Source organism: Neoarius graeffei, chromosome 5 (genome assembly GCF_027579695.1).
Source record: "Neoarius graeffei isolate fNeoGra1 chromosome 5, fNeoGra1.pri, whole genome shotgun sequence".
Classification (NCBI taxonomy): domain Eukaryota; kingdom Metazoa; phylum Chordata; class Actinopteri; order Siluriformes; family Ariidae; genus Neoarius; species Neoarius graeffei.
This window is the reverse complement of record NC_083573.1, coordinates 38,081,348-38,142,295: the sequence shown is the minus strand read 5'-3', so window position 1 is coordinate 38,142,295 and position 60,948 is coordinate 38,081,348. Positions and strand designations below refer to the sequence as shown.

At 42.4% G+C, this 60,948-nt stretch overlaps 1 protein-coding gene across 1 annotated transcript; it reads right to left on the bottom strand.

The window, feature by feature from the left end:
• Window positions 1-5,640: 5,640 nt before the first annotated feature.
• On the bottom strand, window positions 5,641-36,245 carry zgc:92606 (uncharacterized protein LOC100000242 homolog). Its single transcript, XM_060921622.1, has 5 exons — window positions 36,030-36,245; window positions 23,813-23,902; window positions 23,637-23,715; window positions 16,150-16,268; window positions 5,641-6,755 (listed from the first exon to the last, which is right to left on the bottom strand). The coding sequence occupies exons 2-5, from the start codon at window positions 23,900-23,902 to the stop codon at window positions 6,690-6,692; spliced, it is 354 nt and encodes a 117-aa protein (XP_060777605.1). The 5' UTR covers window positions 36,030-36,245; the 3' UTR covers window positions 5,641-6,689.
• Between the last annotated feature and the right edge of the window lie 24,703 nt (window positions 36,246-60,948).

Genomic DNA, 60,948 nt, shown 5'->3' with positions numbered 1-60,948 from the left:
TTTTGAAAGAGAAATGTTGTCCCATTTATGCTGGATATACAATTTCAGTTGCTCAACAGTTTGGGGTCTTCTTTGTCATATTTTGCGCTTCAAGACAGGTCTGGACTGCAGGCAGGCCAGTTTAGCACCTGGACTCTTTTACTACAGAGCCATGCAGTTTTAATATGTGCAGAAAGTGGTGTGGCATTGTCTTGCTGAAAGAAGGAAGGCCTTTCCTGAAAAAATATTTTGTCTGGATGGCAGCATATTGCTCTGAAATGTGTATATCATTCAGCATTAATGATGCCTTCCCAGATGTACAAGCTCCCCATGTCATTAGATTAGATTAGATAAAACTTTATTGATCCCTTTGGCAGGGTTCCCTCAGGGAAATCAAGATTCCAGCAGCATCATTACAGATAAACAGAGAAAAGAAATAGAGAAAAACTTCTAGATAAATTAAAATAAATTAAGTATTTACATATACAAATATAAAAGAATAAGATATGGAAAAGAGAGGAAGGGGGAGGGGGGAGAAGTGGGGTTAGAGTAAGTGTGTGTGTGTGTGTGTGTGTGTGTGTGTGTGTGTGTGTGTGGTGGGGGGGGGGAAGCAGGAAAGATATTGCACTTTATATTGCACATTGTCCAGTATTGCTTATTGTTAGGCTAGGCTACTGCTTCTTCCCGTCCTCTGTCCTCCTGTTACCCCTCCTCCCCCCAGAGAGGAGTTGTACAGTCTGATGGTATGAGGGACAAAGGAGTTTTTGAGTCTGTTCATCCTGCACTTGGGAAGGGGCATTCTGTCACTGAACAGGCTCCTCTGGTTGCTGATGACGGTGTACAGAGGGTGACTGGCATCGTCCATGATGTTCAATAGTTTGTCCATAGACCTCTTCTCTGTCACCGTCACCAAAGAGTCCAGCTTCATGCCGACCACAGAGCCGGCCCGCCTGATCAGTTTGTCCAGCCTGGATGTGTCCTTCTTGGATGTGCTGCCCCCCCAGCACACCACGGTGTAAAACAGGACACTGGCGACCACAGACTGATAGAACATCCACAGGGGTTTCCTGTAGATGTTAAAGGACCGCAGCCTCCTAAGGAAGTATAGCCTGCTCTGTCCCTTCCTATATAAGTGATTGGTGTTGCAAGTCCAGTCCAGCTTGCTGTCCAGCCACAGCCCGAGGTACTTGTAGGAATCCACAGCCTCCACCTCGACTCCCTCAATCAGAACTGGTCGTGACCTTGGTCTGGACCTCCCAAAGTCAATGACCAGCTCCTTAGTCTTCGAGGTGTTGAGCTGCAGATGGTTCCTGTTGCACCACACAGCAAAGTCCTTCACCAGGCTCCTATACTCCTCCTCTCTGTCATCACTGATACACCCAACAATGACTGTGTCATCGGCAAACTTCTGAATGTGACACAGCTCCGAGTTGTAGCAGAAGTCCCCGGTGTACAGGGTGAAGAGAAGAGGGGCCAGCACCGTGCCCTGGGGTGCTCCGGTGCTGCTAATTACAGTGACAGACGTGATGTCCTTCAGCCTGACGTACTGCGGCCTGTCAGTGAGGTAGCTGGAGATCCAGGTGACTAGGCAGAGGTCCACTCACATCCTGTTCAGTTTGTCCTGAAGCAATAGGGGCTGGATGGTGCTGAAGGCACTCGAGAAGTCCAAGAAGAGGATCCTCACTGTGCCATTTCCCTTATCCAGATGCGAGTGGGCTCGGTGTAGCAGGTAGAGGATGGAGTCTTCCACACCAACACCTGCCTGGTACGCAAACTGCAGACAGTCCTGGGCATGTTGTACCTGGAGTCTGAGGAGGCTGAGGAAGAGTCGCTCCAACATTTTCATCAGATGTGAAGTGAGCGCCACCGGTCGGAAGTCGTTCAGCTCGCTGGGCCGATTCTTTTTGGGAACTGGAACAATACATGATGTCTTCCAGAGGGTTGCCACTCTCCCCAGCTGCAGGCTGAGGTTGAAGATGCGTTGGAGTGGTTCACCCAGTTCAGCAGCGCAGGTCTTCAGTAGTCGTGGACACACCTTGTCCGGGCCTGCTGCTTTCCTGGGGTGAAGCTTCCTCAGTTGACCTCTGACCTGGTCTGCAGTAACACATAGAGGAGTCTGTGTTGAGGTGGGGGAGGAGGGGGAGGAGGGGGCTGCTGTGATGACTGGGGGGAGGTGGGTTGAGGGAAGAAGGAGAGATGGCTGCAGTGAGGGAGAGGGTGGGGGGGACATGGGCTGGGTGAACCGATTGAAGAAGTCATTCAACTCTTTCGCCCTCTCCACTGTCCCCTCAACGACTGTGGTCTTTGTATTGTGGCCTGTGATGGTTTTCACACCTTCCCAGACCTCCCTCATGCTGTTCTCCTTCAGCTTCTGCTCCACCTTTCTCCTGTAGCTGTCCTTAGCTTCCCTCACGCAGCATTTCACCTCCTGCTGTGCTGCTTTCATCGCCTCCCTATTCCTGCTCCTGAAGGAGGCCTTCTTCCTGTTGAGGACAGCTTTGACTTCCTGTGTTACCCATGGCTTGTTATTAGGGCAACACCATACAGTCTTAACGGGGGAGACCACGTCTGCACAGAAGTTGAGGTAATCTGTCAGACAATGTGTCAGCCCCTCTATGTCCTCACAGTGTGGGCTAAGCAGCACATCCCAGTCTGTGATGTCATAGCAGTCTCTGAGGGCATCTTCCATTTCAGGGGACCACCTCCTGATGGACCTAGTTGTTGCAGGCTGCCTTTGAACCAGGGGGGTGTACTTTGGCTGTAGAAGAACCAGGTTGTGGTCAGACTTCCCTAGTGGGGGGAGGGGTGTGACACTGTATGCATCCCTCACATTAGCATACAGCAAGTCAATTGTCCTGTTGTTCCTTGCTGGACAATCCACAGCCTGGTAAAAAGCAGCCAAAGTAGAGTCCAAAGTAGCATGATTAAAGTCCACAGAAATGATGATAAATGCCTCAGCGTGCTGTGTCTGCAGCTTTGTTGTGAGAGTGAATCGTCTCACATGCAGCGGCTGCGTCTGCCCTCGGAGGGATGTAAACACAGATGGTGATCACGTGACTGAACTCCCTCAGCAGATAATATGGCCACAGGCTAACGGCTAGCAGCTCCAAGTCCGGGCAACATAAAACTGTCTTTACGGAGCTATGTCCTGGGTTACACCAGCGGTTGTTAACATAAATGATGAGTCCCCCACCTTTGCTTTTCCCATGTGTTAGTGTCTCTGTTGGCTCTCATAGCAGGGAATCCCTGCAGGTCCACGTTAGCATCCGGTACAAGGTGTGTTAGCCATGTCTCCGTAAAGATAAATAAGCTGCTCTCCCGATAAATCCGCTGGTTGTTCAGAGCGGAAAGCTCGTCGACTTTATTTGGCAGTGAGTTCACATTCCCCATGATAACAGAGGGAATGGATGGTTTGTAGCGCCGCCGGTTGTCCACTAGCCTAGCCTTTAGCTTAGCTCCAGCTTTGCAGCCCCTGGGTTTCCTTCTCAGCTCCGCCGGGATGGGGTGTCATATCCCGGCTCGTCCCATTGTTTTCAGGGCCAGCAGCTCCTCTCTCGAATAAGTGAGAAAACTGGCTCCTGGTTGCATGTTAAAGTTAAATATATCCATGTTATATAGTAAAACACACTATGTATTCGTAAGAAGAGCAAAAAAGTAAAAAAAAGGTGGAAAAAAAGACGTTTAAAGAGCTAAAAACTACAGAGCTACTGGAGAGGCAGCCATCTCACACAGCGCCGGTGTAAAGCCCTAATGCCCCCTCATACCATCACAGATGCTGGATTTTGAACTGTGCACTGACAACAAGCCAGATGGTCCCTCTCCTCTTTAGTCTGGAGGATGTTGCATCCATGATTTCTAAAAATAATTTCTACTTTTGATTCGTCAGACCTCGGGACAATTTTCCACTTTGCCTCAGTCCATCATAAAAGAGCTCGGGCCCAGAGAAGGTGGCGGTGATTCTGGATATTGTTTATATCTGGTTTTAACTTGCATTTGTGGATGCAGTAATGAACTTCTTTTCACAGACGATGGTTTTCTGAAGTGTTCCTGAGCCCATACAGTGATTTCCACTACAGACATGTGTCTGCTTTTAATGCAGTGTCGCCTGAGGCCTGAAGATCACAGGCATCTAATGTCAGTTTTCAGCCTTGTCTCTTGCATACAGAGATTTCTCCAGATTCTCTGAATCTTTTAATGATATTACATACCATAAATTATGTGACCCACAAATTCTTTGCAATTTTACGTTGCATTGTTTGCCCATGCAGTCTTTCACAGAGCGGTGAACCCCTCGCCATCTTTATTTCAAGAGACTCTGCTTCTCTGGGATGCTCTTTTTTATAACCAATCATCTTACTGACCTGTTGCCAATTAACCAAATTAGTTTTTTTTAGAATTACACAACTTTTTCAGTCTTTCGTTGCCCCTGTCCCAACTTTTCTAAAACATGTTGCTGACATCAAAGTCAAAGTGAGTATATATTTTTCAAAAAACAATACAATTTCTCAGTTTCAACATTTGATATGTTGTCTTTGTACTATTTTCAATGAAATATAGGGTTTCTATGATTTGCAAATCTTCACATTCTGTTTTTATGTTTTACACAGTGTCCCAACTTTTTTGGAATTGGGGTTGTGTATATATATATATATATATATATATATATATATATATATATATACACATACACAGGATATTTCAAAAAATGTGATATCGTTTCACAATCTAATAACTTTGCCAATTCTCATTCAATTGACCTTTTATTTTAACAGCATGTGTGGAAACAGGTCAAAATTTTATGTTTAATGTTTTTATCTTTTTAGGTATAGAAATGCCATTCACTGGAAAAGAAGAGGCGTTTTGTGTGTTAGAGGACGCTCGAACACAGTCGAACAAGACTGTGCAGTGTGTATTTATGAGATCATTCTCTAAAAATGCACCAGCTGCAATGCAGATTTGGACACGGCACAAAAAGTTCAAAGATGAAGGCTGTCTGTGCAGGGCAAAAGGATCTGGACGACCACCAGCATCGGAAGATATTGTTGAGCGGATTCACGAATATTGAAAATTTGTGAAATTGTTCATGGAATCCACACACCTTTAAATTTCTCATTCAAATTTTGAGGAATAAATCTTATATTGCTCAACATTAAGCTTGTTCACTTTCATTTGACTAGACTATGTAGTTTCTGGGATATTTACATCTCAAATAACATCACATTTTTTGAAACACCCTGTGTATGTATATATAAAATTTGTGCAGGTGTCCATATGAAGAACATTTTCACTGCTCGCAGATAAACTTCATGTATCTTCACGCAACCGTGTAATATCCTCTCTGTATTACATTATAGACTCGTAGTGCAATATTGCTAATCCACATGCTCTATTGTGTACTTATACTAATCTTATAGAGCATGTCCTCTTTCTAAACTACAAATGTCTACAGTAATAAACCGAGCTACATTAACTTTTACTGATTGGTCAGAAGGTGTCAAGTAATTTTCTACAACAGCAACTCTGACAATAGTGCTAGTTGTGCTTCAAATCACAGGTTTCTATTCATGAGCTTTATTCTAAATCTGTTATCTTTTGGATACTAATGCTCACTTGCCGTGAACTGAGGTGGAGGGCCAACAATAATTCAACGACAACAATAAATAGATTAAAATACATAGAAGAAGAAGCCTTTATTTGTCACATATACAATTTAGACCCACACTATCAGGTGTGCTTTGGAATTCTGTATAGTTGCCTCAAGTTGCTTTGAAAATGTCCCATCTTAAAGTGCTAACAGTCAGACCTCATTAAAGCTGATATGTTGGCAATATATTGGCGATTTAGTCACGTCAAACTCAAGGGAGTTTTTGTAGTGTTTTATATACACTATACAGCGACACCTGACCATCACGCTCGTACTGCACTGTCCCGTAAACTGTTGCCACAAAACTGGAAGCACATAATTGTTTAGAATGTCTTTGTATCCTGTAACATTACAATTTCCCTTCACTGGAACCAAGAGGCCCAAACCTGTTCCAGCATGACAATGCTCCTGTGCACAAAGCACACTCCATGAAGACATGGTTTGTCAGGTTTGGTGTAAAAGAACTCGAGTGGCCTGCAGAGCCTTGACATCAACCCCACTGAACCTGATGGTCAGGTGTCCACAAACATTTGGCCATACTGTGTATTTAAGGAAGTTATTAAGTTCTGAATTTTGATACATTTTGGGCATAATCACACACTTGATAATTGCTTTCATAATAATAATAATAATAATAATACACACCAACACTGTCTTCTCATATACCTTTATAAAAATATTTTCATTAAATACCAGTGAGTCACTCCTGGGACTGAATCATAGAAATGTGGGATAATTCTATACTGCACCATGATCTTGAAACTGTCCTCATTCATTTTTTTTTTTGTCGTTCACATCTCTTTCATCATCACTTATATTTATATTACAATGCCTTACTTTCATAGTTAAAAGTAATTAAACCCATAGTAGTTAAACACAGCCCAGTTACATCCTTCAAACCATACTGGCATTCAATGATATAAGTTGAGCTTCATACAAAACGGATTAATAGTGGTAAAACAATAAAAGCATCGCAACACCACTGTTTAAATCCCATCCTTTCCTCCATCACATACAAAAGTCCACACTGGCTCCCTCTTCCTTTCATTCCATATTATTTATCCTCTCAGGCACCGTACACACTCTCATTGCTGTAGGTCATGTACAGGAACAGGTCCTCCTCATGGTGTTCCTGAAACACACACAGACATGGAAATCATTATCTCACCAAAAAATACAAGCTCACTGACCACAGTAAAAAGCGTTGTAAATTTCACAGAGCAGAACAGCTTTAGAAACGTGTCACTGTAAGACTTTAGGTACTTAAAACCAGTATAACCCCCCCCCCCAAGCAGGGGTATAAATATCAAGCAGTTGCGATTTGTAGTTGCTGAGAAAAGTGCTACGAAAATTTTGTAAATCCATGCTATATATTTCATAAATACAGTCAGTCAGTAAACAGGAAGTTGATGTGCAATAGACCTGAAAACAGAATACATGGTATAGAACCCCAAGCTGAAGCTCAGTACCAAATATCAAGCAGTTGTGATTTGTAGTTGCTGAGAAAAAAGTGTTATGAACATTTTGTAAATCCATGCTATATGTTTCGTAAATACATTAAGTCAGTAAACAGGAAGTCGATGTGGGACAGACCTGAGAATGGTATACACGGTATAGAACCCCAAGCTGAAGCTCGGTACCAAATATCAAGCAGTTGTGATTTGTAGTTGCTGAGAAAAGTGTTATGAACATTTTGTAAATCCGCACTATATGTTTCGTAAATACAGTCAGTCGGTAAACAGGAAGTCGATGTGGGACAGACCTGAGAACGGTATACATGGTATAGAACCCCAAGCTGAAGCTCCGTACCAAATATCAAGCAGTTGTGATTTGTAGTTGCTGAGAAAAGTGTTACGAAAATTTTGTAAATCCATGCTATATGTTTCATAAATACATTAAGTCAGTAAACAGGAAGTCGATGTGCGACAGACCTAAAAATGGTACACACGGTATAGAACCCCAAGCTGAAGTTTGGTACCAAGTGGCTATGATTTGTGGTTGCTGAGAAAAAGGGAGTTTTGGATGGACGGAAATACAGAGATACGGACGGACAGACAGAGGTTAAAAAAAAAAAAAAAAACCAGTATACCCACCCAGCCCTCCTTTGAAGTGGGGGTGGTATAATAATTTGATGATCTGAGAACTTAAAAACAACAACAAGTGATATCTTTGCATTTTTGAAGTATTTGGATAATGAGGATAATTCCATGTGTTATATTCACACACAAAAAAGTTAAAAATTAAAAGTAGCTCCTACTGTAAATGAAGCAGTAGCCTTTATTTGTCACATGTACACTCAAAACACAGCAAAATTCCTCCTCTGCATTTAACCCATTTGACACAGTGAACACACAAGTGAGTAATGAGCACACACACATACCCAGAGCAGTGGGCAGCTACTGTATGCTACAGCACCCGGGAGCAGTTGGGGGTTAGTTGCTTTGCTCAAGGGCACCTCAGCCATGATACAGTACAGAGGAAGGGGAAAGTGCTGTTCATTCACTCAATTCCCCTCACATTTTTCCTGCGAGTCCTGGGACTCAAACCAGCGACTCTTTGGGTCCAAGGCTGCTTCTCTAACCTTCAGGCTATGGCTGCCCCACGGCCAATTTAAGAGTTATTCACAGAGCATTCTGGCACTAAAAACAGGTCCTAAGTCTGCAAAGAACTCACTCCAGAGGACATCAATAAGAACAAATCATGAACAATACTAAATGGCTGTGGCTGGCAACTAACAGCACAATAATGTTGCAGGACTGCAGCAGTATTTCAGTAATTGTGGAGTAAGCCATTCGGTCACCTCGACAGTTATTCTGCAAAGATGAACTGCAAATACATCAGTGAATGCTGTATATACACTAGTATTTGCCTTAGGCTGAGATCAATCAACATACAGATATATTCACTTCTTAGCTCTGTAACACTGATGAGGTTTGTTCTTTTGAGGAGGAAAGTATACATCATAAGTCCTCACACTTAGCTGGCAGGCTTCTTGCGAACAAAAGAGGAACATAGAGGCATCTATGTCCCCCCCGTGTGCTCAATGCGCTGAAGTTAAAAAAAAAAAAAAGACGTCATTCTGATCTGCAAATTACCACTTCCAAGGTAGGTCAAATGGACACATACACACACACAAATATATCCATCCATCCATTATCCGTAAAGTTACTTCTTAAAAATAAGAAGCGAGTGTGACAGTAAAAGTGTCCAGAAGAACTGTGGCTGATTTTGCAAGATGCTCAGTAAGACCTACAGCTCATTTCCTTATAAAACTGCACTCATTGGACCCGAGACTACTATTTATTTTTTAAGCAAAGGGTTGTCTATCCATTCATTATCCATAGCCGCTTATCCTGTGTACCGGTAGGGTCGCAAGCAAGCTGGAGCCTATCCCAGCTGACTATGTGCGAGAGGCGGGGTACACCCTGGACAAGTTGCCGGATCATCACAGGACTGACACATTTGCCCCTTTTCCACCAAAGCAGTTCCAGGGCTGGTTCGGGGCCAGTGCTTAGTTTGGAACCGGGTTTTCTGTTTCCACTGACAAAGAACTGGCTCTGGGGCCAGAAAAACCAGTTCCAGGCTAGCACCAACTCTCTGCTGGGCCAGAGGAAAGAACCGCTTACGTCAGCGGGGGGGGTGGAGTTGTTAAGACCAACAACAATCGCAAGACCGCGAAAGGTTGCCATTTTTAAGTGACGAGAAGCAGCAGCTGTACAAACGAAGTCATCCATTATTGTTGTTGTTATTGCTGCTTCTTCTTCTCCATGCTGTTGTTGCTTCGATGTTCGCGCCAAGGTTTATGCAAATGCAGCGACGTAACTGACGTATACAGCGACGTAATGACGTGGCTCCCCTTAGCACCCCGAGCTATGGAAAAGTAAACTGGTTCTCAGCTGGCTCACAAGTTGAACGAGTTGTGAACCAGCACCAGCACTGGCCCCGAAACAGCCCTGGAACTGATTTGGTGGAAAAGGGGTAATAGAGACAAACAACCATTCACACTCACATTCACACCTACGGTCAATTTAGAGTCACCAGTTAACCTAACCTGCATGTCTTTGGACTGTGGGGGAAACCGGAGCACCCGGAGGAAACCCACGCAGACACGGGGAGAACATGCAAACCCAACACAGAAAGGCCCTCGTCGGCCGCTGGGCTCAAACCCAGAACCTTCCTGCTGTGAGCCAACAATGCTAACCACTACACCACCGTGCCGCCCCCTATAGTATACATATATAAAATATACATAGGTGATTATAGAAAATCATGTGCACTGATTATTGAAAAATAATCCTAATTTCTTGACCAATCAGTGCACATGATTTTCTATAATCACCTATGTATATTTTATATATGTATACTATAGGGGGCGGCATGGTGGTGTAGTGGTTAGCATTGTTGGCTCACAGCAGGAAGGTTCTGGATTTGAGCCCAGCGGCCGACGAGGGCCTTTCTGTGTTGGGTTTGCATGTTCTCCCCGTGTCTGCGTGGGTTTCCTCCGGGTGCTCCGGTTTCCCCCACAGTCCAAAGACATGCAGGTTAGGCTAACTGGTGACTCTAAATTGACCGTAGGTGTGAATGTGAGTGTGAATGGTTGTCTGTGTCTATGTGTCAGCCCTGTGATGACCTGGTGACTTGTCCAGGGTGTACCCCGCCTTTCGCCCGTAGTCAGCTGGGATAGGCTCCAGCTTGCCTGCGACCCTGTAGAAGGATAAAGCGGCTAGAGATAATGAGATGAGATGAGACTTCAAAAGTGCATGTAATAACGGTGCAGTTCAGGCTTGTCACTTATCAATGCCGACTCACATAAAATATTTTGTTTTGAAATAGATAAAATAAATCCCAATTCCACCTTACCTTTGAATAGTTTTAGACCCAACTTCATAGTATTTTTAGTGCTTTTAGGATTCACAGCATTTTGTTTCATAATTTGTAATTCTTCCTCATTTACGGTGACGAAGTGATTGGCCGCTACTTTGCTGAGTCGCTCGAGGTGATTATTGAAAAATAATCCTAATTTCTTGACCAATCACCTCGAGCGACTCAGCAAAGTAGCGGCCAATCACTTCGTCACCGTAAATGAGGAAGAATTACAAATTATGAAACAAAATGCTGTGAATCCTAAAAGCACTAAAAATACTATGAAGTTGGGTCTAAAACTATTCAAAGGTAAGGTGGAATTGGGATTTATTTTATCTATTTCAAAACAAAATATTTTATGTGAGTCGGCATTGATAAGTGACAAGCCTGAACTGCACCGTTATTACATGCACTTTTGAAGTCTCATCTCATCTCATTATCTCTAGCCGCTTTATCCTTCTACAGGGTCGCAGGCAAGCTGGAGCCTATCCCAGCTGACTACGGGCGAAAGGCGGGGTACACCCTGGACAAGTCGCCAGGTCATCACAGGGCTGACAGACACAGACAACCATTCACACTCACATTCACACCTACGGTCAATTTAGAGTCACCAGTTAACCTAACCTGCATGTCTTTGGACTGTGGGGGAAACCGGAGCACCCGGAGGAAACCCACGCGGACACGGGGAGAACATGCAAACTCCACACAGAAAGGCCCTCGCCGGCCACGGGGCTCGAACCCGGACCTTCTTGCTGTGAGGCGACAGTGCTAACCACTACGCCACCATGCCGCCCTAAATTATAAATGTAATATTTAAAAAAAAAAAAAAAAGATCAGAATATTTCATTACAAATTCTATAAATAAATTTTGTCTCAAAGGTTGCATATTATGAAAAACTCACTTTTTCGTTGCTTGTGCGCAAACATTTGGATATCTGGTGTGTCTGTCTACCAACCTACAAACTCTGAAATAAGACACAGTCAGTTTCTTTTGGCTGCATATTTCAGTAAACCTGTGCTTCAACAAGCTGTTCAGATTTCGCTCCCCTTTCTATGTCACAAGTGGAGCTCATTAGGATTATAGATGACTTGCAACCATGTGATCAAAATGTGTTACTGTACGTCATGAGCGTCTGCCATGATGGTGGATATACAAAGCAGCGAGGATGGCAGCCGCTGAAAGAGTGTCCATAAACAATGCTTAATTTTCTCAGTATAACCATGATTTGAACGATCAAGCGAAGATTCGATACAAAGAGAAGATAGATACACTACCGTTCAAAAGTTTGGGGTCACCCAGACAATTTTGTGTTTTCCATGAAAAGTCACACTTTTATTTACCACCATAAGTTGTAAAATGAATAGAAAATATAGTCAAGACATTTTTCTGGCCATTTTGAGCATTTAATCGACCCCACAAATGTGATGCTCCAGAAACTCAATCTGCTCAAAGGAAGGTCAGTTTTATAGCTTCTCTAAAGAGCTCAACTGTTTTCAGCTGTGCTAACATGATTGTACAAGGGTTTTCTAATCATCCATTAGCCTTCTGAGACAATGAGCGAACACATTGTACCATTAGAACACTGGAGTGAGAGTTGCTGGAAATGGGCCTCTATACACCTATGGAGATATTGCACCAAAAACCAGACATTTACAGCTAGAATAGTCATTTACCACATTAGCAATGTATAGAGTGGATTTCTGATTAGTTTAAAGTGATCTTCATTGAAAAGAACAGTGCTTTTCTTTCAAAAATAAGGAAATTTCAAACGCTACGTTCACACTGCAAGGCTTAATGCTCAATTCCGATTTTTTTGTGAAATCCGATTTTTTTGTGAGGTCGTTCACATTAACAAATATATGCGACTTGTATGTGATCCTCAGTATGAACGAAAAGCGACCTAAAAGTGTTCCGCATGCGCATTGCAGGATACGACGACGTCACACGCAGTGAGCATGGCCAGTGTTTACGGAAGTAACCTAAAGTTTCCTGTGTATGACAGTAGCCAGCATGGAGTACCTGGCGATGATGCAGTTGTTGTTGCGACGGAGCCAGAACATGCACAATAGTCTGATGTTAAGGAGGAGGTTGAGAAGGAAGAGGGCAAGGGTTTTGGCTCAGGCGTTCTGCGGGGTAGTGACTGCAACCTCCATTCAAAGGAACATCAAAACCATGTTGTTGTAACTTTTTTTGAGAGACCCGCCACCTACTTCAGCGCAGAATAGTGACGTTTGTGGCTTGTTGATGACGTGTAAGTCGGATGAATGCGACCTGGCGGTTCAGACTGAAGTCGCATATGAAAAGATCGGATAGGAATCGGAATTAGGACCACATATCCAAACGGCCTGGGTCGGATTTGAAAAAAATCGGATCTGTGTCGTTCATATTGTCAATAAAAGATCGGATACAGGTCACATACGGGCGAAAAAATCGGATTTGAGTCACTTCAGCCTGCAGTGTGAACGTAGTGAAAGTGACCCCAAACTTTTGAACGGTAGTGTATGTGTGGTTTTGGGCCATGTTATTTTAAAAAAGTCAGACTTTTCTGAAGATAAGACCCATTGAGTACCCAGATATCGCGTTTTATCTGGCTCGGCTGCCGAAGAATCAACTCCGATCTTGGCTGAAACATAGCCCATTTTCTGACTGGGTGCCCAGTCTAGATTGTTTCTATCATATAATTTTGCTGGCACTCCTAGAAGCAAAATGGTGATACATGTGTTAAAATTATAACAATGACCGAGTGAACCACGACAAGAGAACGCTCATTTTATAGCAAAATTTCAGCAACACGAAATAAAATTCTTCCATGATCTTATCGAGAAAGCTTTTGATTCTCATCTGAGATAAAATGATTACTGCAAACACGAGCTGGGTTGGTTTTAGCCTCTGTTAGATCAGCCCTGCCAATGCTGTTCAGCCGTGCTCGTCTCCTCTCCGTACTAAGCCTCAGAGTTTCCTCGCTCTCTTTACGAATCAATTCTAAAAAAAATCGGAATGTGCCACGGTCACGAGTCCTGTTGTGACCACAACCATATACAGCACAAAGATATGGCGTAGCTAAAAGAACGCTTAAAGCAGTGGACAAACAAAGAGAGTTGCGCACGCGTGAATATGTTTCGTATGGACTGTCGCTTGGCCCCCGCATTTGTATCACCACCGACATCCGGGTTTCGAGTTTGCTTTGACGTCACTTGCAAGTTAAGGATACCACCTCCTCATCGGAGTATCTCCACTCACGGCTTGAGAACTTCCCTTTTGAATGAATATTCATGAGGAACGTGCTACCTGATTGGAAGAGGGGGATGGGGTGAGCAATGGCTCATTATCATTTAAAGGAACAGACGCTCAAATTAGCTGTTTTGAACAAAACAGGGTGATTTATCCTTGACCAAAGCATGTCACAGACTTTTCATAAAGACCTCAGGGAACGGGGTCGACTTGTGGAAAAGGGGTATCATATGACACCTTTAAAGCTTTTCTCAGAGTCAATGAAACTCCAGCTTCTTCAACACCAACACACTGTCACGTTAAAAGGGAACTGAAGTCATTTTTAAACTTGCTTTATTTCTTAATTAGCATGTTATTCAATTACATTTTCAGTTTTATTAACCTTATATCGTGACTCGTATTGGCATATTATATTATACTTATCGGCCTTTAGCCATGTTGAATGTAGTTCGCATGGTCCACGGCAGGCGTCGCTTATCCGCACAATCTTCACGAGACTTGCGCGAGACTTCAAACGTGAAGTGTCAGCGCCGTCATTTTGAAAACTGTTTACATAGCGGCCAGATCGCCATATCATTCCAATTTAGATTCATTTCAAGATTTGACAGCTTCATCAGTGACGGAGATTATTCCATACGACTTCGAACCAAGGTGGAGTAGAGAAGAGTTGGAAAGACGACAGGATAAGAACTAGTCCGTCACGCTGGTATTTACATCATGACTGTCGCACAATTAAAAATAATTCAAAATAATAAATACATATTATACTGAGTGCATTTCCCTTGTAATCCTCACTAAGGTTTCGGACAGCACTACAAAATGGCGTCCCCACCATATAGTGCTCTATATCAGTGATTCTCAACCGGGGGTCCGCGGACCCCTAGTGGTCCATGGTGTAATTGCAAGGGGTCCGTGAAAATAAAATATCTTTTAAAAATAAAAATTTTGTTCAAATGTGACTGAGACCTTTATCTAGCTAAACTACAGAGTTGTATAATATATAAAATATAAGATATATAAAAATATTTGCAGGAAGCTGATGTGGTAAAACTCATTAACTTGCAAGGTTCCGGTTGGCGCTCAAAATTAAGCTAATATTACAAACCTCACTACACCACACGCAAGTGGCACAAAAACAGAAGTGAGGATGCTTTGCTTTGATAACACACACACACACACACACACACACACACACACACCATCTGCCTCTACAGATAAAACCAAGACTTAATTACATAATTATTATATTATTGCTTAATTATATATTATATTCACTGAGATTTCATACTTATGTTTGTTTTTGTTCTTGAAGAGTGCATAAAAAATCTGTTTCATTACATTCATATTTCTGAAAGCTACTATATAAAAGTTCTGTTTTGTTACATAATGTTCAGAAGATGCTGCATAAAATTTATGCAGATAGGATATTTATGCCATAAATATCCTGTTTTGTTACATCTGGAAACTATGTTGTTGTGTTGTGAATAGAGTGAATAAATGCCATAATGCAATTTAAAATGCAGTTTCTGCTGTTTCTATCAAATTGCACCCTAGCCTCCAGATCGGGTGGGGGGTGGGGGTCCTCAGGGTCGATCAAAAATATGCAGGGGGTCCAGGACCCCAAAAAGGTTGAGAACCACTGCCCTATATAGTGAATAGGGAGCGATTTCGGACACAGGGAAAACTTCCGGCTTGATTACGTCAGCATTTGAAAGAGGGCGCGCATGTCTTTTGACAACTTTGGCAGATGTTGGTGACTTTGATTTCCGCTGTACGTTTTACTTCCGTCCTAAGAAGTCTCGCACAGGTCTCGGCGAATCTCGTTTACGGCCGTTGCTTTGACATACGGACTGATATATTACATAGCATATTTCGAACACTCATAACTCGCTATAGCAGCGACAAAATAGCTCTCAAAAATGCATTTCTATATTTTATAAAATGAGATAAATAGAATTTTGATCAGGGTGGCACGGTGGTGTAGTGGTTAGCGCTGTCACCTCACAGCAAGAAGGTCCTGGGTTCGAGCCCCATGGCCGGCGAGGGCCTTTCTGTGTGGAGTTTGCATGTTCTCCCCGTGGGTTTCCTCCGGGTGCTCCGGTTTCCCCCACAGTCCAAAGACATGCAGGTTAGGTTAACTGGTGACTCTAAATTGACCGTAGGTGTGAATGTGAATGGTTGTCTGTGTCTATGTGTCAGCCCTGTGATGACCTGGCGACTTGTCCAGGGTGTACCCCGCCTTTCACCCGTAGTCAGCTGGGATAGGCTCCAGCTTGCCTGCGACCCTGTAGAACAGGATAAAGCGGCTAGAGATAATGAGAATGAGATGAGATGAGAATTTTGATCATAAAAAAAAGTTTGCCTTCAGTTCCCCTTTAACTTAAATTTAAAATGTATTAAAAGGTATTTGGAAAGTGTGTGTAAGTAATACCTCATACACAACAGAAAGCGGGCAGCTGGAAGGAGGAAGGGAATTGTTCACAAAAAAGAAGAGAGCTTCTTCTGGCCTCATGGATATTCGCTGTCTGATCAGGAAGCACAGCTGGCCAACTGGGAGAGAAAGATACAAACAGTCTGTTATTCACAGAACAGGGCAGAAAGGGCTTTATGAAAAGAAAGAGTGTTCAAAAAGATAAAAATCAATGTCTGTTCTTTGTGGCCTATTACTCAAGAATTCAAATTAAGCATTCACAAAGACCGCAATAATGTGCGCACAGACCCAAAGAGAACCAAACATCAAAACAACATGTACTGGTTAAATGGAACTAACACAAGCGGTGTAAGTGATAAAGACTGCTGGACAAAAACAACCACCTTATGCTGACCATTTTAGCCTTTAAAGTAAGAAGGAACAAGAAGAAAACTAGGGGACAATGATATATTGATGTCCGTACAGGATTTTACACTGCCTGTAAAATGCCTGCCTGATTTTACACTATGAAGGGAAGAGACCCGACAATATGGAAATTAATTCCGGGTGACAGAAAGTTTAGCACGCTCCGGATCTAGAGCTCTCCGAGAAATATGGAAATTACCCCTGAGCAGGAAAAGTAGCACGAGTACAAGTCACTCAAAAATGTGCCAGAAGTTCAGTCTTTTTATGACTCTATATTGATTTGTGCAGATGTTTTGAACTTTCCGATGTTAACAGACACTTCCTGGTAGCTCCACCCCTTCCCCCAATCTCCCCCACTTTCTAAAAACGTAAATGGAAAAGACTTCAATTTCATTAATCTGAAATAAAATCTATGTAAATCAGGGCATGGATATTACCTGAAAGGCTGGTTTGAGTATTTCAGAAACTGCTGATCTCCTGGGATTTTCACACAAAACCACAAAATAGTCTCTAGAGTTTACACAGAATGGCACAGGGGAAGAAAATAAAATAAAATGAAATAAAAACACTGAGTGAGCGACAGTTCTGTGGGTGGAAACACCTCGTTCATAAGAAAGGCCAGATGAAATTGGTTCGAGCTGCCAGGGATGATATATAATCACTCTTTATAACCGTGGTGAACAGAAAAGCATCACAGAATAGGGTTGCCACCATTCAGAAATGAAAATAAGGGACGCCCACCACGGCTCCTTGGGGCCATGACCACCACGGGCACGACTCCCATGGGGTGGGGTGCCCGCAGCAGTGGTAGGTTTTATTTTGTAGGTGTTTTAGTGCAGCAAGGAGTAACAAGAAGTACACTTGGAAAAAGAAGTGAGGGAAATCTGTTGACTGTTAAAATCTGGTCTACTCCACAGACAAGAGAAACACAACAGTTCCTGATGAACTCAGGACTGTTGAGGGAAGGAGTAATGTTTTGCACTTTCTTGTTTTCTGCATGGCGGCACGGTGGTGTAGTGGTTAGCGCTGTCGCCTCACAGCAAGAAGGTCCTGGGTTCGAGCCCCGGGGCCGGCGAGGGCCTTTCTGTGTGGAGTTTGCATGTTCTCCCCGTGTCCGCGTGGGTTTCCTCCGGGTGCTCCGGTTTCCCCCACAGTCCAAAGACATGCAGGTTAGGTTAACTGGTGACTCTAAATTGACCGTAGGTGTGAATGTGAGTGTGAATGGTTGTCTGTGTCTATGTGTCAGCCCTGTGATGACCTGGCGACTTGTCCAGGGTGTACCCCGCCTTTCGCCCGTAGTCAGCTGGGATAGGCTCCAGCTTGCCTGCGACCCTGTAGAAGGATAAAGCGGCTAGAGATAATGTGATGTGATGTGTTTTCTGCATTCTTGAATAAGCAGACTGTTTGTTGTGTTTTTGTTCTCTTTTTTCCTCTCTAAGTAAAAATGTCCCCAAGATTCACAAAGAGAGTCCCTACACCAAGAACAGTTATGCACTTACATTTACAGTGATATTAAAGGGCTGATGACACGAACATGACTCTATGCAATTTCTTAAATAAACTATACAACATGGCAAACATGTTAGATTTATGTTATAATTACGTGAAAAGAAGCTGTTGTTACGCGAATATCCAACTTTTAAATGCACAGCGCAAGAAAACTGGGTCCGTGGCTCGCGGCCATGTTGTGACGTCAGCGGAAGAACACGCTGCGGTTCACTGGCTGTTCTACTCTGGTTCTACTCAATGGAAATGGCGCATGAAAACGCCGGTGAACTCTCTAGTGCTAGCTCTTCCTCTTCTGGGAGTCTAGAATTGTGTTGATCTCTTCCGAATAGAATCTATGATAGTCTACCCTCTTTACCCTTTGCCTCTCGTTGCTAGGCGGCAGTTACATGAAAGCCGCAAGCTTTCACAAGCAAATACATGACTGATATCACGCCGACTTTAGGATTACATTTATGATCATCATGTAGAATCTATAGCTCTATGTACCTTTATCTTATGTCGTTTCTCAACACATGTTCTGACAGGAGGACTGTCTTTGGATCCGGCATAGCTACTAGTAGACCCCCTCCGGAATACTGGCAGTGTTGCCAGATTGGGAGGAATCCCGCCCAGTTGAGCAGTTTCAAGTGCATTTTGGTGGGTTTTGAACATATTTTGGGCTGGAAAACTTCAGCAGTATCTGGCAACAGATACTGCTGACGTTTTCCAGCCCAAAATATGTTCAAAACCCACCAAAATGCACTTGAAACTGCCCAACTGGGCGGGAAACCTCCCAATCTGGCAACACTGTGTAGGCACTGCTGATGGTAGTAACACACGTTTGTGCTGAACTGAACACCCAAGAGATTCTTTTAAGCTGGGAAGGGTGTCAAAACAATCCAAATCGAAGTGTTCAGAGCACAGGACGGATGTTGGTGAGGGCTCCCACTTGTCACGAGTGCGCCTGACTTGCTTCACCCACTTCGCATGCAGCTCGGGATCTCTGGGAAACTTGAATAAACTTACCCCATCCTTGTAGGTTTTGGAGCAAAAGCCGGCAACACAACGCGAAGGCATAATAACTAATATATATATTATATATATATATATATATATATATATATATATATATATATATAAATAAAATAATGTATAATAATAATATTAATAATGACAAACTGAACACCTGTCGCATCAACAACAAACTGGTAAGTTAGGAGGAAGGTTCTTTCGCTGACGTCATATAGCTCCTCCTCCTCTTTCGTCTCCTGGGTGCTGCAGCCCTGTCAAATTTGCCCAAATAGCCGCGTTTTTTATCATAACTTGTAAAATAGGCGCCTTCGTGAATTAATATATGGATCATCGGGAATTACTTTTTATGTTATAAAACATCGCCAAAGATGTCAAAAATGTGTCATCAGCACTTTAAGTTCTCAATATATTTAGATTATATTTTAAAAGTTCATTGTTGCCCACTTGTACATTATACATTTTTACAGCATTGGCAATGAAGCATTTCAAGCTTTAAGTATGAGTAATTGCTTTCTTGATCACCCCTTTACTAAAAACACCTACAAAATAAAAAACATACCAATGCTGCAGGCACCCCACCCCATGGGAGTCGTGCCCGTGGTGGTCATGGCCCCAAGGAGCCATGGTGGGCGTCCCTTATTTTCATTTCTGAATGGTGGCAGCCCTAGTACTAACCACTGCACTGCCCACACTCTCACACACACACACACACACACACACACACACGGTTTCCCTATCACATTTTAACATCCACTCGCCCCTACACTGTAACACTGGCTATAGCTTATTACTTCTGATCACCATTAGTGCCTTAATTATCATATACACTACTGATTCTTATTTGTATACATTGTATCGCCATTTATATTGAATTATTCCTTGGCTGCTATTGTTGCTATATCTGATCAGTATTAGTTTGCCAATTCCTGTCAGCTATTTCAATAAATGGTATCTTTGGAATAAACTGTGTCCTGTTTATTGGTACAATATTCACTGAGTGCCAACCTCTGCCAAAGAAAGTATTCTAATTGCCTTCACCCATTTGGTTGTTATATGAATGTTATAGATCTAGAGTAAATGTATTACATTAGAGTTACAATACTCAATAAACTATAGCAACATCACCAACAAGTTATTCCAGTGATTTTAACAGTTTAGCTATAAACTATTAGACACTTGAATTAATGATTAATTAATTTATGAGACTGATTCCTTTTTATATGAGATTGATTTGATAAGCCCATTGCACCTACAACACAAACAACCATTCACACTCACACCTACGGTCAATTTAGAGTCACCAATTAACCTGCATGTCTTTGGACTGTGGGGGAAACTGGAGCACCCAGAGGAAACCCATGCGGACACGGGGAGAACATGCAAACTCCGCACAGAAAGACCTTCGCCAGCCACTGGGCCCGAACCCAGGAGGCGACAGTGCCAACCACTACACCACCGTGCCGCCCGGGCACAAAATAATGGAAAAAAAAATGTGACTGAAAATTATCACAACAGCTCTTTTGGTTTTTGGACAAAAAAAAAAAAAAGGGGTAAAGATTTGGATCCAAAATATTAAACAGGCCTCCAACGAAGTCTCAAATCTACCTCTTACAAAGAATGTTAATGATGAAAGTGTTTAAAAATGTTGTTTTGTTTTGGGTTGTTTTGTTTTTGATTGGCACCCTCCTGCTTAATAAAGAAAATGGCAGACTTCTGGACATTAGGCAGCCAATTGGTAAAAGTATTACATCGCTATTGCAATGTTATCGTTAGCTCTAAAAGCACAGACAGCTTCGTTGCAAGCTTTCTCTTGGAATAAAATGTTTATATACTTCAATATGCTTCCGCAGGTCGGACGGTGAGTTTTGTAGGCTGTGATGTGGTTCGTTTTCAGCAAACAAAGCAAACATTTAAAACGAAGCGTATCTTTAACCCTTTCAGAAAACTGAAACATGGGTTCGAGGTATGGCCATGAGTGTGTGCGTTCCCCAGAAGACCCGCCTCCTTCCATTCTGCCATAAACTGATCGTGTTAAATAATACTGTTGAGAAATCATTGATCTTGATTTTATCCAGTCTATGGACGTGACCTGACCCTAGTGATTACTGACAGGCTGTCTCAGTGTCAACTGCGAAAAAATCAATTACGTTTTAGAAAGGAAAAGAAAACTAGATAGAACTCGACGCCAACGGTGTCGATGGGGGTGCCTCCGCCTGGTAGACTACACACCTTATTAAGTTGTGATTTGGGGATGGACATTTGACCTCACAGTAATCTTGACCTGGTGAAATTACTTGTATTAGCCTTGGAGATATTGTGTTCACAAGGTTTTCAGACAGACATTTGACCTCACGATGACCTTGACCTTAGACCTTTTGATCTCAAAATCTAATCAGTTCATCTTTGTCCCAAAGCGCACAAATGGTGAAAGTTTGGTGAAATTCCTTTCATTAGCCTTTGAGATATTGCGTTCACATGGTTTCGGGACAGACGCACGCACGGACGCACGCACGGACAGATGGACAACCCAAAAACATAATGCCTCCTGCACCTTACGGTGGCGGAGGCATACAAAACATCCACTTTCAAAGCTGCTTCACAGTAATGAGTAACGAGGACCTTGATAGAAATGTAATGGAGTGGGGGCGTCGTGGCTCAGGTGGATAAGGCGCCACACCATAAATCTGGGGACCAGGGTTCGATTCCGACCCGAGGTAATTTCCCGATCCCTCCCCGTCTCTCTCCCTCTCCTGCTCATTTCCTGTCTCTACACTGTCCTATCCAATAAAGGTGAAAAAAGCCCAAAAAATATCTTTAAGAAAAAAAATGTAGTGGAGTGAAAAGTATGATATTTGTCTTTCAAATGTAGTGAAGTTAAAGTCATAAGTTTCCAAAAAAAAAAAAACTCAAGTAAAGTACAGATACTCAAAAACTGTACTTAAGTACAGAACTCAAGTAAATGTACTTCAATACTGTCCACCTCTGGCCTGAACACAAACAATAGCTGAAAATCGCTGACAACTAAAATTATCAACATACAATCAATGAGAAAAACAAAGAGACATAATCAAAAAAAATTGCTGGCTTATTTAAATGAGAGCAGAGTTAACACTATAAATTATTACATTTCTACTATTATACACTCACCGGCCACTTTAATAGGAACCTGTTCTTGATTCTAAGATTCCTGTTCTTGGCTGGCAGGAGTGGAACCCAAAGTGGTCTTCGGCTGTTGCATGCAGAGATGCTTTGTAAAGAGTTACTATGTCCTTCCTGGCAGCTCGAACCATGAATCTGGCCATTTTCCTCTGGCCTGTCTTATCAACAAGGCGTTTGTTTCCACCCACAGAACTGTCAATGCTCACTCAGTGTTTTTTGTTTTTCACACCATTCTGTGTAAACTCTAGAGACTGTTGTGTGTGAAAGCCCCAGGAGATCAGCAGTTTCTGAAATACTCAAACCAGTCCATCTGGCTCAAACCAACACCCACAGTGGCCACAGTGAAAGAAAGTCCCACTTTGAGATCACAATTTTTCCCATTCTGATGTCTGAAGTGAACGTTAACTGAAGCTCTTGATTTGTATCTGTATGATCTGATGCATTGTGCTCCTGTTGAGGGATTGGCTGATTAGAGAACTGCATTAAACAGCAGGTGGATGGGTGTACCTAATAAAGTGGCCAGTGAGTGTATATTACTTTTCCAATGATCAAATTACCTTCAATTTAAAATATTTTTCATTGCTTCTCTTTTGATCAAACATTTGTTACTTTCACCCCTTTATGTCTCACCTTGCATATTAAAGGAGAACTGAAGGCAAATTTTTTATTATCAAAATTCTACTAATTTAATTTTATTAAATATAGGAATGCATTTTTGAGAGCTATTTTGTCGCTGCTATAGCGAGTTATGAGTGTTTGAAATATGCTCTGTAATATATCAGTCCATATGTCAACACAATGGCCGTAAACAAGATTCATTGAGACCTGTGCGAGACATCGTAGGACGGAAGTAAAACGTACAGCGGAAACCAAAGTCGCCGACATCTGACAACGTTGTCAAAAGACGTGCACGCCGTCTTTCAAATGCTGATGCAATCAAGCCGGAAGTTTGTTTTGATAGCAATCAGGAAAGTTTGAAAAAAGTAGGCAGTAATCGTCATTTAAATTCGTTTTTGTGCAATATTTCGTTTGGAAAACAGTTTTCAAAATGGCGGCACGGACACCTGGCTGACACTTGACGCTTCGAAGTCTCGCACAAGTCTCGTGAAGATCGCGCGGATGAGCGACGCCTGCCGTGGACCAAACGAACTAAATTCAACACGGCTAAAAACCAAATAGGCCGATAAGTATAATATTTAATTGCAATTAGTTGCCAATACAAGTCACGATATAAGGTTACTAAAACCGTAATTTAATTACAGGTTAATTAAGAAATAAAGCAAGTTTAAAAATGACTTCAGTTTTTAATTAATTTTATGGTATAAAGACATAACTAAACCCATTTTTGACAATGAACTTTTGATATATTCTCCCCTCATATAAACCGTGAAAGACACACTCACCTGTCAGGTCTGAGGGAACGAGGTATTTCTTTTTGTCAAGTTCAGGAGCACGTGATCTACCATTTCTCTCTACAATGATCTAATAATAAAAGAAATAATGAAACCCATAAATAAAACCCTGAAGCCATCATTCTCAAGCCGTCAAATCATTGTTGTTTCTGACATGACACACTAACCGGAATTTTGTCAGGATGTTTGGCACGAACTCGCTCCCCCTCCAATCTCCTGACCTCGAACGGAACACTGCGCTGGTACTGGCTGCTCATCTGAGGACCACAAACATACACAGTACAGAAATATTAATGGGGAGATGTAGATTAAATCAAGAACACAGTGGATGACTGCTCATTAAATCAGTCGAGGGAAAAAGAACAAACCCACAATGACTGCTGTTATGTGTTTAAACTCTCACTGAAATTTCTCTGCTATTTTTGTGTACATTTGTATAGGTAGAGACTCTGAAATAGGTTGTGTATGGTGTGAATCAAAGGAAGTCAAGTCAGATTTACAACCCCAATTCCAAAAAAGTTAGAACACTGTGTAAAACATAAATAAAAACAGAATGCAAATCATGCAAACCCTATATTTCCAGGTATTTTTAAAAGTCAGCATCTGTGATGGTATGCGGGTGCATTAATGCACATGACATGGGTAGCTTGTACATCTGGGAAGGCATCATTAATGCTGAATGATTTATACACGTTTCAGAGCAACATGCTGCCGTCCAGACAAAATCTTTTTTAGGGAAGGCCTTCCTTCTTTCAGCAAGACGATGCCAAACTGCTTTCTGCACATATTAAAACTGCATGGCTCCATAGTAAAAGAGTCCGGGTGCTAAACTGGCCTGCCTGCAGTCCAGACCTGTCTGCCATTTCAAACATATGGCGCATTATGAAGCACAAAATAAGATAAAAAGAGACCCCGAACTGTTGAGCAACTGAAATTGTATATCGGACAAGAATGAGAACATTTCTCTTTCAAAACTACAGCAATTGGTCTCCTCAGTTCCCAAACATTTACAGAGTGTTGTTAAAAGTCGAGGTGATGCAACACCATGGTAAACACGCCCCTGTACCAACTTTTTTGAAGCGTGTTGCTGACATCAAATTCAAAATGAGCATATATTTTTCAAAAAACAATAAAATTTCTCATTTTCAGCATTTGATCTGTTGCCCCTGTATTACTTTCAATGAAATATAGGGTTTCCATTCGCATTCACTGCTTCAGATGTGTTAAATGCAGAGGAGGAATTTTGCTGTGCTTGTGTGTACATGTGACAAAAAAATAAAGGCTTGTTCTTCTTAATTTATCCACAAATGTATTTATTCTGCTTGAAAATTGTTCAGCAAACCAGCAACCAGATTTGGGGCACTACAACATTCCTGAATTATTTAATATTTGGGACTTCTAAATACACCAGAGATGCAAAAGGCTTACAAAAGTACAGATGCCTACCAATATTTCAAGCCAGGTTTCATGCCAGAACGTTATGGGAAATTCCCAGTAAAGAAAAAATACCTTATTATGACAAAGGTAAAGCTCAAACGTGGACTTCTAATAGTAAAAAAACAAGCCAGGGCTGAGATCTAGCATATTTTATGGTGTGAGTCTACATTATCAATACATAAACATACTGCTAGTCGAGCCAGCTCAGCTGGATAAATAAATACGCAGTTACGATTATATCATATGAAAAAGTCCCCATAACTCCATACTTGCTACTGTAGAGTCAAGCCCATGCATTCTAAGGCTAAGATAGCTAACCACGAGTGAGAATGACTGTGTTATCTGTCTAGAAAAGTGACATAAGCTTGCTTTATCTTGCAGTTGAACGCAATAGTCAGGCTTTCAGTTTCTTTTCCGCTGGCGGGAAAACGGAGCCCGCCATGTTTGCCCACACCGACTTGTTTTGGTTAAAAGTAGGTCAAAACACGCCTCACAGTGGTCACATGATGTTGCTGCTCACTTACTTCAGCAATTTTCAGAATCGTAAAATACAGAACGCATTTTATCTCGGCAAAACAGTGACGCACAGGATACACGGTGTGTGTGCAGCAGTGAAATATCTTGAAACTCCAACAGCTATAGACATAGAACATTTTGCCCAGAATTCAACTTTGTAGTCAGAACCTTGAAGTAAAGAGACAAAAGTAGAAATGTAAATATAATAAAAAATATCAAGAAATATAAAATATACAGTTAGAAAAGCAATAAACATATTTGGGAGAGTATGTGCAATGGATTACTTAAATGACCAAGCCAGGCTTCTAGTACTCGAGTCTGACTCGTGCCCTAATTTTAAGGACTCATGACTCAACTTGGACTTGAGCACTGATGACTCGGACTCGTGCATTAACTGCATTCGGACTTGTAAATTGGAGACGAGGACTCTGATTCTTTTCTTTATTTTTTATAACATGCCGTAATAATTTGGCATAAGATATTTATATCTACATTAATTTTGTACTAACTTCATGCAAGAGTGTCACACCTGTGTGCCTTGGCACATGCATCAAACAGACACTTGGGCGCGCTCCGGACAGCGCGTGTGCCAAGCAGACTCTCGTAAACGATTTGCACCTGCACAGGATTAAGGCGCAATCAGCACGCCAATATAAAAATTGTGAAAAACACACTTACTTTGCGAAGTATTGAGTTGCGTTGCTGACACATTACCAAGCCTTATTTCCTTGTTTGGGTTCCTGATCCCCGATTTCCTGTCTCTCGTCTCACCAAGTCTACAATAGCCTGTTTGTGCCTCACTCGACCTATCGCCCGTTTCACCGTTTTACAATTTTGCCTGCCATTCTGGATTGTTTACCCTCTTCACTTGTATTAATAAAACACACCACCTGCACTTACATCCGTCTCCCAACCATCTCTGACAGAATACTTCACACTCCCTGACAAAGAGAAGCGCATTCACCTGTTCATATGTCATGTTCAGGAACAAACTAATGTTAATGGCGCTAAAACAGCCACCGTCAAATGGTGCGGTTGGAGTCTTGTTCTCAGACTCGACTCAGATCAATCATGGACTCGACTTGAAATTTTTTTAAAAGACTCGGACTTGAGCACTGGGGACTCGAGACTGGACGTTTAGTGACTCGACTACAACACTGGAACAAGCTGTACAGTATGTGCTGGAAGGTGCAATAAAAAGTCACAAAATGAAGATGGCGTCACATATCATGAAATGTGCAAAGAGCAATCCAGAGAGGAAGTGCATTAAATGTAATGCACTGGAAGTGTGTGGGATTGGGGATTGTGGAGAGAGTCAGTGGAGGTCTCTGACCTTACTAATGAGGCCAAGTGAAGTGGGGAAACATCTGGCCTCATGGCGTGAGGTTTTGGCCCTAACGGACCGCAAGCTCCTGCCAGAAGGGAGTACTTGCAGCACTTCTCTGTGGTACACTGTTCTGAAGACACAGGACTGCCATTTAAAAAAAAAAATCTGCCTAGGAATAAGAAAGTAAACACTGAAAAAGAATAAGGAACTGCATCAAAGATAAAAGAATAGGAAAATACATAAAAATAAAACAGTAAGAAAATAAATGCTTTTCTTTATTGTTTTTTCATTTGCTTGAGCGTCCAATAAACTGGCTTTAGGCGGGCCTTCCTGCCCAGGCTGAGCAGTCAGTTCCTGCCAGGGCTCGACACTAACTTTTAAATCCACTTGCCCTGTGGGACAAGTGGGGGTAAATTTCCACTTTCCCCTCCAATATTATCACTTGCCCCCTACTTTGCGAGTACTATTTTTTTTTTTAGGAAAACCATAGAATAGTTGTGAATTGCAACATAAAATGAAGATCACACACTGAGTTGAAGTTTGCTTATTGATTAAGTTTATTATTCAGTTTGGTTATTGGTTACTTTACTTGTAATGGACAACAACAATTTTATCCAAAATAGGTTTTCCTGCCTTAGTCGATTTATTTCCATTTCACATGCATGCAGCTGTTGTAAAGTTCCATGTGTTTGTGTAGAACTCTCTCAGACTGTAGATTCATTACTCGATAATGTAGAGATCATAAAATAGACATCTATAACAAAGTTTGTATGAAGAAAACAATAGGGTGCCAAGACTTTTGAACAGTGCTGTGTGTTTGAGAATATTTATATATCTTTTTTTTTTTGTGATATCATCCACCTCTAGGTTTAAAAATGATAATGTTCGAGTTCAAAATTATTGTTTAATGAGATTCTTAAGCAAATTCTTCCATCCTCACTTCCGACTGTTTTTGTAAAATACATTTTAAATACAATCGTGAATTTCTCTGGAATTTTCAGGCTGAGCTCCTCTCGTCGTATTCTTTAACCACTCATTTCCTCGTTGTTCTTGAAGCATTTGCTTCTATTTGTTAACATTTTTCTTGATAGCGGGGAGACGGTAATGCCTGTGGTTGTTTTATACAGAGACAGTAATGCCTGTGGGTGTTTTATACAGACCTGGCAACCTGTAACTGAATCAGTGCAGCCGGTCTGTCAGGACACAGCACATTTTTTGGTTTTTTGTTTTGTTTTTTTAAATAAACCTAGAGGTGGATTATATTTAAAAAAAAAAAAAAAAGATATATACATTTTTGCATAGGACTGTGTTCCTCTGATAACAGAAACAAAGCTCCAGCTCTCTCTGCTCTTAATCTGTTCTTTCAGGATTTATCGCACATGTCGCTCTTTGCTGTTTTTTCTTATGCCCAAGTTGTTTGAAACCAATCGGTGTTTTCTGTGTCAAATAAGGAAGCAGCTTCACCTCTAAAAAAAAATCAAACACTTTCATGAAGGAGCTAACTCGAATGCGAGCAGAAAAAAATAAAACGAGATTCTTAAGCAAATTCTTCCATCCTCACTTCCGACTGTTTTTGTAAAATACATTTTAAATACAATCGTGAATTTCTCTGGAATTTTCAGGCTGAGCTCCTCTCGTCATACTCTTTAACCACTCATTTCCTCGTTGTTCTTGAAGCATTTGCTTCTATTTGTTAACATTTTTCTTGATAGCAGGGAGACAGTAATGCCTTTTATCCATTTCTCTGTTTGGAGAAGCAAAAACAGCGCAAAAATTAACCATATTGAAGACAGATTAAGTCTTGCTTGCATGAAAGATGGTGTCTGTCTGACCTCAGCTGTAATTATCACGTGATGCATGACGTCATGCACCAGGGGTTTATAAACAGTACGCGCACCATACTACAACAGCGGGGGGATATAAAATAACTTGCAAAGCAGTTAATAAAACTGAGACTAAGAAAACAGCCAAGACATAATGGCGGATATGTAGTGAGGGACGCTTTTAGGAACTGAAATAAAAAGAAGACCAAAAAGCCTAATTTTTGTGGTGCTAGATCGTAATATATGCTCATTCCAACTTGCCAGGTCGGGCATGTCGGGGACATATCCCACTTGCCTGAATGTGTATTTCACTTCCCTGGCGCAAATCCTACACAGGATCCTGTAGGATCCTGGAGGATCCTGTAGGATCCTGGTAGGATCTTGGTAGGATCCTGGTAGGATCTTATTTAGGAATGGGATCCTGAATAGGATCCTACATAGGAACAGGATCCTATTTAAGATCCTGAATAGGATCCTATGTAGAAATAGGATCCTGCACAGGATTACATTCCTATTTAAGATCCTAAGTAGAAATAGGATCCTATATAAGATCCTGTGCAGGATCCTAAATAGGATCCTAGAAGGAGCCAAAATCTTGGCAGTGACAGAATCTTGAACAGGATCCTGTATAAGATCTTGAAAAAGTATCAGGATCCTGTAAAAGATCCTAAGTAGGATCCTGAATAAGATCCTAGCTCATATGCTTCAGGATCCTAAGTAGGATCTTGTAGGATCTTAAACAAGATCTTGAGTAGGATCCCGAATGAGATCCTAACTCGAATGCTTCAGGATCCTGAATAGGATCTTGTAGGATCTTAAACAAGATCTTGAACAGAATCCTGAATAAGATCCTAACTCAATTGCAGCAGGATCCTGTGTAGGATCTTGTAGGATCTTAAACAAGATCTTGAACAGGATCCTGGGTATGTTCTTGTAGGATCTTAACAAGATCCTAAGTAGGATCCTGAATAAGATCCTAACTGGATACCAACAGGATCCTGAGTAGGTTCTTGCCGAACGAATTCCCAATACTCTGATTCAGCAAATTCAGGGTAGCATGGAAACAAGGCTTGCTAGCCCTAAATTCTTGAATAGATAGTGCATTTAAAGTTTTTTTGCGAGGTTTTTTTAAACTTAAATAAATATCCTTCTGTACAAGAGCAGAAGAGGGCTCACACATACTATATGTGATTTAGGGTTTAAATATAGCTAAATACCTTTATTTCAACAAACCATAATAATGTGAATATGGAAGACAATTTTAACTATTCCATGATAATATTTCAGAGTTACAGTTTTCATTAGTTTGCTTGAATAAAGTTATAAAGAGCAGTGTTCCATATTTATTCAACTATGAAACCTAGTACAATCAACAGCATGTTTGGTTGAAAAATAACCTTCATAATAATGTGATTCATCTAAAAGTATGCATATACCTGGGTCACAGCTGATTCTTTATGAAAATGAATGCAAGCACCCTGTTAAATGTTGATTAAAACAATAATGGCTATTCAGAACACCATTTGAATAGGCTTAACTTGTTTAACCTTTTCTACCAAAAAAGAAGTCAGGTCTTACAATATGGTTAATTAATCATGTTGATAACTCTTCAAGGTGGAAGAAACATAGCCATCAATACCATCAACATCATCCTGGTACACACATACAAGTTTGGCTTCTATAGCAGAACATTTGATGAGTTTCAGCCTTCTGGTGAAGCATACACTGATAAAGTCCTGACCCAGAATACCAGATGCCCAAAACTCATGTATTATGGGATCTCTTGGGGGACAAACCCTGGTGCAAATCCTGGCCAGGATCCTACCAGGATCCTAGCAGGATCTTACCAGGATCCTAACCAGGATCTTGTACAGAATCTGAAATATAATCCTAAAGGATCCTATTCAAGATCCTACAGGATCATGTACAAGATCCTGTAGGATCCTGTTCAAGATCCTGTAGGATCCTGTACAAGATCCTGTAGGACTTGGGTGGCCAACCCGCGGCTCGCGAGCCGCATGCGGCTCTTTGCCCGGTGTCATGCGGCTCTTACGTTCATATCGAAGTTTGTGTATGTGTTTTTTGTTTTTATGTGCGTGTGCGCTTTGCTTGAGTTCAGTATGGTATTTTCGTCAAATGCATCTTCGCTTTGCTTGGGTATATTACGGTATTTTCAGGTCATGTCAAATGCACATGTGCGTGAGATAATCGCTAAGATTTTGGGCAAGGTGTATCTTGTGTCAAGTAGCCTCTCAAAATGGCAATGAAAAAATGCACAGCAAAACGAAAATATGAAGATGAACATAGGACATTTTTAACAGAGTGGGAGAGTTTATACTTTTTTGTTGAACGTAATGGCAAGCCATTCTGCCTTATATATCAGTCGTCATTAGCTCATTTCAAAGCAACATGCATAGTAAAGTGCACACAATATTGATTGCTGTAAATGACTGGCCTGTGGTATTAGTACTGACTGAAGGAGTAAATTTCTGTCATGGTGGCGTGTGACATTTACTATTAATCTGGCTGAGCAGAGGTGTGTGTGTGAGAGAGAGGGAGAGAGAGAGAGAGAGAGAGAGAGAGAGAGAGAGAGAGAGAAAGGGATGAGTGATGTTCGTGTGCCCATGTGTATGATGTGGCTCTTTGCGGTAACACAGTAAAAAATGTGGCTCTTGGTCTCCAACTGGTTGGCCACCCCTGCTGTAGGATATTGTAGGATCCTTCACAAAATCCTGTAGGATCTTACCAGGATCCTAACCAGGATCTTGTACAAGATCCTGGTTAGGATCCTAAAGGATCTTGTCCAAGATCCTACAGGATCCTGTACAAGATCCTGTAGGATCTTGGACAAGATCCTTTAGGATTATATTTCAGATCCTGTACAAGATCCTGGTTAGGATCCTGGTAAGATCCTGCTAGGATCCTGGCCAGGATTTGCACCAGGGTTGTCCCGGGCAATCGGGCAGTCCTTAATGTCGAGCCCTGCCTGCACGCAAGAATTCAACTTTACGCAGTGTGAAGGTGGCAACAGTTTGAATCGGAAATGGAAGGAGAGAAATTGCTTCCTCTGTGTACGCTGGCCATTATCTGGTCTTATTCTTTTACAATTTTAGTCTTTTTATGGCACTCCTATGACAGTGCTCCATTCCCCCCACATTAATTTATTATATGGACGCTCATTTGAGGACACAATGTCATCCATTATGAAATTACAATGAAAATAATTCATAGAATTTACCTGATTTAAATGTGTACATTGGTTGTTTGTGAATAAACTGAGCTGCGTTTACAGTTTGTTTTCATCCAGACAGTACAATTTGATAAAGTCATGGAATAAAAGAAAAATTTTTATTAAGCGCTCACCTGAGCTGAAGGTTGAACCAGCACTCTTCAAGTTCTGGGGTGGTAACACTACCGACTACGCTACACAGTGATTTACACAAGAGTAAATAATGAATAAGACCAGATAATAAGACCAGATAATAGCCAGCGTACACATAAAGGAAGCAAATCCTCTTCTTCCCTCCCCGATTCCAACTGCTACCACATTCACACTGTACAAAGCAGGATTCATGTGTGCAGGAACTGACTGTTCAGCCTGGACAGGAAGGCCCGCCCACAGCCAGGTGACTGACAGTTTGGCCACTGGAGCAACCGAAAAAGCAATATAGAAAAAGCATTTATTTTCTTATTGGGTTTTTTTCCCCCTTATTTCTGCAGTTATTTTCCTTTTCTTTTGACTTATTTTCTTATTGTGGTTATTTTCCTCTTATTTTATTTCTGCATTTATTTTCATATCCTTATTTTTATTAATTTTTTTTATTTTTCAACATTTATTTTCTTATTCTTTTGCAGATTTATTTTATGGCATATTTTAAGTCAAAATTAATAAAGGAAAATAACTGCACAAATAAGAAAATAAATAAATTAAAAACAATAAAGAAAAGCACTAATTTTCTTACTGTTTTTATTTCTGCAGTTATTTTCCTTTTCTTTTCACTTATTTTCATATTTTATTCTTCCCTATTATTTTGTTTTTTAAATTTATGAATTTATTTTTCATATTCTTTCATTTTTATTAATTTTCTTATTCTTTGGCAGATTTATTTATGGCATATTTTAAGTTTTTAAAAAAAGAAGAAAATAACTGCAGAAATAAGAAAATAAATAAAAAAGGAAAAAAATAAAGAAAAGCACTAATTTTCTTATCGTTTTTATTATTGCAGTTATTTTCCTTTTCTTTTATTTTGACTTATTTTCATATTTTATTTCCATTTTTCCCTATTAGTTTATGAGTTTTTTTATTTCTGAATTTATTTTTCATATTCTTTCATTTTTATTCATTTTCTTATGCTTTTTCAATCTATTTTCTTATTCTTTGGCAGATCTATTCTTTTTTCACGCCACTCCTGTGATTCCATACACTGTCGTGCATTTTTATAAAGAAAATCAGTCATTTCGTTCATCTTGAAGCTTCTTCTGAAGGAGACCAGCCTTCACATGCTTCTGTCTCTGAATACAAAATCAGTCTTGATCATGATTTATCTTTTTTTTTTTAAAAGGTGTATGGGCGGCACGGTGGTGTAGTGGTTAGCGCTGTCGCCTCACAGCAAGAAGGTCCGGGTTCGAGCCCCGTGGCCGGCGAGGGCCTTTCTGTGTGGAGTTTGCATGTTCTCCCCGTGTCCGCGTGGGTTTCCTCCGGGTGCTCCGGTTTCCCCCACAGTCCAAAGACATGCAGGTTAGGTTAACTGGTGACTCTAAATTGACCGTAGGTGTGAATGTGAGTGTGAATGGTTGTCTGTGTCTATGTGTCAGCCCTGTGATGACCTGGCGACTTGTCCAGGGTGTACCCCGCCTTTCGCCCGTAGTCAGCTGGGATAGGCTCCAGCTTGCCTGCGACCCTGTAGAACAGGATAAAGCGGCTAGAGATAATGAGATGAAAAAAAAGGTGTCTTATTTTACGTCAGCATGTAAAAGTCTATTATTTTCTTTCACAACCTTTCACTAACTATTTCTTCCATTTTTCTACTGACATGAATACAGAAGCCATACACGTTGAAAACTGATATACAGTATAAACGAAGACTTTTGCATTGAGTTGTAACCGAAACACTTTTCAGGTTTACCTTTTAAAACTTATTCTATGGTCTCAAGTTTGGTTTGTGTATTTAAGCAGAGGAAACATACAAATGACCAGAATACTGTTATTTTAAAGCAGAGTTTAAGTGTTAGCACAGTCGCCTCACATCAAGAAGGTCCTGGGTTCGAACCCAGAAAGGCCCTCGCCGGCCACTGTGTAGAGTTTGCATGTTCTCCCCGTGTCCGTGTGGGTTTCCTCCGGGTGCTCCGGTTTCCCCCACAGTCCAAAGACATGCGGTTAGGTTAATATGGGACGGCCTTGGCTGGGTGCCCTTGAGCGAGGCACCGAACTCCCAACTGCTCCCCAGGCACTGTTAGTGTGGCTGCCCACTGCTCTGGGTATGTGCGTGTGCTCATTACTCACGTGTTGCTTCGGATAGGTTAAGGTACATTCCACCGAATGGGTGCCATTTGCTTGTTGTACCACTCCCAAATTAAACTTAATTTGTTATATCTTTTCAACACTGATTTATAATAACACACATATTTAACTATTCAAAAGGCTCAGGCTACGTTATTTATTTTTTTACAAGGTTTGGAAGTCAAAGATGGCTGCATTTTTTTCAGTCCTGTTACGAAAACTCAAGTGACATCTGAAAGTAACAGGACTGAGTTTTTAGCCTAGGATTAGCTAATATATGGAATTAAGCCACATGGCGTCATTGCTAATAGCATGACCACACTTGGCACATTCTAGTGATTTACCAAAAATCTGTATTTTTAAAATAAACAAATATCATCTAAGAAATAATTTAAGTAACAGGACAGTATGTTGACATTGACCTTATCAGTCAAAGTTAAAAAATCATCAAATATACAGAAAAGTAAATGAGAGAACTAACTTTTGGCCTTCCCATGGCCTTCAGAAGACACAACTGATGTAACTTCCTGTTGAGCATGTGATTTATGGAATGTTCCAAATTTGTCAGATGGGGTAATATGTTTGGGTAACAGGACTGAGTGAAAACTCAGGGACACGACTAAAATGTGTATTTTAACTAAGATATTGTGGATTTCTTATGAAAAAAATATATATTTAAACCATGGATAGGATATGGAGTCACACAACAGTTCCTTCTGAAGGAAGGGGCGGCACGGTGGTGTAGTGGTTAGCGCTGTCGCCTCACAGCAAGATGGTCCGGGTTTGAGCCCCGTGGCCGGCGAGGGCCTTTCTGTGCGGAGTTTGCATGTTCTCCCCGTGTCCGCGTGGGTTTCCTCCGGGTGCTCCGGTTTCCCCCACAGTCCAAAGACATGCAGGTTAGGTTAACTGGTGACTCTAAATTGACCGTAGGTGTGAATGTGAGTGTGAATGGTTGTCTGTGTCTATGTGTCAGCCCTGTGATGACCTGGCGACTTGTCCAGGGTGTACCCCGCCTTTCGCCCATAGTCAGCTGGGATAGGCTCCAGCTTGCCTGTAGAAGGATAAAGCGGCTACAGATGATGAGATGAGATGAGATTTCATAGTTAGGTATAAAGTTTGAGTGCAGGACAGGTAACACATGCTATTTTTCAGTGTTTTAGGTAGTTTTTATTAATCCTTAGAATTATATATCTTAAATTTGAAATCAGATCAATGTGCAGGACATTCTGCGTAATAAGGAAATGTATTTTAAAGTAAATTTTTATGTGCATTTATACATATAATTTTCTAGGGACGGAAATGGCACCGATTCGGTGGAATGGCTCTTAAGCGCAGAGAGGAAATTTCACAAGTGTGTGATGAATAAAAGTTGTGCTTTCTTTTCCTTCTTAGATAGACTCCATCACTGACTGGGTGAGTTTTATTGGATCTACTTCAAGACACTAAAGGAAAAACAGCTTGGTGTGTAAATGTGTACTGTAAATGCACAGGCTTTCAAGCTTGGCATTAAAATTTCCTTGTAGGAATGTCAGCTTGCCTCTCTTCCTTCCTATCCAGGTGTGTTATTTACAATTCCTATTAATTATCATTCATTAATGATGTGATTAGACTAGCTGTCAGGCTGGACTGTCAGTCATGTGCCTGCTGGACTAGATCACATGATGTTTCCTAATGTCAGAGCAAATGGAATAAAATGTGCCATGTCATTTCAGAAAAGAAGTCAAATGATCTTTATAATCAGCTCTGCAGCACATCTGGAGAGAAATGACAAAACAACCCACCTTTAATTTCCCCAACAGAGGAATCGAACTAAAAACCTCCCGTTGCAGCGCCAACAAAACAAAAGATGGTAGACTCCTGAAATGGAGGACTCCAATTTTTTTTTTTCAGAGACTTGCCCGTTTAATAAATAAACAAACAAAATGTCGACGATCCACTACCAACACCCAGCAGCCCGGCTGAGAGCGCTCTCACTGTCACCAAGGGCTGAAAACAATTCTGTCCATTGACAGCAAGGCTGTGGGCGGGGTTCTCTTTGTTTACTGTTCTTTCATTGGACAAGACGCCTTGTCGCTCAACCTTTGTCTGGGTCGAGCGAGCCAATCAGAATGAGGAAAACCGAGCTCGGTGCTGTGACTACGTGTCCGACGTGTTCCTGCTGATGTTCTCTTCTGCACCCTGAGGTTGTTGTTGAACTGTTGGGACTCCTGTGGAACAGCCCTGTCACCTGGGAGCTTTCAAACGGATTTTCTCAGTCTTTTAGTTTGCTGAAAACTGTAATGGGGACATTGGAGAAAAAAAAACAATTAATATTGGAGAAAGCATAATATGATTTATCCCCTGTTAATAAGAATCAGTTTTAGTTTACATTTGAAGGGTTAACTAATAGGGCAGTGCAGTGGTTAGTACGGTCACCTCACAGCAAGAAGGTCCTGGGTTCGAGCCCAGTGGCCGATGAAGGCCTTTCTGTGTAGAGTTTGCATGTTCTCCCCCACAGTCCAAAGACATGCAGGTTAGGCTAATTGGTGGCTCTAAATTGACCGTAGGTGTGAATGGTTGTCTGTGTCAGCCCTGCGATGATCTGGCGACTTGTCCAGGGTGTACCCCGCCTCTCGCCCATAGTCAGTTGGGATAGGCTCCAGCTTGCCTGCGACCCTGTAGGACAGGATAAGCGGCTACAGATAATGGATGGATGGATGGATGGGTTAACTAATAAGGCAGTGCAGTGGTTAGCACGGTCACCTCACAGCAAGAAGGTTCTGGGTTTGAGCCCAGTGGCCAATGAAGGCCTTTCTGTGTGGAGTTTGCATGTTCTCCCCCACAGTCCAAAGACATGCAGGTTAGGCTAATTGGTGGCTCTAAATTGACCGTAGGTGTGAATGTGAGTGTGAATGGTTGTCTGTGTCAGCCCTGCGATGATCTGGCGACTTGTCCAGGGTGTACCCCGCCTCTCGCCCATAGTCAGTTGGGATAGGCTCCAGCTTGCCTGTGACCCTGTAGGACAGGATAAGTGGCTACAGATGATGGATGGATGGATGGATGGATGGATGGGTTAACTAATAGGGCAGTGCAGTGGTTAGTACGGTCACCTCACAGCAAGAAGGTCCTAGGTTCGAGCCCAGTGGCCGATGAAGGCCTTTCTGTGCGGAGTTTGCATGTTCTCCCCGTGGGTTTCCTCCGGGCACTCCGGTTTCCCCCACAGTCCAAAGACATGCAGGTTAGGCTAATTGGTGGCTCTAAATTGACCATAGGTGTGAATGTGAGTGTGAATGGTTGTCTGTGTCAGCCCTGCGATGATCTGGCGACTTGTCCAGGGTGTACCCCGCTTCTCGCCCATAGTCAGTTGGGATAGGCTCCAGCTTGCCTGCGACCCTGTAGGACAGGATAAGCGGCTACAGATGATGGATGGATGGATGGATGGATGGATGGATGGATTAACTAATAGGGCAGTGCAGTGGTTAGTACGGTCACCTCACAGCAAGAAGGTTCTGGGTTCGAGCCCAGTGGCCAATGAAGGCCTTTCTGTGTGGAGTTTGCATGTTCTCCCCCACAGTCCAAAGACATGCAGGTTAGGCTAATTGGTGGCTCTAAATTGACCGTAGGTGTGAATGTGAGTGTGAATGGTTGTCTGTGTCAGCCCTGCGATGATCTGGCGACTTGTCCAGGGTGTACCCCGCTTCTCGCCCATAGTCAGTTGGGATAGGCTCCAGCTTGCCTGTGACCCTGTAGGACAGGATAAGCGGCTACAGATGATGGATGGATGGATGGATGGATGGATGGATTAACTAATAGGGCAGTGCAGTGGTTAGCACGGTCACCTCACAGCAAGAAGGTTCTGGGTTCGAGCCCAGTGGCCAATGAAGGCCTTTCTGTGTGGAGTTTGCATGTTCTCCCCCACAGTCCAAAGACATGCAGGTTAGGCTAATTGGTGGCTCTAAATTGACCGTAGGTGTGAATGTGAGTGTGAATGGTTGTCTGTGTCAGCCCTGCGATGATCTGGCGACTTGTCCAGGGTGTACCCCGCCTCTCGCCCATAGTCAGTTGGGATAGGCTCCAGCTTGCCTGTGACCCTGTAGGACAGGATAAGCGGCTACAGATGATGGATGGATGGATGGATGGATGGATGGATGGATGGATGGATGGGTTAACTAATAGGGCAGTGCAGTGGTTAGTACGGTCACCTCACAGCAAGAAGGTCCTAGGTTCGAGCCCAGTGGCCGATGAAGGCCTTTCTGTGCGGAGTTTGCATGTTCTCCCCGTGGGTTTCCTCCGGGCACTCCGGTTTCCCCCACAGTCCAAAGACATGCAGGTTAGGCTAATTGGTGGCTCTAAATTGACCGTAGGTGTGAATGTGAGTGTGAATGGTTGTCTGTGTCAGCCCTGCGATGATCTGGCGACTTGTCCAGAGTGTACCCCACTTCTCGCCCATAGTCAGTTGGGATAGGCTCCAGCTTGCCTGCGACCCTGTAGGACAGGATAAGCGGCTACAGATGATGGATGGATGGATGGATGGATGGATTAACTAATAGGGCAGTGGAGTGGTTAGTACGGTCACCTCACAGCAAGAAGGTCCTGGGTTCGAGCCCAGTGGCCGATGAAGCAGGGGCGTCACTAGGCCTTTTTTTACTGGGGCACGTGCCCCAGTAAAAATCAGCTGTGCCCCAGTAAAAAAATGTTGAAAGATTTTCGTAAGAAACTAGTTTTTTTGGCAGATCATTTATCTACTGTAAGTTGTAGGACAGAGTGTGTTTCAAACTTCTATCGCCTCTTCTTTCTAACTAATTTTCTGATTGGTCTGGGAGATTCTCACTGTAAACATAGCGTGCGTGCGGCGTGCCATGAGTCCATTTAGCCTACTGGAGAGACGAGTCTACTCTTTGGATGAGTCAGAGAACGGGCTCTGGATGAGTTAAGGTAGCGCGAAGTTTTTGCAACAAAACTAAGCAAACCATATTCTAACAAACCCATTAAACTACATCGAATTAAATGATATTAAATTACTTTTCCAGATGGATATCAGACAATTCTTCTCACGAAGCAGAGACAGGGGCCGGGAAACAGTGACAGATGAGGAGGAGGGTGAGAGAGGTAAGATTAAGGTTGTAGGCTATGTGCTAGTCAGTCATAACTAACCAGCTACGTTCTTGAATCGTGAGAGTTGAGGTGACACGTTTAGCATCAGCATGCATTAAAAGCCCAAATGCCAACAATACATTTTTTGGGGACTGGGATGTGTTTTCCGTCTGGTTGACCTATTCCTCGCATAACTTCATCCACGAGAGCATGAGAATTATCCACTTTGCATAGGTTGGGGACAGGAACGTTAAGGTGCATTGTGTGTGTGTGTGTGGGGGGGGGGGGGGGGGCAGTGCCCCAGTAAAGCTTAATTCCTAGTGACGCCCCTGCAATGAAAGCCTTTCTGTGTGGAGTTTGCATGTTCTCCCCTACAGTCCAAAAACATGCAGGTTAGGCTAATTGGTGGCTCTAAATTGACCTTAGGTGTGAATGTGAGTGTGAATGGTTGTCTGTGTCAGCCCTGCGATGATCTGGTGACTTGTCCAGGGTGTACCCCGCTTCTCGCCCATAGTCAGCTGGGATAGGCTCCAGCTTGCCTGCGACCCTGTAGGACAGGATAAGCAGCTACAGATAATGGATGGATGGATGGATGGATGGGTTAACTAATAGGGCAGTGCAGTGGTTAGCACGGTCACCTCACAGCAAGAAGGTTCTGGGTTCGAGCCCAGTGGCCGATGAAGGCCTTTCTGTGCGGAGTTTGCATGTTCTCCCCGTGTCCGCGTGGGTTTCCTCCGAGTGCTCCGGTTTCCCCCACAGTCCAAAGACATGCAGGTTAGGTTAACTGGTGACTCTAAATTGACCGTAGGTGTGAATGTGAGTGTGAATGGTTGTCTGTGTCTATGCGTCAGCCCTGTGATGACCTGGCGACTTGTCCAGGGTGTACCCCGCCTCTCGCCCATAGTCAGTTGGGATAGGCTCCAGGTTGCCTGTAACCCTGTAGGGCAGGATAAGCGGCTACAGATAATGGATGGACGGATGGATGGGTTAACTAATAGGGCAGTGCAGTTGTCAGCACTGTCATCTCACAGCAAGAAGGTCCTGGGTTCGAGCCCAGTGGCCGATAGAGGCCTTTCTGTGTGGAGTTGGCATGATTTGATTTGTTTATTCAAGATAAGATAGCCTTTTTATTATCCCACAAGGGGAAATTTACATTGTTACAGCAGCAAAATATAGAAAGAGAAAAAGACTAGACAGGGACACTCTAACGAGTGCAAACCCCGCCTTTTCCCTATTAAAATACATTGGGCGAAAATTTCGAAGTTCTGCCATGACCTTGACCTTTGACCTCCAAAATGTAATGGTTTCCTTCCTGGGTGATTGGCAACACATGTACAAAATTTGGTCCAAATCGATCCATTGGTTCTTGAGATATCTTGCAGACACACAGACAGACAGACAGATACACACACACACACACAGACTGACGCAGGTGAAAATAATAACCCCTCCGACTACTGTTGGCGGGGTTAATAATAACCCCTCCGACTACTGTCGGCGGGGTTAACAAGGCAGTGAAGGAGTAGTGCAAAAGCACCCAGTACAGAAAGTATGAACCAGAACGGGACGGTACATTACAATAATGTTACATTTTCTAAATATTCAGGGGTTTCATACTTAACATCTTGTACTCACATGTATCACTGTCATGTATTCTTTGATTATCCAGTATTATTATATCTCTGCCTTCAACATGGTCATCCCTCACAAACTCACCCATAAACTGTCCACACTTGGCTTGCACCCCACCCTCTGTGACTGGCTCCTCGACTTCCTGACTTGCACGCCCCAGACTGTCAGGATTGGTAATAAGACTTCAACCAGCATCATCACAAACATTGGCACCCCACAGGGATGTGTCCTCAGCCCCATCCTCTACACCCTGTTCACCCACGACTGTGTCACTTCCCTCAAGGACATCATCCTGAAGTTCGCGGATGACACCACAGTGATAGGACGCATCACTGGTGGAGACGAAACGGCCTACAGGAGGGAGGTGGTCAGTATGGTGTCATGGTGTGAGGACAACAACCTCCCCCTCGACATGGACAAGATGAAGGAGATGATAGTGGACATGAGGAAGGAGAGGAGACCTCATCTGCCACTGTTCATCTGGGAGCTTGAGGTGGAGAAGGTCAGCAGCTTCAAATACCTGGGTGTTCACATCAGTGAGGACCTCATGTGGACACCTAACACCACCCAGCTGGTTAGGAAGGCTCAATAGCGACTGTACTTTCTGAGGAGGCTGAGGAAGTTTGGTATGTCACCCAAGATCCTCAGCAACTTCTACAGCTGTGTGATTGAGAGCTTCCTGACCAACTGCATCAGTGTGTGGTACGGCAGCACTACAGCTATGGACCACAAACGCCTGCAGAGGGTGGTGAAGACTGCCGAGAAGATCACCAAAACTCCACTGCCCTCTCTGCAGAGCATCTACCACCGCAGAGTCCACAGGAGGGCTGCCTCCATCCTCAAAAGACCCCACCCACCCCCAGCATGGACTGTTCACACTTCTACCTTCAGGCCGGAGGTACAGAAGTGTGAAATGTAAGCCTGTCAGATTAAAGAACTCTTTCTTTCCCACCGCCATCAGACTCCGGAACAGCTGACAGGAGTCTATAACCAAGGATTACCTCCTTATAAACTGTCCTTACTGTTTACATCTGTTAACATTTGTTTGCACATATTTGCACATTACTGCCCTTTTTTGCTGCTATGTCCAATCATTGCCTTATTTTTGTATTTTTGCCTATTTTGCACTACATTTACCTTTATTTTGTACTATATTGGGGTTTTTTTGCTTTTATTTTGCACTACATTGCCTTTACTTTGTATTTTTTCTTCCGCCTATTTATTTGTAATTGGCATTCATGGTGGACAGCAAACTAAGAATTTCATTGTGCAAGAGGGCATGTCCTTACTGTGCATATGACAATAAACACTTTGAACTTTATCCCATCACATTGTATTAATGTTATATTCACGATATTTTCAATCGAAATTGATCTTAAAGCCCGGAACTCCAATTACGGAATATACCTCAGCGTGACGTCACAAAGAAATCCCGTGTGGCAGAACAAGCACCATCCTGTTGGGATGGGTGCTCACCGGATAGTTGTCTCCACTTTTAACTGTCATGATGGAGATGTTGATGTGTGAGACAGTGGAGGAGGCAACTATCTCAGGTTAACAATGTTTAAGAAGTGTGGCTTGGTTTGCAAGACCAATGTCATCAATGTCACTAGTTTTGAAATTTGTAGATGTTCAATCCCAACCTGATACTAATTCCTGTGGTGTATTTGCCATAGCAAACTGTGTCAGTATTTTACATGGCATTGACCCATGTACTGTCGAGTATGATGTTAGGGTCATGAGGGAGCACTTACAAACAGTGGTGCTTGAAAGTTTGTGAACCCTTTAGAATTTTCTATATTTCTGCATAAAAATGACCTAAAACATCATCAGATTTTCACACAAGTCCTAAAAGTAGATAAAGAGAACCCAGTTAAACAAATGAGACAAAAATATTATACTTGGCCATTTATTTATTGAGGAAAATGATCCAATATTACATATCTGTGAGTGGCAAAAGTATGTGAACCTTTGCTTTCAGTATCTGGTGTGACCCACTTGTGCAGCAATAACTGCAACTAAACGTTTCCGGTAACTGTTGATTAGTCCTGCACACCAGCTTGGAGGAATTTTAGCCCATTCCTCCATACAGAACAGCTTCATCTCTGGGATGTTGGTGGGTTTCCTCACATGAACTGCTCGCTTCAGGTCCTTCCACAACATTTAGATTGGATTAAGGTCAGGACTTTGACTTGGCCATTCCAAAACATTAACTTTATTCTTCTTTAACCATTCTTTGGTAGAACGACTTGTGTGTTCAGAGTCATTGTCTTGCTGCATGACCCACCTTCTCTTGAGGTTCAGTTCATGGACAGATGTCCTGACATTTTCCTTTAGAATTCGCTGGGATAATTCAGAATTCATTGTTCCATCAATGACGGCAAGCCGTCCTGGCCCAGATGCAGCAAAACAGGTCCAAACCATGATACTACCACCACCATGTTTCACAGATGGGATAAGGTTCTTATGCTGGAATGCAGTGTTTTCCTTTCTCCAAACATAACACTTCTCATTTAAACCAAAAAGTTCTATTTTGGTCTCATCCATCCACAAAACATTTTTCCAGTAGCCTTCTGGCTTGTCCATGTGATCTTTAGCAAACTGCAGACAAGCAGCAATGTTCTTTTTGTAGAGCAGTGGCTTTTTCCTTGCAACCCTGCCATGCACACCATTGTTGTTCAGTGTTCTCCTGATGGTGGACTCATGAACATTAACATTAGCCAATGTAAGAGAGGCCTTCAGTTGCTTAGAAGTTACCCTGGGGTCCTTTGTGACCTCGCCGACTATTACATGCCTTGCTCTTGGAGTGATCTTTGTTGTTCGACCACTCCTGGGGAGGGTAACAATGATCTTGAATTTCCTCCATTTGTACACAATCTGTCTGACTGTGGATTGGTGGAGTCCAAACTCTTTAGAGATGGTTTTGTAACCTTTTCCAGCCTGATGAGCATCAACAACGCTTTTTCTGAGGTCCTCAAAAATCTCCTTTGTTCATGCCATGATACACTTCCACAAACATGTGTTGTGAAGATCAGACTTTGATAGATCCCTGTTCTTTAAATAAAACAGGGTGCCCACTCACACCTGATTGTCACCCCATTGATTGAAAACACCTGACTCTAATTTCCCCTTCAAATTTTCTGCTAATCCTAGAGGTTCACATACTTTTGCCACTCACAGATATGTAATATTGGATCATTTTCCTCAATAAATAAATGACCACGTATAATATTTTTGCCTCATTTGTTTAACTGGGTTCTCTTTATCTACTTTTAGGACTTGTGTGAAAATCTGATGATGTTTTAGGTCCTATTTATGCAGAAATATAGAAAATTCTAAAGGGTTCACAAACTTTCAAGCACCACTGTAAGCTGAAATGTGATGTCATTAGATTGCCTTTATTTGTCTAGTTACTGGTTCCATGGTATTTTTCATCAGCACAGAAGCTTTTCATTGGTCATGCTTATTTTATTGCATTGTCTTTGGCTCTGACTGACTGCACTGCCACTGCATTCTGTGGTGCCTGTCTGTGGTGCTCACTATTAATCCTATGATGTAGATTGTGTACTAAACATTTAATGCTTAGCCGAGGTTGGACTTTGACATGGCATGCTTGAGGCTGAACAAATCATCATCTTAGCCACTAGCTGCATGTACATTTGACACTAATTTAATGCCTTTTACCTCTTCTGCTTTCCAGTGCAACCAGGAACATTCTATAGTGATCCCAGTGGTCCACGATGGTGAATAAAATATTTGGAAAGTAATTACTTATGATTCATGTCATGAATTGAAGAGCTCTCATCTATTTGTATGGGTGTAAAGCATTTGAACATCAAAAATGATTATATAGCCCAGTATTTGTTTTTATATGAGACAGCGCTGGAACTGGATAGGGCATGTCATGAGAAGAGAGCCACACTGCAAAAAATAAAAATCTTAGGAAGTTTATTTGTCTATTTTCAAGTCAAAACATCTAGCCACCCTTATTATAAGACATAATTGCCCAACAGGCAAAACCCCATTTAGCTAAAAAGGCTAGTTTTTAGACAGTGCATCTTGAAAATCTTGTATAGACAAAATGTCTTGAAAAAGTCTTATTTGGAGCACCTTTGAAAATAAAACAAGTTTTTTTTAAAACAAGTAAGTACATTTTGGACATTTGTCAAATGCGGTTCATCTTGTTTCAAGAAAAAAAACAAAGTATGCTTGTTTTGGGAATACAGTGGGGCAAAAAAGTATTTAGTCAGTCACCAATTGTGCAAGTTCTCCCACTTAAAAAGATGAGAGAGGCCTGTAATTTTCATCATAGGTATACCTCAACTATGAGAGACAAAATGAGAAAAAAAAAATCCAGAAAATCACATTGTCTGATTTTTAAAGAATTTATTTGCAAATTATGGTGGAAAATACGTATTTGGTCAGTAACAAAAGTTCATCTCAATACTTTGTTATATACCCTTTGTTGGCAATGACAGAGGTCAAACGTTTTCTGTAAGTCTTCACAAGGTTTTCACACACTGTTGCTGGTATTTTGGCCCATTCCTCCATGCAGAGCTCCTCTAGAGCAGTGATGTTTTGGGGCTGTTGCTGGGCAACACGGACTTTCAACTCCCTCCAAAGATTTTCTATGGGGTTGAGAGCTGGAGACTGGCTAGGCCACTCCAGGACCTTGAAATGCTTCTTACGAAGCCACTCCTTCGTTGCCCGGGCGGTGTGTTTGGGATCATTGTCATGCTGAAAGACCCAGCCACGTTTCATCTTCAATGCCCTTGCTGATGGAAGGAGGTTTTCACTCAAAATCTCATGATACATGACCCCATTCATTCTTTCCTTTACACGGATCAGTCGTCCTGGTCCCTTTGCAGAAAAACAGCCCCAAAGCATGATGTTTCCACCCCCATGCTTCACAGTAGGTATGGTGTTCTTTGGATACAACTCAGCATTCTTTCTCCTCCAAACACGACAAGTTGAGTTTTTACCAAAAAGTTCTATTTTGGTTTCATCTGACCATATGACATTCTCCCAATCCTCTTCTGGATCATCCAAATGCTCTCTAGCAAACTTCAGGCAGGCCTGGACATGTATGGCTTAAGCAGGGGGACACGTCTGGCACTGCAGGATTTGAGTCCCTGGCGGTGTAGTGTGTTACTGATGGTAGCCTTTGTTACTTTGGTCCCAGCTCTCTGCAGATCATTCACTAGGTCCCCCTGTGTGGATCTGGGATTTTTGCTCACCGTTCTTGTGATCATTTTGACCCCACAGGGTGAGATCTTGCATGGAGCCCCAGATCGAGGGAGATTATCAGTGGTCTTGTATGTCTTCCATTTTCTAATAATTGCTCCCACAGTTGATTTCTTCACACCAAGCTGCTTACTTATTGCAGATTCAGTCTTCCCAGCCTAGTGCAGGTCTACAATTTTGTTTCTGGTGTCCTTTGACAGCTCTTTGGTCTTGGCCATAGTGGAGTTTGGAGTGTGACTGTTTGAGGTTGTGGACAGGTGTCTTTTATACTGATAACGAGTTCAAACAGGTGCCATTAATACAGGTAACGAGTGGAGGACAGAGGAGCCTCTTAAAGAAGAAGTTACAGGTTGTGAGAGCCAGAAATCTTGTTTGTAGGTGACCAAATACTTATTTTACAGAGGAATTTACCAATTAATTCATTAAAAATCCTACAATGTGATTTCCTGGATTCTTTCCCCCCATTCTGTCTCTCATAGTTGAGGTATACCTATGATGAAAATTACAGGCCTCTCTCATCTTTTTAAGTGGGAGAACTTGCACAATTGGTGGCTGACTAAATACTTTTTTGCCCCACTGTAAATGAACTTTACTGAAATCTTTGAATCTTTCATTACAATTCAACTCCACCTTACATATCCTAAGTTTACTGCGACTGTTTTCTCAGTCATTCAGAGTGAGCTCCTTCTAGATGCTGTACATACTCTAGACCAGACAAGTGCCTTCAAAAAGTTTATGAGTAAGTGGAGGGCGTTTTAGTGAGGTCTTTTTGGAATGCTGTGAGTTAAGTTCAGTGGTTGTTTTTTTTTGTGCCTGATCTTGTAAACCCCTCGTACACTGCACTGTTGCTTTGGCGTTGTGTAAGCACTGTAAGTCAAAATGCGTAGACTTTTATTTATTTATTTATTTTTTGGTGCCTGAGGTCCTGGGGAAGTGGAATCTTAAGAGATGTTTTAATGTTTGAATGTTGAAATGGGGAAAAAAATAAACTTGTTGTAATGCTACACGTGTCGTCAACTTGATTCAAGATAGTCTCTGGTCTCATATCTAGAGTACTTTACTAATTACAGGTCACAAAAGGAGAATCTTTTAAGCTAGCAATGCTTAGTTGTAGAATTTAACAATCCTAATATTAGTATATTTATCTTAAATTCAGTTTTTACTGCTAAGACTTTGTCATGAATTTAAGTGAAATACCCTTAAAATGAAATAAATAAAAATGACTTGAATGGCTAAATGTAAGAAGTACGATCTTGTTATAAGAACTATTTTGATTATTTTGAGTTAATCAGATCTCGCATAATAAGTTCCCCAATCTTATTTTGGAATTATTTAATCTAAAAACAGGTTAGATTTTTCATCTTACTTTAAGAAATCTTACCAAGTCAAATTTGACTAGTTCCATTGGCAGATTTTTTTTCACCTGATTCAAGCAAATATGCTTTGTTTTAATCTTTTATTTCTTATTTTTGAAAGGCCATTTTTTGCAGTGCAAACAGCATCCCTAGAGTAGCCCTGCACTAGACACTAGAAGGTAGAAGAAAAAGAGGAAGACCCAAAACCACCTGGCATTGGACTGGGGAGAAGGAGATGCAAACCATGAATCTGACCTGGGGAAGTGTCCAAAAGATGGCCCAAAATCGCCAGGAGTGGAGATCCTTCGTTGCTGCCCTAAATGCTAGGAGGCATAACAGGCAGTAAGAAGTAAGATTTGTTGTTGTACCGTTATCAGCAATGTGAGCCTAGCCACTGGAAGTTCCCAGCACACAATGCTTGCTGGGATTTGGGAAAGGGGCAAATATAATGGGTTGAAGTAGTCCAATCTTGACATGACAAAGGACTGAACAAATTGCTTCAGTGAAGGGAAAGGACTGGATTTTTATTTTTTTGTAAAGGACAAATGACATGACTGATCCAGGTTAGTAATGTGAGCTGATGTTTCTTTCCCAGGTTGAGCTGGAAAAAATTAATAAAGTATTGACACCCCCCCCCCGGCTTTATCCGATCACAGTGCACTACATGCCTGAATGAGCAAACTATTACAGGAGGGATGACTTGTAGTTTCATGGTTACTTCTTCCCCTGTGTTGAGTTTAAGTTTAATTACAAAATTTCAGTCTCCAATCATAGGTCTATGACGTGATTGCAATCAGAACAAACAAATAAATAAAAATCAGTAAAAAAAAAATGTAAACACAGACCACAACATCCACATGTACTAATAAAATAATAATTAAAAAAAATTGTGTATCTTTCAGATTAATTTTGAAACCTTGCTGAAAATCGAGCTGGTCCGAGCAGTTACCAAATTAGTTTTGAGAGAACAACACAACATTAAGACAATCTTAAACATTTATTGATTTATGTAGTCAATGAATAATGAAGATAGAAAATAACTTACCAGGTCATAAAGACTGTGGACCAGCTTGACATGTGTTTTGGCAGCTGGTCAGACCAAACTGGGTGGGGTTTTTTTTGCCTTGTCCGTCTGCTATCTGAGACACACACACACACATTCTATTTTTTATATATATATATATATATATATATATATATATATATATATATATATATATATATATATATATATATGAACCCATGTTTGTGAGAGATTTCATTTTATTTCTGCTCAACACCTTTGCACCATTGAGCTGTATATAAAATCTTTAGAGCTCATCGGCTTATCAGAGCGAAGCCATCTGGCTGTCATCATCGTACCACTCTCATCATGGAGCGGAACTGTCCTTTAGACTCCTGGAAGTTGCACAAAAACTGGACAAGTTATTTATGTACAACCCCGATTCCAAAAAAGTTGGGACAAAGTACAAATTGTAAATAAAAACGGAATGCAATAATTTACAAATCTCAAAAACTGATATGGTATTCACAATAGAACATAGACAACATATCAAATGTTGAAAATGAGACATTTTGAAATTTCATGCCAAATATTGGCTCATTTGAAATTTCATGACAGCAACACATCTCAAAAAAGTTGGGACAGGGGCAATAAGAGGCTGGAAAAGTTAAAGGTACAAAAAAGGAACAGCTGGAGGACCAAATTGCAACTCATTAGGTCAATTGGCAATAGGTCATTAACATGACTGGGTATAAAAAGAGCATCTTGGAGTGGCAGTGGCTCTCAGAAGTAAAGATGGGAAGAGGATGACCAATCTCCCTAATTCTGCTCCGACAAATAGTGGAGCAATATCAGAAAGGAGTTCGACAGTGTAAAGTTGCAAAGAGTTTGAACATATCATCTACAGTGCATAATATCATCAAAAGATTCAGAGAATCTGGAAGAATCTCTGTGCGTAAGGGTCAAGGCCGGAAAACCATACTGGGTGCCCGTGATCTTCAGGCCCTTAGATGGCACTGCATCACATACAGGCATGCTTCTGTATTGGAAATCACAAAATGGGCTCAGGAATATTTCCAGAGAACATTATCTGTGAACACAATTCACCGTGCCATCCGCCGTTGCCAGCTAAAACTCTATAGTTCAAAGAAGAAGCTGTATCTAAACGTGATCCAGAAGCGCAGACGTCTTCTCTGGGCCAAGGCTCATTTAAAATGGACTGTGGCAAAGTGGAAAACTGTTCTGTGGTCAGACGAATCAAAATTTGAAGTTCTTTATGGAAATCGGGGACGCCGTGTCATTCGGACTAAAGAGGAGAAGGACGACCCAAGTTGTTATCAGCGCTCAGATCAGAAGCCTGCATCTCTGATGGTATGGGGTTGCATTAGTGCGTGTGGCATGGGCAGCTTACACATCTGGAAAGACACCATCAATGCTGAAAGGTATATCCAGGTTCTAGAGCAACATATGCTCCCATCCAGACAACGTCTCTTTCAGGGAAGACCTTGCATTTTCCAACATGACAATGCCAAACCACATACTGCATCAATTACAGCATCATGGCTGCGTAGAAGAAGGGTCCGGGTACTGAACTGGCCAGCCTGCAGTCCAGATCTTTCACCCATAGAAAACATTTGGCGCATCATAAAACGGAAGATACGACAAAAAAGACCTAAGACAGTTGAGCAACTAGAATCCTACATTAGACAAGAATGGGTTAACATTCCTATCCCTAAACTTGAGCAACTTGTCTCCTCAGTCCCCAGACGTTTACAGACTGTTGTAAAGAGAAAAGGGGATGTCTCACAGTGGTAAACATGGCCTTGTCCCAACTTTTTTGAGATGTGTTGTTGTCATGAAATTTAAAATCACCTAATTTTTCTCTTTAAATGATACATTTTCTCAGTTTAAACATTTGATATGTCATCTATGTTCTATTCTGAATAAAATATGGAATTTTGAAACTTCCACATCATTGCATTCCGTTTTTATTTACAATTTGTACTTTGTCCCAACTTTTTTGGAATCGGGGTTGTAGCTGGTGAGAAAAATTACAAAAAATACGCCTGCATGTGCAGCAGTGAACTGTACAAACCGTCAAATCAAAGGCTGTGGATGGACATTTCATCTGTGAGCGTTGATAGCATGTGATCATTTTTACACATATGTGCACAGTGCCATTTGCCTGGACCCCCTGTAGCATTTTATGATGGTTTGCAAGAGTGAAAGAAAAAACAAAAAAATGTGTCTGATTTTCTTGTCCGTTTTTGTTGAAAATCTGACACTGATATCTGGGATGAACACTATGACTGTGTCAGATTTTCGATGAAAATGTCCCAGACGAGATCAAAGCCAATGTCTAGCCATGTTTGATATTGAATGTGAGAGCTCAGGCTCAAAGGTTCAAATTCAAAAAGAAAAATGAACTGAGTAAATTAGCCTCAGGAGCCTAAATGAAAGAAAGACCATAGCCTTAGGCAGAAATGGCAGTGAGGGATGCAAATAAAGAGATGTTATTGTTCTAGTTTGGTCAGTAGTTATTTCCATTTATCTTAGGATAAGCATAATTGACTATGTATAAAAAGTAAAAAATAAATAAAAAATAAATAAAAAGGAAGAAGAAATGTATGAAAGAGAAAGATACACTGTATTTGAGAAAAACTGAAATAATCTCCGTAAAAATAATTATCGTAGTAAAAGAGCTGCTCAAAAAAAAAAAAAAAGATCAGAGGCTGGACTGGAAAAGGAAAAAAACAGTGAAGGGGAGCGCTACAAACATATGTAAGGAATGTGGGCAAAGTTGAGAAAATAAGAGGAGCTGATGAAAAGGGGGGAAAAAAATCAGGAGATACTTTTCTTGGGGCAAGTTTGATCGGATATGATTGTTTAACACAGTGGTTCCCAACCTTTTTTCCTTGAAGCCCCCCTTGCTTGTGTCCAAGACAAGACAAGACAAGCCAGGCCCCCACAACCCCAACTCCTGCATACACACACACACACACACCAAAAGAATAAGGTGATTAATTACAAAATTTTATTTGCAAAAATAAACAGCAGTTGTAGGTTTTTGTTCCTTTTCTCTTTGCTTTATATGGATAAATGTTTTTTTTCCTCTTTTTTATGTCATCAGGTGTATCTCACACACACACACACACACACACACACACACACACACACACACACACACACACACACACACACACGCACAAATAACTGCAAGGACATTAAAAATATTTGTCTCTTTTCAAGAGAGCTTAACATTAAAATTTCAAACATGAGCTTAACTTTTTTTCCTTTAACAACCAGAGTAGGCCTACCTCATTACTAAAGAAAGATCGTGATTCATTGTCAGATATATACAGTATCAACATCTATACAGATTTCTTTCCTTCCGTTTGTCACCAGGTGTATAAAATAGAAATAGAAACAAGAAGACATGGTCATCACTATCCCCCGCCACGAGCATCTTATGAAGACCTCTTAACACTTACACCCTTATAAGTCAAAGTCCCTTCCCATGCCATGTGGTGCATAGGGCAGCACCGATCCCCATTTCCATAGCCCTCGGCCTCTCACCTATTACATAGCTAGGGTTACAGTGGGGGGCGCTAGTCCTCTGGTAACCACGAGAGTTGACTCCGCACTTGCATCTGTATTGCAGCATGCTTTGCCAAACGGCAGTAGGTACCATTTTTATGACGGCCTTTGGTATGACCCGACCGTGAGTAGAACTCGCAATCTCCCGATCGAGTGGTGGACACGCTAACCACTAGGCCAACTCGCGGTAAGGTGCGTGCCCCTGTCGTACAGACGGACTTGACGTTCTTGGGCCTGCCGCAAATTCTCCAGGGTTAGGTGAGTGAGGGTGTGGAGTTTGGCGCGCAGGTCAATAACGTATTGAATTTTGTTTTTACTGGTTGAAGGTCCCTCCTCCCAATTTTCCCGTAGCACATCCAAAATGCCATGTGGCTTATGCCCGTATAGTAATTCAAACGGGGAGAACCCCGTGGAGGCTTGTGGGACCTCTAGCACTGCGAATAACAGGGGTTCGAGCCATTTATCCCAGTTACGTGCGTCCTCGCTTATGAATTTTTTAATAATGTTTTTGAGGGTGCGATTAAACCGTTCGACTAAGCCATCCGTTTGTGGGTGATAAACGCTGGTGCGGATCGGCTTAATTCCCAGTAACCCAAACAGTTCACGCAGTGTGCGTGACATAAATGTAGTGCCTTGATCAGTCGGAATCTCTTTGGGGATTCCGACCCAGGAGATAATGCAGAAGAGTGCTTCAGCAATACTGCGTGCTGAGATATTGCGAAGAGGCACTGCTTCCGGATATCGCGTTGCATAGTCTACCAGAACTACAATAAAGCGATATCCTCGTGTTGACCGATCTAATGGCCCGATGAGATACATCCCAATTCTTTTGAACAGGGTCTCGATTAATGGCAGAGGGCGCAAAGGCGCTTTTGAAATGGCCGCTGGATTTACTAACTGGCATTCGCGGCACGCCGTACACCACCTACGGACATTGCAGCGAATCCCTGGCCAATAGAACCGGGCCATTATTCGGGCTAGTGTCTTATCCTGCCCTAAGTGTCCAGCCATGGGATTAAAGTGAGCCGCCTGGAATACCAATTCCCGGTGGCTCTTTGGGATTAAAAGTTGGGTTATTTGTTCCTTAGTCTAAGTGTCCTGCGTCACTCGGTACAATCTATCCTTAATAACGGAAAAATAGGGGAAGGACCGGGTGGCGTTTGGCTGGAGCATTTGACCATCGATTACTCTCACTTGGTCAAACACATGCCACAGAGACTCATCTCATGATTGCTGTAATGGGAAATCCGCAAGAGATTCCCCAAGAGAGGGAGGAGGAGTCTGCTGCTCCTCACTCTGACGCGGTGATGACGTAGACGGCTCTGTGACAGCTGCTCCCGCCAATGCCACTCCGGGACCTCCCCCCGCTGAACTACGGCAGGACCCACTCTTCACTAAGTGCGACATTAAATCCTGAAATCCCGGCCAATCAGTCCCCAAAATTATCGAGTGGTTAAGGCGAGGATTAACCGCCGCCTGTACTCTAAATTTCTCCCCTCGAAACAGAATGTGGACCGACACTAAAGGGTAGTTGTGAACATCCCCATGCACACACAACACCTTCACCAACTGTGCTCTTCCCAATGCCTCGTCTTGCACCAGGCTTTGGTGGATTGAGGTCTGATTACAGCCGGAGTCCATCAAAGCCTGATACGTATCCCCTTGGATACTCACCGGCATGCGATACGCTCCGGCCCAATCGAGGGCGGTCCCTGGCGCGTTGGGGATCCGGACCACAGCACCCACCTCCATCGCTGAGCACTGATGCTGGAGGTGCCTCGGCTCCCCGCAGCGCCAGCAAACCGGCCCAGGCTCTCTCTCTGCACCAGTGTTCCAGATATCACTCACCTGAGGGGGGGAAGACACAGACACAGAAGTAGGAAATGGTAGGACCCTGTGGGTGCGGCAGGCCGGCTGGGGTGGAGCCGGCCCCCGCCTCCACGGTGGGGGAATGGAGCAAGGGCGAGGAACAGAAGGAGCGGGAGAGAGAGAGGAGAGGGGAGAAGGGGAGACATGCTGTCCTGCCATTGGAACAGCCACCATATGGTCCTCCGCCAGCTCAATGGCCTGATCCAGCGACGCCGGGCGATGGCACTGGACCCACTCCGCGGTTCCTTCCGGAAGTCGAGCGACGAACTGCTCCAGCGCCACCAGACCAATGATTCCCTCGGCGTCACGGTTGTCGGCCCTCAGCCACCGGCAGCAGGCGTCCCAGAGTTGCTGGCCAAATGCGAACGGCCGGCCGACCTCCTCCAGGCGCAGCGCGCAGAAGCGCTGCCGCTGCTGCTCTGGGGTGCGACCCACGCGCTGGAGGACGGCCCTGCGGAGGTCCGCGTAGACCAGCCAGCTGTCGGCGGGGAGCTGTAGCGTGGCCAGCTGCGCCTCGCCCATGAGCAGGGGGAGGAGGAATGTCGCACGCTGTTCCACCGGCCACCCCACGCCTCTGCTGCCTGCTCAAAGAGAGTGAGGAAGGCCTCAGGGTCGTCGTGCGGGCCCATCTTCGTTAGGGTGAGGTGAGAAGGGTCCGCTGCGGTGGAGGTGGTGGACCCCGCTGACGCGAGTAGGTGCTGGAACGCCTGGCGATCTTCCTGCTGCGCCAGCACCAGGGCCTCGAACCTTTGCTCCTGTTCCTCCCGGAGGGCGACCAGTGCCTGGTGCTTGCTCTGTTGGGCCGTGGCGAGGGCATGGATCAGGTCCTTGAGGGGGGAGGACTCCATGGAGCTGTTCTCTTCTGCGCTCCATCCCGGGTTTCGGCATCACTGTAACAAGTGTTCTAGGTGGGTGGAGCACAGAAGCACGGCAGGCCAGAACTGAGTTCTCAAAGACTCTTTTTACTGAAGCTTTTCAGCTTTAAACTACACAAACGCACACAAGCATCCAGGTTGGGGAAGAGCCCCCTTCCTCTGCTCTCCCTCTCCTCTTATAGGGCGCGGTCACTAGGGAAGACACACAAACACAGGTTAATTCCCGTCAGGTGCAGTGATTCCGCCACTTACCTTACCTGACTCCACCCTCCATTCACAGACCGACTCTTGACCACGCCCCCACTGCCACAATTACGAAGCTGATTTAAATTTAAAAAAAAACCTTGAACAGTTGTGAAAATTGTGCCTTTTTAATTGGTGATAAAGCTCAACAAGCAAGCAGTTGTCACTTTTGTTGATTTCAGCAAGGCGTTTGATTCGATACACAGAGAAAAGCTAATGGAAATCCCGTCAGCCTATGGAGTACCAACTAAAATTGTAGAAGCAATAAACATCCTTTCCAAAGATACTGTTGCACAAGTACAAACATCCAATGGGGACACAGACTTTTTCGAGGTAACTGCTGGTGTCCTGCAAGGAGATACTCTTGCACCGTTTGTATTTCTGGTAGCCCTAGATTATGCACTCCATGAAGCTACTAGAGATCCAGAGATAGGCTTTATGACAGAGAAATGGCAAAGCTTACAGAAACCTGCAGTTTTCATCAGACACAGATTATGCTAATGATCTGGCCCTGCTTTCCAACTATGTTGAACAGGCCCAACTTCTTTTATTGATGTTAGAAGTAGCTGGAGAGGCTATTGGACTGCATGTCAATCACAAGAAAACAGACTACATGCTGTACAATCAGGCAGGTGCAAAGTTAGTGACATTGGAGGGAAAGAAACTGAAGCAGGTTAACAATCTCAAATATCTTGGATCATGAATAGCATCAAGTAAGAAGGACATGGAAATCAGAATCGGGCTGGCATGGAAGGCACTGAACAAGTTGGACAAGCTATGGAAATCGAACTTACATAGGTCGTTAAAGATACAGTTCTTTAGAGCAACAGTTGAGTCTGTGCTGTTATATGGTGCAGAGAGCTGGACACTTACCGATGCCATGAATAAGAGTACTTGGTATTACTTGGAAGGACCACAAAACCAACAAAGAGCTGGATGGTAAACTTAATAACAGAACAGCTGTACTACAAGAAAGGTGGTTGAAGTTCATAGGGCACTTGTGGAGGAGGAATAAGGAAATAGTAAGTCAAGTACTTCTTTAGGGAGCCAAAGCAAGGAGCAAGAAAGAGGGGAAGACCAGCACTTACATATGTGGACCAGCTATGGAAAGACTCCGGACTGCCCACTGAGGAATTGAAAGCCATCATGGATGACCATGAAGAATAGGGGAAACTTGTTCGTGGTGTCCGAGTGCACTCGAACTAATGAAGAAGAAGAGATAAATATCAATAATTAAATAATTTACACACACACACACACACACACACACACACACACACACACACACACACACACTTATATACAGTGGAGTTTGAAAGTTTGTGAACCCTTTAGAATTTTCTACATTTCTGCATAAGTATGACCTAAAATATCAGATTTTCACACAAGTCCTAAAAGTAGATAAAGAGAACTCAGTTAAACAAATGAGACAAAAATATTATACTTGGTCATTTATTTATTGAGGAAAATGATCCAATATTACATATCTGTGAGTGGCAAAAGTATGTGAACCTTTGCTTTCAGTATCTGGTGTGAGCCCCTTATGCAGCAATAACTGCAACTAAACGTTTCCGGTAACTGTTGATCAGTCCTGCACACCGGCTTGGAGGAATTTTAGCCCATTCCTCTGTACAGAACAGCTTCAACTCTGGGATGTTGGTGGGTTTCCTCACATGAACTGCTCGCTTCAGCTCCTTCCACAACATTTCGATTGGATTAAGGTCAGGACTTTGACTTGGCCATTCCAAAACATTAACTTTATTCTTCTTTAACCATTCTTTGATAGAACGACTTGTGTGCTTAGGGTTGTTGTCTTGCTGCATGACCCACCTTCTCTTAAGATTCAGTTCATGGACAGATGTCCTGACATTTTCCTTTAGAATTCACTGGTATAATTCAGAATTCATTGTTCCATCAATGATGGCAAGCCGTCCTGGTCCAGATACAGCAAAACAGACCCATACCATGATACTGCCACCACCATGTTTCACAGATGGGAAAAGGTTCTTATGCTGTAATGCAGTGTTTTCCTTTCTCCAAACATAACGCTTCTCATTTAAACCAAAAAGTTCTATTTTGGTCTCATCCGTCCACAAAACATTTTTCCAATAGCTTTCTGGCTTGTCCATGTGATCTTTCGCAAACTGCAGATGAGCAGCAATGTTCTTTTTGGAGACCAGTGGCTTTCTCCTTGCAACCCTGCCATGCACACCATTGTTGTTCAGTGTTCTCCTGATGGTGGACTCATGAACATTAGCCAATGTGAGAGAGGCCTTCAGTTGCTTAGAAGTTACCCTGGGGTCCTTTGTGACCTCGCCAACTATTACATGCCTTGCTCTTGCAGTGATCTTTGTTGGTCGACCACTCCTGGGGAGGGTAACAATGGTCTTGAATTTCCTCCATTTGTACACAATCTGTCTGACTGTGGATTGGTGGAGTCCAAACTCTTTAGAGATGGTTTTGTAACCTTTTCCAGCCTGATGAGCATCAACAGTGCTTTTTCTGAGGTCCTCAGAAATCTCCTTTGTTCATGCCATGATACACTTCCACAAACACATGTTGTGAAGATCAGACTTTGATAGATCCCTGTTCTTTAAATAAAACAGGGTGCCCACTCACACCTGATTGTCATCCCATTGATTGAAAACACCTGACTCTAATTTCACCTTCAAATTTTCTGCTAATCCTAGAGGTTCACATACTTTTGCCACTCACAGATATGTAATATTGGATCATTTTCCTCAATAAATAAATGACCAAGTATAATATTTTTGTCTCATTTGTTTAACTGGGTTCTCTTTATCTACTTTTAGGACTTGTGTGAAAATCTGATGTTTTAGGTCATATTTATGCAGAAATGTAGAAAATTCTAAAGGGTTCACAAACTTTCAAGCACCACTGTATATATAAATAAAGAGAAGGTACTTATACTCATGACCGTGGCACGTTCCGATTTTTTAGAATTCCGTCCGTGATTTGGAAAGAGGGAGAGGAAACTCTGAGGCTTAGTACGGAGAGGAGACAAGGGGATCAGGACACTTTGTCCAATGACCATTTCATCCAAAGCCTTTTTCAGATGCACTATCAATTATTTTATATTTCAGGTATTCCTGTGTTCGTGAACAAAGCCCCCAGGAGAGCACTGCTCTGAGCCTAAAGACAACATGATCCAGCTGGCTTTAAAAATTAGTAATTCAGCCAACAGCGCTCACAGCGAAGCGAAATTTTACAGGCCCCTCCCTCTAAGCCTCCCCCTTGGAAAGAGCACAGTCTCGGGTCGGTAGGACCACGCCTCGGCCCGGGATTCGTGAATGAAGTCCCTGTGAGAGCATTGCACAGTGCCTAAAGATCCATGGTCCATGCTATGGCACTCATTTGCTTTACAAAAATGTGCTTTGCTTCAGTCAAATTCCATTGAGAATTATTCTTTTTTCGGACAAACAAATACCTGAAATATAAAATAACTGATAGTGTGTATAAAAAAAGGCTTTGGACGAAATGACCTGTATCCGTACTCGATGGTCAGTAGAAGTGTCTTATCTTCAGAAAAGCCTGACTTTTTTAAATAATATGGATCAAAATCACACACATCTATCTTCGCTCGATCGTTCAAATCATGGTAATACTGATAAAATTCAGCACTGTTGACAGACATGCTTTCAGCAGCTGCCAACCTAGTTGCTTTGTATATCCACCATCGTGGCAGATGCTCATGACGTAGCACATTTTGAACACGTGGTTGCAAGTCATCTATAGACAGCTACTTGTTCTTCTTCTGTAATTGTGTTGGTGGTGGTTGATATTCAAGTTGAGTGTATTACCGCCACCTACTATTTGGGTGGAGAGCTACTGATTTGACAGTGCACTGTTGAATCGCGTCTGTATGGGAACAACTGCATACAGACATAGTTCCGCAAAAAAGTTGCCGACAAAGCGGTGTTGGGGTAGCCGGAGGGGTGGCCAGAGATTAATTTAGGGTGGCCTTGGCCACCACTGGCCACCCCTACTCCCCTTTTGACATTTTTACAACTCTGTGCTTCAGTTTGCACACAAAAGCGTCCAGAGCGTCTTTGCACTGCATGACGTTTGATTCAGGTCCCTGCATCCGCTTGTTCATCTCATTGCAGAGCGTGAATGTGTACACCAGGTATGCCACTTTGATCCAAAATGCATCAGTCAGATGTTCACACAGTGGTCGACTGTCATCTTGCAAGAATTCCTTTTTTTTTTTCCTTGCAGTTCCATAAAACACACAAGCACTCATCCAGGCAACAGCCACCATACCTCTGTGTGTAGCAGTAGTGTTTGATGCACTTCATCCTCGCACAGCTGGGCAAAAAGTCTCTTGTTAGAAGAGCAAGTTTTAATAAAGTTTACAACTTTCACAAAAGTTGACAAGGTGTTACTCAGGTCTTCTGAAAGGTGTTTGTTTTTTTTTGGCCAATGCTTGGCGAAGTAGCATGCAGTGGAAAATCATGCACCCTGGGGCTTTTTCCTTCAGGCGGCTGAACGGGATGAATTACTCAGGTATAGAAGAAGAAGGAACCTTTATTCGTCACATGCACACTTCAAGCACAGTGAAATTCATCCTCTGCATTTAACCCATCTGAAGCAGTGAACACACGCACACACTCAGAGCAGTGGGCAGTCACACCAGAGCGCCCGGGGAGCAGTCAGGTACTTTGCTCAAGGGCACCTCAGCCCAAGGCCGCCCCACATCATTCACTGCATGTCTTTGGATTGTGGGGGAAACCAGAGCACCCAGAGGAAACCCACGCAGACACAGGAAGAACATGCAAACTCCACACAGAAAGGCCCTCCCTCGCCTGCCGCTGGGTTCAAACCTGGAACCTTCTTGCTGTGAAGCGACCGTGCTAACCACTACACCACCATGCAGACATTTGCTTATGCAGTAATGGTCACAGAGGTTCTGGGGTGGGTTTCCCAAAAGCATCGCAGCACAAAGATCATCGTTAAATGGTAGAGCAAGCAGCACAATCAACACTCGCTCTCCTAGTTAACCACTTAAAACCCAAAAATAGGGGAAAAAATGCAAAAAAAATTTTCACCTGTCAGATATTGTTAAAGGAGGCCCCTGATGCAGAAATTGAAAGGTTCTTAAATTTACATTTTAGTAAGTTTTTATAGAAATGTTATAATATTGCAATGTTGGGCCTAGTTGGGAGCAGTCATCCCTACAGCGGAGGATGGGCTATGAGCTCTCCTTTTTTTTATTATTAGACAATACAACAACGAAACAGTAAGAACAAGTTAAAGACAAAGTGATAGACATTCCAAGACATGACAAAGGCATAAATAAAAAAAAAGTAATATAGAAAAAAAAATGGGGGTGATAAGATAAATAAGTGAATAAAATAACATAAAATAATAAATAGAAATAAGTTTAAAGAAAGAAAAGGAAATATAAAACAGGGCAAATTGAAATGACAGACAATTTCACTTCATGTAATTTGAATAAAATTGAATAGCTGATAAGCACTTTTTGTTGGATTCGATATGTGACAGAGACTCAAAATACATTTTTAATTCAATTAAAAATAATGGGAATGAGGGGGTTGTCTTGGACATTTTGACTTTATGTATATGGAATTTACCTAGTAATATAAGGAGATTAATTATGTTAAATTTATTATTGTACGAGAAAGTGCCAAAAATAATGATTTTCTCATCAAAGTGATACTTGACTAGCTTTAGCGAAAAGAAAATTTCCCAAATCTTTCCAAAAGGTGATACAAAATGGGCATTTATAAAATAAATGGATGATACTTTCTCTATCTTTTTTACAAAA

Excerpts from the sequence above, each read along its gene's own strand:
- zgc:92606 (XM_060921622.1), bottom strand. The coding sequence starts at position 23,902 with ATGAGCAGCCAGTACCAGCGCAGTGTTCCGTTCGAGGTCAGGAGATTG. Across the intron at positions 23,716-23,812 it reads AACATCCTGACAAAATTCCG|ATCATTGTAGAGAGAAATGG; the intron begins GTTAGTGTGTCA and ends TTTTATTATTAG. Across the intron at positions 6,756-16,149 it reads CGCTTTCTGTTGTGTATGAG|GAACACCATGAGGAGGACCT; the intron begins GTATTACTTACA and ends TGTGTGTTTCAG.